At 47.8% G+C, this 72,089-nt stretch overlaps 1 long non-coding RNA gene across 1 annotated transcript; it reads right to left on the reverse strand.

The window, feature by feature from the left end:
- Positions 1-6,195: 6,195 nt before the first annotated feature.
- On the reverse strand, positions 6,196-8,565 carry LOC135376634 (uncharacterized). Its single transcript, XR_010417776.1, has 3 exons — positions 7,977-8,565; positions 6,868-7,137; positions 6,196-6,481 (listed from the first exon to the last, which is right to left on the reverse strand). It is a non-coding gene; the product is annotated as an uncharacterized LOC135376634 (long non-coding RNA).
- Between the last annotated feature and the right edge of the window lie 63,524 nt (positions 8,566-72,089).

Below are 72,089 nucleotides of genomic sequence, written 5' to 3' on the forward strand. Positions count from 1 at the left end.
TATTGTACTTAAGGACTTTATGGGCATGGGCCAGGGCAAGCGCAATGCCTGTCCCGACCACCTGGATGTCCAACACTTGGACCTCTTCACCTTTTGCGATCACTAAGTCGGGCTTTAAGATCCCCTCAGGAACTTCAAGTCGAGGTTCTTTCTTGACCTCCCATCCCTTCTCCTGCAGGCGTCGCGCCACATAGTCAGCGATGTTGTTGTGAAGTTTGCATCAGGAACCATGTGTTCGATGGCACAGCTGCAGTATGTGGGCCAGGGTTTCGTTGCTATCACACCCTGCCCGACATCGACGCTCGTCTTCGCGTCCTCTACGCGACCTGGTAAGACAGGGTATGGCGTTGATTCGAACCTTTACCGCGTCCACGAACTGGTGGCCCTGCATAACGTGTGTACCCTCCAGGAGCCACTCATGTGCCGAAGGAACGAGGGCAGCTTCCTCTAAAGGACGTCCATCGTTAGTGCGGTAGAGTTGACTGGCTTCCGGGAGTCCGTCGCTTCCTTAGTGCGGAGGGGTCTTGTTCCATCCAGGGAGCAGGCAGCAGCGCGGTTCAAAGTGTCCTGGAACAGCGGTGTTTTCGTGGCCTCTTTAAGCACCGGATGAGTGGAGGACTCCATCCTCCGAAGCCGCTTAAGCTGGAGAGCCGGGATAGACGCCCGTAATGAGGGGACACCCAGGCCACCTCGTTTCACCGAAGTATGAAAGTACGCTATCGGAACATCATGTGGCAAGTGTAGCCACTTTCTCACCGCCGCTCTAGTTAGACCATCAATCGTTTTTAAGGTGTTCACGTTCCATCTTCCAAGAACAAGGCGATGATATAATCTTGGAGTACATAGTAGTGGAGGGCTACAAGCCTTTGTTGGGGCTTCAAGGGGGCGGAAGACACCCGCTCAAGCCACTGCTTGATATCGTCGGTTGTTGGTTTCGCTCTCCTACTGGGCTTGAAGGTGATGCCCAAATATTTCCACAAGTATTGCGGTCCTGCTGTTGGCAACTCGGCATCGTTTACCACGAACTTCAGGTTTTCTTCAACTCGTACTTGCTTTTGGCGGCCGGAAGCCACCAGAGAGACCGTTACCGATTTCCGGACATTAATCTCCAGGCCTCCCACCCGTAAGAATTGAGTGATGGAGTCCAGGCGTTCTTGGAGACCCGCTGGTGAGGACGCCATGAGGACAACGTCGTCTGCAAACGCCATGACGTCTAAGTTGACATCACCAATTGGAAAGCCAATACGGGGATTCACTTGTCGCAGATATTCGTTCAACATTAGATTAAAGAGAACGGGGGACAAAGGGTCCCCCTGCCTCACACCCGTTGTAGGATGCACGAGCATCGCCGACCCTTGCAGTGTCAGGAGAGTGGGTACATCCTTGTACAGGTCGTGCAGGTATTGCACGAACTCGTCGGCCAGGCCTGCAATTCGAAGACCCTCGGATGATAGCTTCGTGGGACACTTTGTCGAATGCTTTGGAGAGATCGATAGTAGCCAGATATAGTGAATTACATTTTCTTCTGGCCTCGGCCAATGCTGTACTTAGAAGAAGAATGTTTTCTCCACATTCATCAACGGCACAAAGACCCTCTGTCGGTAGTTGAATTCGGCAAATGCCAATAGGCGTTGAGCTAGAATCCGGTGAAATAATCTGAGGATTACTGAAGTAACGGTTATAGGTCGAAAATCTGTGGGATCCGTAGCATCTGTCTTATTCGGTACAAAAACCGTGCGGGCGTTACGAAGAGTTGTTGGTACTTGCCGAGTTAACATTAAAAGGTTCATCAGTACTCAGAGGATAACGATGGGCACTTTTCGTAAATTTCTGGAGGTAAAGTTATCCGGACCAGCAGCAGATCTGAGAGATGGCAGGGAGTTCTTTATGTCCTGACTGGTTATGACGTAAAAAGGATTGGTACGGTGAGTGGTTGGATTCTCGACCTCTTCTATGGGTGGTGGCGGCTGAGTAGTCATGAGTTCACTCCAGGTCCTCAGGAAGCCCGCCACATCCTGGACTGCAGGCGAACCGTAACCATCCAGGATGCGACGGACACAGTCACTTTGGCGATGCTTGAAGAGGAATTGCGTTTGGGAATATCTAATCTTCCTTTTCCGCTTGCTCAGTGCTCTTGAGGATTGTGCGCCACGAGTATGAGGATCATGTCCTCTGCTGGCGACAGGGTCTTCCACGACGAACACATCGCGAATATAACTGTTAAGTGCAGAGGCGATTTCGGCACCCTCCACGGCCTGTCTACCAATATCGAAAGCAGATTATTCTTACTTCCGCCTATCACTTGACTTTGAATGGATTGTATTTCAAACACATGGTGGGTATTATACTTAGTCGTCCTTTGTGGCATTTAGCTAGTCCTGTAGGCGCGGGGACTCACTCCGCGGCATAGTGGGTTTAACCGCCACGAAGCTTCTGCCCCCGGCCATGATTCGTACACTTGATGGTGGGGGAGTACTCAACCCTGACTAGCCGGGACACCCCACAGGAGATAAACTCCAGGAGGGCCCCAGCACCCCGGTCATGGGCCGGCCACAGCCAGTAGGTCTGCAAGGGCTGTCCTACACCTCATCTCCAGTGGGTAATGCCAGAGGGGGCCTCTCAAACAAAAAAGCAGATTATTCTTACTTCCGCCTATCACTCCGTCTTTGAATGGATTGTATTTTGAACACGTGGTGGGTATTATACTTGGTCGTCCATGGTCCGTGGCAATTAGATAAGAACTCTTTATTGGCAAAACACACAATAAATATTTCCCTTTGGCAAAAGGTTAACTATTCCGGAACGTTGCCCACATGTGGCATTTAAAAGTATTCACTGAGCCCATGCACACCCAAAAGCATAACGAGCCTAGGACTTACCTAGAAAATCCCCAATCACTAAGTCGATCATATGACTTCCTGCACAGGATGCCTCGTTCTGTGAAAGTGTTGGGGATACACAATACCTGAGTTACACAAAACTTAGCACAAATGGTGTCAACAAGGGTCGGGAAGAGGTATTTGGCCCCTTTTTGACGCGAAAATTCGCCCAGAGTTTTATACTCTCCGCGTACCTGAACATCAAAAAGGGTGACCGTATTACCCTCGGATACCAGAAGGTCTGGTTTAAAAACTTCGTCGCCCACCCAGATCGCTGGTTCCCGGAGGACAACCTTTCCATGAGACTCCAAATGCCGCTGGACTTTATGGACAACCCGGTCATGCCTCTTGACTCTCATGCCGTGGGTCCTAGCGCATCCTTGTATCACATGGGCGTTGGTCTCGCTGAGGTTGCAACCAGCTCGGCACCTGGTCCCCCTGGTCCGACCTCGAGCACATCTCTGCAAATTTGGAAGTGAATCAATACGATGTTTGATCGTATCGACATATTCTGCTGAGTGAAGGAAGCGAGGTGGAGATCTTATCCAAGAAGGGGGGCGGGGAATTACTGGCCTTCTTCAACCCTTTCCCATCTGTCGTACTGTACAGGTGGTCTCTCCAGTAGTTCTGTTGGTCGGATTTGGTTTGAAGAATGGTCCCGCGTAGCAGAAACCCATGAAGTTTGTCCACTTCGTCCCGGTAGTACTGCGATGCACAAAACTCTCGTAAGACCGGGTCCGATTCCTCCGTGCAGCGTAGCAGCCTGGCCAGCCTAATTCGAGGTATGGCTAAAGAAAAGCAAGGAATGCCTAGCCGACCGCCTTTGAGAGAAGCGTACAGGAAGGCCGAAGGTACGTCATGGGGGAGATGAAGAATCTTCTTTACGTGAGCACGTACCAGTCTATCAGTTTTCTGGAGTTCATTAATATGAATGTCTGCGACTGGTTATTCATAAACGTAACGAGGGAGAACGTAGAATAAAAGCAACACTAACCGCTGATGGGGTTTTAACGGTGATTTTTCCAGTTGCTGGATTGCATCCTGAACCTTTTTGAAATCCGCTTCCATGTTCCCTGCGGTTCATATTCTAACGCCGAGATATTTCAGATTGTCACCTGGCTTCATAGCAGGAAGGGTCTCATTGCCGACTAGGATGACTTCAGAAGAGATATTCACTCGCTTCTGACGCCCCGAAGAGACCAGAATCAGGCTGCGGCCTTTGGTCGGGTTAATTTGAAGGCCTCGTGAATCCGCAAAGGTCGTAAACAAGTACAGTAAGGTCTGCAGGCCCGTCTTCGTCTCAGCCAGAAAAACAATGTCATCTGCGATGGCGATACCAGGCAGCTTGAACTCTCCAATGGTCGCACCTATATCTGGGGGAATAGATGACAGAAAATCATCCAACATCCAACACGACGTTAAAGAGTAGTGGGGACAAGGGGTCTCCCTGACGCATTCCCCTCTGTGGCCTCACTGCTCTTTGAGACTGGTTGAAGTGGAGGGCGGTCGAGCTATTGGCATAGAACCATTCTAAATAGGAGGTTACCAGAGGATCAGTTGCTCTTGTCCTTAAGCCAAAGAAAATCGCAGCAGGTGCGACACTGTCGAAAGCTCGACGTAGATCAACAGTAGCGGCAGCCAATCCCTTGCATACATGGATAGCGTTCTTGATTGCCCAACGCAGGGTAGCCACGTTTTGGAACGTCCCGTCAGTAGGCTGGAATGCTCTCTGCAGATGATTGAGAGAAATAAGTGAACGTAACTTGCGATCAATTACTTTATGAAAAGTTCTAGTTATCAATGGCGAGACCGTAATTGGTCTAAAGTCTCCTGGAGCTGTACTGCTATCCACTTTCGGTATAAATATCATCCTCGCAGCGGTTAGAGACGTAGGGAGTCTTCCCACTAGGATAAATATATTGAAAAGGGTTGCCATTATGTAGGCTGGGATTTTCTTCAGGTCTTCTTCCGTCAGCCCATCGGGTCCTGGAGAGGTCTTGCCCTTGGGCATCGCTGAGCGGACGTTATCAGGTGTCACCGGAGTGATGTGTGTTGTTGGGAGACCTCTAGCCGCTACTTCCCCCAGGACTGCCTCTGATTCGAAGGACATTACCTCCGCCCAAAAGGAGAGGATCTCATCGGGATTAGCCGATGAATTTTTCTCCCCCACCACGATCTGTTGAGCGAGCCTTTTCTCGTCCCTGTCGAAAACTCTCTGATACAGGGCGTAACGCTGACGTCTTGCTTTTCGACCCCGGGTCCTGGAATTCCTCTTCTGGGGGCGCTGTCTTTGTCTTCGGGCAGGCGCCTTCGGTAGACCCTCCACGAAGCGGTCCAAGTCTGCAAAACTGAGGTGTCCTCCTAAGGCCTGTCGCACCAAAGGACACAGCGATCTATGTAGAGGGTCCACGGGCTCACGGTCAAGAAAGGTCTCGAGCTCCTGTATGATGGCTCCTTCACAACTAGCTGGTGGTCGTCCACTTGATCCTCCCGGAAGGGGACTTAAATTGCTAGAGCCCTGAGGCTGCTGGTCACTATGGCTATTGGGCTCCTCTATCTCTTAAATAAGGTTCTTGTAATCCTCTGACCGGCGTTTTCCCTTTATATGGTCAACTGACCATTGCGGAAATTCAGAATAAAGAGCCTGGCTTATAAAACGAACTCATCTTCTGAGGTGAAGATCAACCTCCCTACGTGCCAGAAGCCGAACTTCCTCATTAGTACAAAATACGTTCTTTCTGGCGGTTTGAACTCGTTCATTAGCTAGTTCGGGTGCGCATTTACGTAAATGTTGGGTTAGACCCCTTTTATTATAAAAAGAGCCACAATTCGGACATTGTTCCATTCCGAAAGGGTTCGTTAACTGACGAAGGAATATCAATATTGGTTAACACGTACTTCCGGAAAACCTATAATACCAAGGGGCCTAACCATTTTGGGAATTAATCCTGACAGCGGACCAAGTCCAAGCACCTCAAAAAAAAAAAAAAAAACACACATAAACACAGCAATAAGCCATGAACATTGGGAAAAAGGGGTCACAAGACCAAAGCAGAGAGCAGTCTGGTGGGACAATATACCAATAATTAAAGAAAGGTTGCCATACCAACCTGCACAGTAGCAAGAAGTTAGCTTGGTGTGGTGGTTTCCCACCAGACTGCTGCAGAACCAGGGAACTCCCTCTTGAAATAGCACTGGAGAGCCTTGTGATTGGTGTATAGCGTTTTGAAGATGCAAATGGGAGGACAGTGGCGCCACCACCTCTACCCAGGCCAAGGCGCCATCTGATGAGGAAACGGTGCGACAGCTGGTAATTAAGGGCGGTTGGGGCGCTTTCAAAGGAGGCTTAGGACCGTAGTCAAGATCGTAGCCAAGACAAGCGATTGGTTGTTTAATAGAGGCCACCCCGTGCCACGTATTAGAGGGACCTCGTAAAGTTCTAACAGAAAAAAACGATGACTTCCTCCTGGCAGCCTCCCGACCACTCCTCTTTGTATGCCCGCCCGCAGCGTACACGCCGGCGCCAACAGGAACTCTTCTCCATGGTTGTCCAGGAATCCTCAGGCAGCTTCCCTCTCCGCGTCTTCTCAGCAGGTGAACTTCTGTAATGTGCACAGTAGCAAGAAGTTAGCTTCATGTCGCGGTTTCCCACCAGACTCAAATTTCCCACCAGACTCAAAGAAAGCAGATTATTCTTACTTCCGCCTGGTCACTCGACTTTGAATGCATTGTATTTCGAACACGTGGTGGGTATTATACTTGGTCGTCCTTTGTGGCATTTAGCTACCGAAAGCAGATTATTCTTACTTCCGCCTATCACTCGTCTTTGAATGGATTGTATTTCGAACACGTGGTTGGTATTATACTTGGTCGTCCTTTGCGGCATTTAGCTAGAGAACTGTTTTATTGCACCGCGAAGGGCACGGTGTCACCAACTAAGGAGCGTTAATCGCCCAAAACTCTTAACACAAAAAGCCCCCTCCCCCACCTGGACGTCGAGGATGACAGACTGCTCTCCCCTGTTGGCCACGATGTCAGGTTTCCGGTTGCCCTCCGCTGTCCTGATGACGGGTTCCCTGACGGCATCCCAGCCACACTGGCGCAAACGGCTGCAGACATAGCTCATGATGTTGTCGTGCCTATTCACCCGCAGGCCGTGGGTGCGGTGACACCGTTGCAGAACGTGCGCCAGTGATTCCAGGGCTGGAGACCGTGAGCCAGGGAGGAGACAGCCGGCTCTACAGTTGCGTTCCAGGTGCTGACCACAGTAGTAAAAGAATAATACGACTTAGCGAGCAACATGACACCTTCCTCCTCTCTCACCCCCCCTGTTACCCCCAATTTTGCAATTTGCACCCCCACCCAATTTTTTTAAAATTTTTTTCGATTTTTCATTTAAAATCGCTCATACACGCATAAGAATGCGATAATAGAGCGTAGAATATAATTTTCAATTAATAAATTCAATTACCATTCATTCCAACGAGAGAGAGAGAGGAGGAAAATATCAAATTATCGTTAAGTCGTGTTATTCTATAATGAGACACACGAAAAGAAGCGCACATACGCACAAATGCACTTTCTAAACTCATTTAATAATTCAAGTCATTACTATACACATTCAATTCATTAATGTGCCAGTCCAGGTTCGGTAACAGCATCAGCCCATGGGCGCCGCCATTTGCAAAGCGTCACACCAGGCAGGTCGGAGAGCATCACGTCAGGTGGCAGCACCGCTGTCATCATGGGGACTTCCGTGGAATGCAGAAAGAAACAAAACAAAAAAAGTGCTAACGAGGGGAAAACACGCGCGAAAACAGGCACACACACACAAAATTTTCACCATCGCGAATATGTGCGGGCATGCACCGACGAGAATAGCAACAAGGGTCATTGACAAAATGGCGTACAAGGGAATTGCGAACATGTTTGGGCATGCACGGACAAGAATAACAACAACAACAAGGGGAAGACTTCCTATTAATCGCAACAAGGTAAATCGCCAAACATACACTACTCCAGTACACGCTGTCAAGTAATCGCAGTTAGGGGGTAGGTAAACGCGACAACAGAAGAAGTATTGAAACGACAACTCACCGGCACCGAAGTATTTCCACACACATCACTCAGTCAAAAACAGTCGCTCGTCACGAAATCCGTGGCGAGGAGAGCACCAACAGCATGACCGCCACTCAGAGATCCACCCGAAGCAATGAAGCGTCCGTTGATTTCTCCGCCAGGGCATCAGGAGCACTGCACTGTCATTGGTCGTGACATCATCCGTTCCAAAGGTCGTCCAGAGAGGAGAGCTTCGCAAATCCCCCTCTGTTATTCATTAAATATAGTAACCAATTATGACGTCAATGTTTATGGAAATCTTGCATTAAAGCGAAATCCAGACGGGTGCGCACCTACACCACAACCGTTGCCCTAGCTTCCCCTGCGAGAATGAAGCACTGGTCTACCAGACACCGCGCTGTTTGACGTCATCATTTCCTCCCATTGTCTGAGGCTGCTCCTGTGAGCACCCAACCACCGCCCAAACGGTCAACGTTTCAAAGTTCGCTCTTGCTATCAGGAGTGAAGAATGCGCGCCAGACAAGAGTGCTTCATGCTCCCTGGTATTAATTGAATTTACATCGCCATATAATTTTCTTTACTGCGCTATTACTGATTTTTCATTCTTACATTAAAGATTACAAAAACTACTACTACTACAAAAAAATGATCTTGCTCCTGTTATTGAAGGTCATATGAAATTACTCTAATTTTTAACAGTCATAAATTATATTCACTCATTAAAGGAAACACCATCCATGCGCAAAGGCTGAGAAAAAAAAAACTGAGCCTTGCAATTAAGCGCTATTTCCTCGAAGACTTACTAAATGACTAAATAAACATATCAAAAAGCGCTTTTTCTACTTTCAATCATTGTGAACCATATCAAAATTTTTTGTACAACAATTCAAGAAACTAATCATCGCTCTCTTCATGGACGCTGTTGCTTCTGTCTAAAATAACTGCCCCTATTGAAGATGAGAAAATAATAAGCGAGCCTGGACCACTCAAAGTGATCAGTAGGCTTACTCAATGCGCGAAAATAATATTTTCTTTCTGATTTTGCTCTTTAAAAGTAGCGCACTATCCACAAAGCGCGATCTCAGTTGTCTCGCGACGTAAACCCCCAATTATTATTATTATTATTATTAACCATAAAGCGCGCCAAGTTTTCCTCAACCCCCATTTCTGCTTGCTGCATGATGTGTCATGCAGTGACGCAGGGCAAGAATGAATAAATTTAGCATATGAAACGCATTTTCACCATTCCGTTTTGCAGCTTGCTTCCATGAGCAGACACACAACCCTCCCTTTTTTGTTCACGTTCTCTATGAAATTTAATTATTATTACTTGAAATGGAACAAACTGCAGCAGATTCGTCTCACAGAGACGGAAATTTGCATTGAACGCTCAGATACCCGATTTTCTGCGCTACGACTGCAAAATTAAGCACCATCATCAACACATAAGTCATAATACTTGTCATGCCTTATCGAGCAATGTGCATACCGACAGGCATGACAAAACACAGAACACACACACACACTCCCGTTTCTACTGTCCGAAAATTATGGAACCGCGTAATTGTACGCACCCTGAATTTAACAGGAAATCTAAACTTGAACAGAGCTAAAAGCCCGACAAAAGCTAACACTGACAAACAACAACTGAAAAACAACAATTAACAAACACACCCATTCGTTTCTGCAGTCTGAATTCGCGCTAAATGCGTGAGCGATTCCAAGAGCAAGCACACCGTTTGAAGAAAGCCTAACAAATGTAGCTCAACACAGCCCTCGCCACAATAGCCGGGTGGGAGGCGGCACGATTCACAAAAAACGACTTCTCTTGCTGATTTTGCTTTTAAAACACGGTTAACTAGCAATTAAGCGCTCCAAGTTTTTCTTACTTCTCATTCCTTCCTGCGTCTTCCGCGTCCTGTCATGCAATGAAGCATGGCAAGAATTAGTAACTTTAGCATATGAAAGTCATTTTCACCATTCCATTTCGAAATTTGCTTCCATGAGCAGGCACACAGCCGCCCGTTTTTTGTTCACATTGGCTATGAAAATCCAATAATCATACTTACTTCCAACAAATTGCAGTGAAATCCAGATTCGATTCACGGAGACGATAATTTCTACCCTCTGCGTTAAGCGCCCAGATACCCGTATTGATGCTGGAATTGTAATAGCTATGACTGCAAAACTTAAGCACCTTCATCAACATAACAGTTATAATGCGTGTCATGCTTTATCGAGCAAAGGGCATACACAAGAATCGTGAAGCATGACGAGATACACGCTGACAAACAACAACTAACAGACACACACACACATTTCTCCTCTCAGAAAATTATTAAGCAGCATAATACGACATACTCTGAATTTTACCGATAAAACTAAGTTTGAACACAGCTACAAGCACCCGACCAACGCGCAATCTATCAACCTACAACAATAACTGACGGTTAACTAGCAAACACACCATTTAATTCTACGCTAAAGGCATGAGCGATTCGATAAGAACAAAGCACACCGCTTTATGAAAGCCTAACAGCTATGTGGTTTTAATACGGCCCTCGCTGCGATAACAGCGTGCAAGGCTCATAAAATCGGTGCGAATCCTTGTAAATTAGCGTGCCCAAAACAAGCACTTTACCTTGCCCGCAAGTCATTCCACAAAGAACTCTATTAAAAAACGCGCGCGATAAACCTCATTTTTTAAACTAATATTTCGCGCAATCGTACATAACTTCTTCACTCGACCGACAGGAATAGGCATACACAAAGAACTTACTTGCCAAGTGGGGTACCCGCATAAAATACGCCCGCACACAACAACAACAATAAATGATGACGATTAGATGGAGTGTGGTGGGGTGCTGCGGTGGGGTGAGGCACGCACACAGACACACATACAGACTCACAATTTTCATTACACACAACGAGCGTCGCGAGTCTTCACAGTCACAGAAATCCATATTATTTCTCTAAGTCAATAATTATTCGTCGCAAAACACTGCCCATATATACTATGTATGCAGCCATGAAACAATAGAGCTTCGGTTCGGATGTAATAGGATTCACCGTCTGCCGACCGACGCGTACGAGAGAGAGAGAAAAAAAGAAAGAAAAACACGAGTGAAAGCAGGCCAGGAATGCGCGTTGGCTATGGCTATGCGTACAGAAATAAAAGAAAGAAACGGTGCCATCATGCTCATATGCAGCATCTCTAATACATCTCCCTATTATTATTACTATATTCAACAACATCAACACCATAATACAGATGGGCTACACGAAATTCTGATTCTTTCCTTTTACTTGTATTCGCTTCCACTAAAATAATTTGAAGGAATAATATACAGTGGAACAGGAAAATGAGAACAGAATTTCAGCATACGCTACACGCTGGTTCACCTAACAAGCTCGAAACCTTTCTGAATATATCCTGCAGGTACTGGAATAAAGATTTATCGCAAAGATAATCATCTGCTGCACGTCGTATTTTTTAAAATAAGAAATGGTAAAAACACTCGCTCTCAGCGTGTTAAACGCTATATGTAGCAAATAATAACAACAATATCAGAGCATTTTTGTTCTTTATTTCGTTATTTCCAAGAGCTCATTACTTTGTGCGAGCCATAGAAAAATTAAAAATTTCTGCTTTGCTGCCGTTAAAGTACCACGAAAGCGCACTCGAATAGCAAAGTGCATATTGTCAAGCATAACAAATGCACACGCTAACGACAACAATAACTACTAACAAACACAACCCTTCATTTCTACTGTCTGAATTCGCGGTAGGAGCGTATAAGTGCTTTCACAAAAACAAGCACAGCGCTTGAAGAAAGTCTATAACAAATGTAGCTCAACGCAGCCCTTCCCACAATCACCGTGTTGAAGGCTGTCTTTTCTTTCTGATTTTGCTTTAAAAACGTAGCTTAAACAGTTTCTCGCGCATAACATTTCTGCTTGCTACGTGACGCGTCCTATCATGTAATAAAGCAGGGAAAGAATTACTAAATTTAGCACACAAAAAAATGTTTTGCGATACCGATTCGCAATTCGCTTTCATGAGCAGGCACATCCCTTCCCTTGTTTGTTCACAACTTCACAGCGCGCATGAAATTTAAACACGATTTCTTAAAATGCAACAAATTACTGCAGAATCGTCTCACGGGGGCTGGAATTTCTACCATCTGCGTTAAGCGCTCAGATACCCGCATTTTTGCACAAATAGCAAGATAGCTATGTCTGCAAAAAGTAAGCACCTTCAACAAGTTCATCATTCCTGTCATGCCTTATCGAGCAATGTGCATACCGACAGGCATGACAAAACACAGAACAAACACACCCATTTCTGCTGACAGAACTGAGCTGTACAATGAGGCACGGAGCAACCCGGGCAAAACAAGGGCTCACACATTCAGTGAGCAGTGACTACTCCTTGATCAGCATAATACTACCACATACTGTGAATTTTACCCCGAAAACTCAGCTTGAACACAGCTACGGGCATGGCAAATGCACGTGCTAAACAAAAAACTGACAAACACACGCTTGCACTGATACTGTCTGAACTCGCGTCAAGTGAGTGCCAGCATAAGAACAAGCACTCCGGTTCTTGCTGTTGTTGTTGCTCTTAACTAACAAATGTAGCTTGATGCAGCCCTCGCTGTGATGACCGCGTGGAAGGCTCATCAAATCGATTCGAATCCTGGTAAAATAGCGCGTCCACAACAAGCACTTCACCTTGTTTGCAGGGCACCCTGTACCCATCTCTTTTCAGAAAACGCGATAAACTTTATTTTTAATCAATATTTCGCGCTACAGTACTTTTCTTTCACACGAAAAGGCGTACACAATGCGGAGATTACTTACTTACTTTTCAAGTGACTTCCTAGCTTCACAAATACACACGTCCACACATATTTTTCATACACACAACGAGCGTCGCCTATTCAAACTCCCAAAAGTGTCTTCCCAGCCACATTATTCCTCAGGTCAATAATTATCCAACGACAAAATACGCAACACACATATGCGCCAGTGGTACAAAGGACAGCGCGTCTTCGCACCGGATGTAATAGGAACTTCCACGCAGACGACACCAGCTAAAAACAAATAAAGCAGCTCAGAAATGAACATTGCCATTGCGTACAGAAAGACATCGAGCTCCATGCAGTAATAAAAAAAGACGAATAACACAGAATTGGAATTCGTTGCCTCTTGCTTTATTCACTTACACCAAAATATTTTGAAACAATACTACAGAAGTGAGTCAAGCAGTTGAGCAAAGAATACATCTGGATTCGCTATACACACAGCACCTCTAAGCCATTTTTAAACCAAACGAGAATGCATGTATTCATTAGTATGCTATAATAATCGTAACAAAAAAGAAAAAAAAAGAAAGGAATGCATGTTCGCTATACATCCATGAGAAAACGGTGCCGAGCTTTTGCGCAGCAGTTATGATACAGAAGGGTTATGTTTGCTTTTATTTCGTTGCACCCATATATTTTGCAAGAATACTATAGAGTGGAACGGGTAAATGCGATCATCATTCGCTACACACTGTAGCTGTCGTCATTTTTAAACCAAACCAGTTGACATGTGTTCATCAGCATACGACCTTTCACTAGATAGATAAGTTGCTAATGACACTCACAAAATTGTCATTCCAACATCATTGACTGCAAGCTTCAGTGCCCAACAGAGCAATGCGCGCCCATCAGCATGCCTTGGACTCACTTCGCACACATACGATACCTTTCTTAATATATCCTACTGCCACCGGAATCAAATGTTTATATGTTTATCGCAAGGATAATCATCTGCCTCGTGTCGTATTTTTTTATTTTTTAAGAGACGCCAAAAGAGCCTCACTCTCGTCGTGTTAAACAGTACGTAGGGACTGATACAATAGAGGGCAGGGTAATTTTATTTATTTATTTTATTTTGTCTTTAGAGTTTATTACTTTGTACGAGTCATCTAAATTTAACATGTCTGCTTTGCCGCTGTTAAAGTGATGAAACAGTGCGCTCGCACGGGGAATCGGTAACGGACCGCGCGCGCGATTGCGTCAGCGTGTTCAAACCGCGAGAACGGGCCCGCATGCGGCTCGCGTGGGGACGCGGTTCAGGCGCGCTGTTTCATCACTTTAACAGCGGCAAAGCAGACATGTTAAATTTAGATGACTCGTACAAAGTAATAAACTCTAAAGACAAAATAAAATAAATAAATAAAAATTACCCTGCCCTCTATTGTATCAGTCCCTACGTACTGTTTAACACGACGAGAGTGAGGCTCTTTTGGCGTCTTTTAAAAATAAAAAATACGACACGAGGCAGATGATTATCCTTGCGATAAACATATAAACATTTGATTCCGGTGGCAGTAGGATATATTAAGAAAGGTATCGTATGTGTGCGAAGTGAGTCCAAGGCATGCTGATGGGCGCGCATTGCTCTGTTGGGCGCTGAAGCTTGCAGTCAATGATGTTGGAATGACAATTTTGTGAGTGTCATTAGCAACTTATCTATCTAGTGAAAGGTCGTATGCTGATGAACACATGTCAACTGGTTTGGTTTAAAAATGACGACAGCTACAGTGTGTAGCGAATGATGATCGCATTTACCCGTTCCACTCTATAGTATTCTTGCAAAATATATGGGTGCAACGAAATAAAAGCAAACATAACCCTTCTGTATCATAACTGCTGCGCAAAAGCTCGGCACCGTTTTCTCATGGATGTATAGCGAACATGCATTCCTTTCTTTTTTTTTCTTTTTTGTTACGATTATTATAGCATACTAATGAATACATGCATTCTCGTTTGGTTTAAAAATGGATTAGAGGTGCTGTGTGTATAGCGAATCCAGATGTATTCTTTGCTCAATTGCTTGACTCACTTCTGTAGCATTGTTTCAAAATATTTTGGTGTAAGTGAATAAAGCAAGAGGCAACGAATTCCAATTCTGTGTTATTCGTCTTTTTTTATTACTGCATGGAGCTCGATGTCTTTCTGTACGCAATGGCAATGTTCATTTCTGAGCTGCTTTATTTGTTTTTAGCTGGTGTCGTCTGCGTGGAAGTTCCTATTACATCCGGTGCGAAGACGCGCTGTCCTTTGTACCACCTGCGCATATGTGTGTTGCGTATTTTGTCGTTGGATAATTATTGACCTGAGGAATAATGTGGCTGGGAAGACACTTTTGGGAGTTTGAATAGGCGACGCTCGTTGTGTGTATGAAAAATATGTGTGGACGTGTGTATTTGTGAAGCTAGGAAGTCACTTGAAAAGTAAGTAAGTAATCTCCGCATTGTGTACGCCTTTTCGTGTGAAAGAAAAGTACTGTAGCGCGAAATATTGATTAAAAATAAAGTTTATCGCGTTTTCTGAAAAGAGATGGGTACAGGGTGCCCTGCAAACAAGGTGAAGTGCTTGTTGTGGACGCGCTATTTTACCAGGATTCGAATCGATTTGATGAGCCTTCCACGCGGTCATCACAGCGAGGGCTGCATCAAGCTACATTTGTTAGTTAAGAGCAACAACAACAGCAAGAACCGGAGTGCTTGTTCTTATGCTGGCACTCACTTGACGCGAGTTCAGACAGTATCAGTGCAAGCGTGTGTTTGTCAGTTTTTTGTTTAGCACGTGCATTTGCCATGCCCGTAGCTGTGTTCAAGCTGAGTTTTCGGGGTAAAATTCACAGTATGTGGTAGTATTATGCTGATCAAGGAGTAGTCACTGCTCACTGAATGTGTGAGCCCTTGTTTTGCCCGGGTTGCTCCGTGCCTCATTGTACAGCTCAGTTCTGTCAGCAGAAATGGGTGTGTTTGTTCTGTGTTTTGTCATGCCTGTCGGTATGCACATTGCTCGATAAGGCATGACAGGAATGATGAACTTGTTGAAGGTGCTTACTTTTTGCAGACATAGCTATCTTGCTATTTGTGCAAAAATGCGGGTATCTGAGCGCTTAACGCAGATGGTAGAAATTCCAGCCCCCGTGAGACGATTCTGCAGTAATTTGTTGCATTTTAAGAAATCGTGTTTAAATTTCATGCGCGCTGTGAAGTTGTGAACAAACAAGGGAAGGGATGTGCCTGCTCATGAAAGCGAATTGCGAATCGGTATCGCAAAACATTTTTTTGTGTGCTAAATTTAGTAATTCTTTCCCTGCTTTATTACATGATAGGACGCGTCACGTAGCAAGCAGAAATGTTATGCGCGAGAAACTGTTTAAGCTACGTTTTTAAAGCAAAATCAGAAAGAAAAGACAGCCTTCAACACGGTGATTGTGGGAAGGGCTGCGTTGAGCTACATTTGTTATAGACTTTCTTCAAGCGCTGTGCTTGTTTTTGTGAAAGCACTTATACGCTCCTACCGCGAATTCAGACAGTAGAAATGAAGGGTTGTGTTTGTTAGTAGTTATTGTTGTCGTTAGCGTGTGCATTTGTTATGCTTGACAATATGCACTTTGCTATTCGAGTGCGCTTTCGTGGTACTTTAACGGCAGCAAAGCAGAAATTTTTAATTTTTCTATGGCTCGCACAAAGTAATGAGCTCTTGGAAATAACGAAATAAAGAACAAAAATGCTCTGATATTGTTGTTATTATTTGCTACATATAGCGTTTAACACGCTGAGAGCGAGTGTTTTTACCATTTCTTATTTTAAAAAATACGACGTGCAGCAGATGATTATCTTTGCGATAAATCTTTATTCCAGTACCTGCAGGATATATTCAGAAAGGTTTCGAGCTTGTTAGGTGAACCAGCGTGTAGCGTATGCTGAAATTCTGTTCTCATTTTCCTGTTCCACTGTATATTATTCCTTCAAATTATTTTAGTGGAAGCGAATACAAGTAAAAGGAAAGAATCAGAATTTCGTGTAGCCCATCTGTATTATGGTGTTGATGTTGTTGAATATAGTAATAATAATAGGGAGATGTATTAGAGATGCTGCATATGAGCATGATGGCACCGTTTCTTTCTTTTATTTCTGTACGCATAGCCATAGCCAACGCGCATTCCTGGCCTGCTTTCACTCGTGTTTTTCTTTCTTTTTTTCTCTCTCTCTCGTACGCGTCGGTCGGCAGACGGTGAATCCTATTACATCCGAACCGAAGCTCTATTGTTTCATGGCTGCATACATAGTATATATGGGCAGTGTTTTGCGACGAATAATTATTGACTTAGAGAAATAATATGGATTTCTGTGACTGTGAAGACTCGCGACGCTCGTTGTGTGTAATGAAAATTGTGAGTCTGTATGTGTGTCTGTGTGCGTGCCTCACCCCACCGCAGCACCCCACCACACTCCATCTAATCGTCATCATTTATTGTTGTTGTTGTGTGCGGGCGTATTTTATGCGGGTACCCCACTTGGCAAGTAAGTTCTTTGTGTATGCCTATTCCTGTCGGTCGAGTGAAGAAGTTATGTACGATTGCGCGAAATATTAGTTTAAAAAATGAGGTTTATCGCGCGCGTTTTTTAATAGAGTTCTTTGTGGAATGACTTGCGGGCAAGGTAAAGTGCTTGTTTTGGGCACGCTAATTTACAAGGATTCGCACCGATTTTATGAGCCTTGCACGCTGTTATCGCAGCGAGGGCCGTATTAAAACCACATAGCTGTTAGGCTTTCATAAAGCGGTGTGCTTTGTTCTTATCGAATCGCTCATGCCTTTAGCGTAGAATTAAATGGTGTGTTTGCTAGTTAACCGTCAGTTATTGTTGTAGGTTGATAGATTGCGCGTTGGTCGGGTGCTTGTAGCTGTGTTCAAACTTAGTTTTATCGGTAAAATTCAGAGTATGTCGTATTATGCTGCTTAATAATTTTCTGAGAGGAGAAATGTGTGTGTGTGTCTGTTAGTTGTTGTTTGTCAGCGTGTATCTCGTCATGCTTCACGATTCTTGTGTATGCCCTTTGCTCGATAAAGCATGACACGCATTATAACTGTTATGTTGATGAAGGTGCTTAAGTTTTGCAGTCATAGCTATTACAATTCCAGCATCAATACGGGTATCTGGGCGCTTAACGCAGAGGGTAGAAATTATCGTCTCCGTGAATCGAATCTGGATTTCACTGCAATTTGTTGGAAGTAAGTATGATTATTGGATTTTCATAGCCAATGTGAACAAAAAACGGGCGGCTGTGTGCCTGCTCATGGAAGCAAATTTCGAAATGGAATGGTGAAAATGACTTTCATATGCTAAAGTTACTAATTCTTGCCATGCTTCATTGCATGACAGGACGCGGAAGACGCAGGAAGGAATGAGAAGTAAGAAAAACTTGGAGCGCTTAATTGCTAGTTAACCGTGTTTTAAAAGCAAAATCAGCAAGAGAAGTCGTTTTTTGTGAATCGTGCCGCCTCCCACCCGGCTATTGTGGCGAGGGCTGTGTTGAGCTACATTTGTTAGGCTTTCTTCAAACGGTGTGCTTGCTCTTGGAATCGCTCACGCATTTAGCGCGAATTCAGACTGCAGAAACGAATGGGTGTGTTTGTTAATTGTTGTTTTTCAGTTGTTGTTTGTCAGTGTTAGCTTTTGTCGGGCTTTTAGCTCTGTTCAAGTTTAGATTTCCTGTTAAATTCAGGGTGCGTACAATTACGCGGTTCCATAATTTTCGGACAGTAGAAACGGGAGTGTGTGTGTGTGTTCTGTGTTTTGTCATGCCTGTCGGTATGCACATTGCTCGATAAGGCATGACAAGTATTATGACTTATGTGTTGATGATGGTGCTTAATTTTGCAGTCGTAGCGCAGAAAATCGGGTATCTGAGCGTTCAATGCAAATTTCCGTCTCTGTGAGACGAATCTGCTGCAGTTTGTTCCATTTCAAGTAATAATAATTAAATTTCATAGAGAACGTGAACAAAAAAGGGAGGGTTGTGTGTCTGCTCATGGAAGCAAGCTGCAAAACGGAATGGTGAAAATGCGTTTCATATGCTAAATTTATTCATTCTTGCCCTGCGTCACTGCATGACACATCATGTAGCAAGCAGAAATGGGGGTTGAGGAAAACTTGGCGCGCTTTATGGTTAATAATAATAATAATAATAATTGGGGGTTTACGTCGCGAGACAACTGAGATCGCGCTTTGTGGATAGTGCGCTACTTTTAAAGAGCAAAATCAGAAAGAAAATATTATTTTCGCGCATTGAGTAAGCCTACTGATCACTTTGAGTGGTCCAGGCTCGCTTATTATTTTCTCATCTTCAATAGGGGCAGTTATTTTAGACAGAAGCAACAGCGTCCATGAAGAGAGCGATGATTAGTTTCTTGAATTGTTGTACAAAAAATTTTGATATGGTTCACAATGATTGAAAGTAGAAAAAGCGCTTTTTGATATGTTTATTTAGTCATTTAGTAAGTCTTCGAGGAAATAGCGCTTAATTGCAAGGCTCAGTTTTTTTTTTCTCAGCCTTTGCGCATGGATGGTGTTTCCTTTAATGAGTGAATATAATTTATGACTGTTAAAAATTAGAGTAATTTCATATGACCTTCAATAACAGGAGCAAGATCATTTTTTTGTAGTAGTAGTAGTTTTTGTAATCTTTAATGTAAGAATGAAAAATCAGTAATAGCGCAGTAAAGAAAATTATATGGCGATGTAAATTCAATTAATACCAGGGAGCATGAAGCACTCTTGTCTGGCGCGCATTCTTCACTCCTGATAGCAAGAGCGAACTTTGAAACGTTGACCGTTTGGGCGGTGGTTGGGTGCTCACAGGAGCAGCCTCAGACAATGGGAGGAAATGATGACGTCAAACAGCGCGGTGTCTGGTAGACCAGTGCTTCATTCTCGCAGGGGAAGCTAGGGCAACGGTTGTGGTGTAGGTGCGCACCCGTCTGGATTTCGCTTTAATGCAAGATTTCCATAAACATTGACGTCATAATTGGTTACTATATTTAATGAATAACAGAGGGGGATTTGCGAAGCTCTCCTCTCTGGACGACCTTTGGAACGGATGATGTCACGACCAATGACAGTGCAGTGCTCCTGATGCCCTGGCGGAGAAATCAACGGACGCTTCATTGCTTCGGGTGGATCTCTGAGTGGCGGTCATGCTGTTGGTGCTCTCCTCGCCACGGATTTCGTGACGAGCGACTGTTTTTGACTGAGTGATGTGTGTGGAAATACTTCGGTGCCGGTGAGTTGTCGTTTCAATACTTCTTCTGTTGTCGCGTTTACCTACCCCCTAACTGCGATTACTTGACAGCGTGTACTGGAGTAGTGTATGTTTGGCGATTTACCTTGTTGCGATTAATAGGAAGTCTTCCCCTTGTTGTTGTTGTTATTCTTGTCCGTGCATGCCCAAACATGTTCGCAATTCCCTTGTACGCCATTTTGTCAATGACCCTTGTTGCTATTCTCGTCGGTGCATGCCCGCACATATTCGCGATGGTGAAAATTTTGTGTGTGTGTGCCTGTTTTCGCGCGTGTTTTCCCCTCGTTAGCACTTTTTTTGTTTTGTTTCTTTCTGCATTCCACGGAAGTCCCCATGATGACAGCGGTGCTGCCACCTGACGTGATGCTCTCCGACCTGCCTGGTATGACGCTTTGCAAATGGCGGCGCCCATGGGCTGATGCTGTTACCGAACCTGGACTGGCACATTAATGAATTGAATGTGTATAGTAATGACTTGAATTATTAAATGAGTTTAGAAAGTGCATTTGTGCGTATGTGCGCTTCTTTTCGTGTGTCTCATTATAGAATAACACGACTTAACGATAATTTGATATTTTCCTCCTCTCTCTCTCTCGTTGGAATGAATGGTAATTGAATTTATTAATTGAAAATTATATTCTACGCTCTATTATCGCATTCTTATGCGTGTATGAGCGATTTTAAATGAAAAATCGAAAAAAATTTTAAAAAAATTGGGTGGGGGTGCAAATTGCAAAATTGGGGGTAACAGGGGGGGTGAGAGAGGAGGAAGGTGTCATGTTGCTCGCTAAGTCGTATTATTCTTTTACTACTGACCACTCGAACATCGTGACCGGGTGGGCAGAGCGTTGATCCTTATCCGAATGGCGTCAACATAGGCGGATCCCCTCATGAGACGGGAGCCGTCGTCCACCCAGGAGTGAGTAGCTGGTACCCTAGAGGCCTCCCTAAGGGCATCACCATCGCATGAACCATAGAGGGCATCAGCCCAAAAGTGTCTGGAGTCCGCCGCCGTACTGTAGGGTCCTCCCTTGGTGGACCAGCACTCGCTGAACACTACGCCTCTCCTCCTCCTGGGAGGGCGTGCGGGACATCTCGTTGAAGGCCAGGACCTCTGAAGATCGCATCCTATCCAGGCGCAAGAATTTGATCAGGGGGACTGCGTGCTCCAGCGAAGGGATGCCCAAGCCGCCGTCTCTGGTCGCCGCATAAAAGAATCCGAGTGGGACGTCATGCGGAAGGGGGAGCCAGGCCCTGACAGCCGCCCGGACGCGGGAGTCCCGGCCACGTAGGAGACCCCGGGATAACCTTCCAAAGGTGAGCGGGCGGTGAAGCCGGAGCAGAAGACGCCTTTTAAGGATGAATACCCTCTGCTGCGGCTTAAGTGGTGCTTTTGGGAGCCGGCAAAGCATGTCGGCTAATCCGCAGTCCGAGGGTGCCTCCACTCCACCCGTACTGAAGTCGATTCCCAGGTATCGCCATGTCCCATGCCAGTCCATGGAAGGGGTGACCTGCCCGCCCAGATGGAACGACGTTGGCATGGCCCGAATTTTCTTTTGCCGGCCTGAAGGAATGAGGGACAGGGTCCGGCACTTGCCAATTCCAAACACCAGGCCTCCGGGCTCGAAGTAGTGAAGAGCCTGATCTAGCAGGATTTGAAGACCTTGAGCCGTCGAAGCCACCGGGACGAGGTCGTCCGCGAACGCCAGGGCATTCACTCTCGCATCGCCGATCTGGAATCCGATGGCCTCTGGCAGATTCGACAGCAACCCGTCCACCACTAGGTTGAAGAGATACGAAGACAGGGGGTCCCCTTGGCGGACTCCCCAGGACGGGACAGGCAAAGAACGCTCGTGGACAGCTGGGACCACAAAAGCAGCGGCTGAGGGGCCGCACACATTAACATTTTTCTGATTTGACGTGCCAACTGTAAGACGGGCGCTGGGGTTGGCATTCCACAGCACCCCTGGGTAGGCCAGAGCTCCGTCAGTTCCCTCCGGCAGCAGGGCACCGAAGGGGGAACGGGTAGCTACACGAGAAGGTGGAGTTGACCATTTCCGGGCGAGAGACTATGTATTGTGCATCGCATCGGCTTGCAGCAAGGAGGATCATACGACTGCCACCGTCAACACGAGCCGGCAGCGCCCTATTAACTGGGTGACAGATCGCCGCAACACGATCCCCCTAAGGCCGACAGGCCCACCTCGAGCGCGTTCCTTATTCCTCCACACGAGCCTCCAAGTCGCTGGGCGAAGTCGCTGGACAGGGCGAAGCCACTGCTTCGAGACAGAGGTCATCACCTCCCCCTGTCAGGCCTCCATGTTGCTGGATTACAGGGGGTGCCACTCGCCCCCAACCTATGGTGTGAGGTTATTTCTTTTTTTTTTCAATAATTCCCTCTTACCCAGGAAGAGGTACCTGTCCCCGAAACCCTAAATCCGCGCACCTTACACATCGACAACCCTCTTCAGCCATTGCTATACAACGGACGTCATGTGGCCGAAGAGACGGTATGCCCTAACGCTCCCCTGAAGAGCCATAATGGTAATTAAAACAATGTCATTTTTGGACAATCCCATATCCAATAGCCGCTGTGCACTCTCAGTAGCCCAGATGCCTTTGTAGGACAGGGTGACGCTGCCGAACGTAATTTCGTCCGTGGCTCCTGAGTCGTGAATCTGACTTCGGATCTCTTCGCGGTAATACTTTAATACTTTATGACCGTGGGCAAGGCTGAAGTCAATGCCCGAACCCACGATTGGGGTGTCCAGTACGTTGACGCTGTTTCCACGTCGAGCCACTATGTCGGGTTTGAGAAATCCCTCGGGGACCTGATACTTGGGTTCAACAGGAAGGTTCCATCCTATCTCTTTCAAGCGTCTTGTTGTATACTCGACGATGTTGTTGTGGCGCCTGCACCTGACCCTGTGGGTACGGTGACATTGTTGTAAGATGTGAGCAAGCATTTCATGGCTGGTGCAGCCGGCTCTGCACTGGCGCTCACCATCCCGACCTCTTCGCGATCTTGTGAGGCAGCGCAATGCATTAATACGCAGTTTGATGATATCGACGAACTGGTGACCCTGAAGAAGTTTCGTGCCTTCTTGCACCCATCTGTGAGAATAGGGCACGCGAATGGCTTCATGTAGAGGGCGCCCATCGTTTGTGGCATGAAGATGCCTCGCCTAGTGTTTGTCCACCGCTTCCTTCGTACGCAGTGGTCTGGTTCCTTCCAGGGAGCAGGAGGATGCCTTCGTTATTATGTCCCTGGCGAAGACGATCTTCATCGCTTCCGCGACCACAGGATTGTCGGAAAGCTCCATTTTCTTGAATCGATGAAGCTGAATTGCAGGGACTGATGTACGCAGAGTGGGAATGCCCTATCTGCCTCTCTTCGCCGAAGTATGATAATAGGCGCACGGAATATCGTGCGGCAGATGAAGCCACCCTCTTGCAGCGCTTCTCGTTTGGTTGTCGAGCTTCCTCACCAGAGTAATGTTCCAGCGCCCCAAAATCAGTCGGTGGTATAGTCTAGGATTAATGTGATAGCGCAAAGCTACCATCTTCTGTTGGGGTTTCAGTGGTGCAGCTGAAATTCTTTTGATCCATCCTGTAAGGTCCTCGGTTGCAGGTTTTGCTCGACCGAGCGTACTGAACGAAATACCCAAATACTTCCAAATGTGGCTCGTGCCACCAGTAGGTAAAGGATTTCCATCCAATAGAAAGATACATTCCTCGTTAACCTGCAGTCTTTTCTGCCTTCCGGACGCCACCAGGGAAATAGTAACGGACTTTCCCAGATTTATGGAGAGGCCTCGAAGATGAAGAAATCTTGAAAGTTCTGAGAGCCGGTCCTGCAGGCCACCGGGAGTTGACGCGACCATCACAACATCATCAGCGAAGGCCATTACATCCAAATGGCATCACTGAGTGGGAACACAATGTTAGGGTCAACTTGTTTGAGAAATCCATCTAGCATTAAGTTGAAGAGGACAGAGGAGAGAAGATCCCCCTGTCTTACTCCGGTGGTAGGATATACGACTTTTTGCCTACCTTGGAAAGTCAGTAAGGTGGGAACATCAGTATAAAGGTCACTGAGATAGTTGGTGAATTCTTCATCCAGACCGGCCGTCCTGGCGCCATGAATGATTGCATTAGTTGGCACCTTATCAAATGCTTAGGAAATGTCGACTGTTGCCAGATAGAGAGACTTGCATCTTCGTTTGGCCTCCGCAAGGGCCGTGCTTAACAGCAGGACATTTTCACCGCAGCCGTTAACGAGGCAAAAACGCTCGCTGACGATAATTGAAGTCGGCGAAGGAAATAATTCTTTTGGCCAATATCCGGTGGAATAACCTTAGCAATGCTGAGGTCACAGTGATTGGTCTATAATCGCTTGCATTTATTGCGTCGGGCTTCTTCCGGATGAAAATGGTCCGAGCGTTTCGCAGGGTAGCAGGCACCCGCTTCAGGATGAGTAGGAGGTTTAAAAGGACACGTCGAACAGTAGAGGGCACTTTCCGAAGGTTCCTTGAGGAGAAATTGTCAGGTCCTGCCGAAGAGTAGATCGGAGGCAGGCAGTTCTTAATGTCTTGTGCCGTAATAATATACATGGGATTTACATTGGACTGCGTCCTCTGTGGTGTTTGGTTGGATCCCAGGGCTCCAGAAGTAGTACCTGAAGTCATCACCTTCTCTCAGGTGTCGAGGAAGTCCGCCGCATCAAGGACTGCAGGCGAACCATAACCATCCAAGATGCGGCGGACAAAGTCGCTCTGGCGTGATTTAAACAGGACCTGGGTTTGTGCGTAGAGGGCCCTTTTCTTCTTTCTGTTACTGAGAGGTCGGCCCGTTTGGGCTCGATTCGAGCTTGGGTTCCGCAGGGGGCGGTCGTGAGAAGGAGACGGCTTATCCTTGACGAAGACATCACGTAGATAAGCATTTAGGGCTTCAGCGATGTCGGCACCCTGCAGCGCCTGTCTGGCGATGACGAACAACCGAGAGGCTTGGATGGCCTCAGGGGGAGCTTTTTTTAACCAGGTTCTGCAGCTCTCTCATAATTGCAACGTGCCTGGAGGAAGGGCGCTGGGTGCGGTCCTGTGTAGGGGGTTCTCGGAGAGAAGAACTGGCACCCATGTCCGGCGTTGACTCAATCGGAGGGTCGCTGTTCGCGGCTGCACTTGGCGGCTGATCGTTGCCTCGGGCTCCACGCCAGATTTCGTCGACAAGTTCCCTATACACGCGATCTTTTCTATGAGATTTTACCGCCCAGGAAAAAGTTTCTGCAGTTCTATGTTGATGAACCTGGGGGGGGGGGGGGGTGATCACTGTCGGCTAAAACGACTTCGGCTTAAGCCAAACGGTACGCCTCCTCGGCGCTCCATCTTGGTCTCGTTCTCTCTGTGCAGGCTCCCATGTTATGTTCGGTCGGATGGGTCAACCTTCTATGTTGGCCCAACCCATTGTTGGTACGAAAGGCTCGACCACATATATCACAAGGCCAAGGTAGCATCTCAGCATCAGGTGTGTCAACATTAGAAGGATTTGTCATTGTTGTGGAATCCTGGTTAATAAGTTTTCAGGATCATTTGTCCTCAGCTGAGGAGGGTCATGTTTCTTCAAAGCCATGTGGATTCTCAGTCCTTTCTTTGTCGAAAATCTCTTCCCACATGAACAGGGGAAGACAAGGGGCAAGTGGTTCTTTTCGGCGAGCTGTGACTGTGGTCCAGGACGCGTGGTTTCACTAGGAGCGCCAGCCACTCGGCTGGGGCTTCCTCTTCTTTGCATTTCAGTGCTTGTGCCTAGTGACTATTAACTCCGCAGAGGTTGATAGCCTCTGCGGAGCTGGGGTGGGTCAGAGCTCCGTTAGTTCCCTGCCCCGCCGGAGCGGTACCAGGGGTAACAGGTAGCACCACGAGAAGGTGGAGGCTATGTATTGCGCATCATCGCGGCTTGCAGCGAGGAGGATCGTATAGCTCCGAGCCAGGTAATACGCGCCACCAGCACACAAAGAGCTGGGTTACAGACTGCCGCTGCGCAGTCCTGCTAATAGAGACGGGCACTCTCGGCCCTCTCCTTTTCCCCTCAAAACCAGTTTCCCAGTCGCTGGATAACAGGCCAAGAAGCCACGACTTCCCAACTCTGGGGAAGAGGTCGTTACCTCCATGTTGCTGGATTACAGGGGAACGCCACTAAGCCCCCGGTCTGTGGTCAGAGGTTACGGAAAGAGAGTCATAGTTACTCCCGCCGTTTACCAAAAAGCAGATTATTCTTACTTTCGCCTATCACTCGTCTTTGAATGGATTGTATTTCCCACACATGGTGGGTATTATGCTTGGTCGTCCTTTGTGGCATGTAGCTATTAACTTTTTATTGGCCACAAGGCAAATAAAGCATTTGCTTTATGAGAAAAGCTTAAACAAGAGCATGTCGGGTTGACCCGCGAAACATATAAAAACAGTGGACTGAGCCCAGACCCACAAGACGAGAGAGAAGAGCCAGGGCCCTCGTCGTCCGCCCAAGTTCCCGGAGGAAGGAAATCGCCATTCCTTCCAGGATCCCGCGCTCGGTAAACGCGACGGGCATATGGGAAATGTCCACCGCGTCGGAGATATCCATGATTTTGTCTTGCAATCCTGGTATGGCGTATTTCGGGACTTTTTCCTGGGCGAACGCTGAGAGGGACCTGAACTCTCCTCTCACCTGGTCGTTCATTACAAAGGCTGTTGCGTTCCTACAAAAAACAAGACCAGGAATAAATACACTGTCCCCCACTTGAATACGTGGTTCCTTAAACGCTGGGAAGTGTTCTCTAAAGTGCTCTTAATGCTACGAACTACACGATCGTGACGCTTAATGCGGGCAGCATGAGTTCTAGGGCACGACTGCAGAATGTGAGAGTTAGTTTCTGCCATGAGGCAACCCGCAGTACAGCGGGTCTCCTTTCGACGTCCCCTAGCGCAACGAACCCTGGTGGGAAGCGCGTGGATGCGGAGCTTTTTGAGGTCCACATCCTCATTTGCTGACAGAAATCGGGGGGGGGGGGGATGGTAGATCCAGAAGGGAGAAGGAGTTGCCTTGGCCTCCCGTAAGCCCTTCCCATCCGTCGAATTAATCAAGCGGGACCGCCAATACTCATGTTGGGCCGTTTGGTAGTCAGGTCCCACTTGCCCCGCTGAAGCGCGCCTCCTAGTTTGGCGATTTCCCGGGTGTAAACATCTTCCTCCAGCACGGCAGTCAGGACAGGGTCCTCCATCTTCTCCCGGATAGCAGCAAAGCGATCACGCCTGATCCTGAGGATGGAGAGCTGGAAACAGGGGAGACCAAGACCCCCTAGAGCAATCGGAGTATATAAAAAAGCGTTAGGGGTATCATGGGGAAAGTGCAGAAACCTCTTAATGAAGGTGCAGATACTACGTTCGCACCGTTGAAGAAGAGCGCCACGGACCAATCGTAAATAACGTGGTAGTAGTCGTAAATAACCAAGAGGTGGTAAAATAGCATCACCAACTTCTGCTGAGGTTTAGAGGGCATCTCACCAGATGACCCAATTGGGTTTCAACATTCGTCACTTGGGGAATCACCTTGTCGAACGGGTCGACACAGACCCCCAGGTACTTCATAGAGTATTCTACAGAAAGGATGATCCTGACCGACGAGGTACTGGTGGGGAGTGACTTTCACCAGCTTCTGCCTCCCTGACGGCTGAAGGGTGAGGGTAAATGATTTAGAAGCGTTAATTTCTAGTCCCCTGGCCCCGGTGAACAGAGTAAATTGGTCTAATAGATCCTGTAGTCCTCCCGGGGACTCCGCTCCCAGCACGACGTCGTCTGCAAAGGCTAAGGCAGAGATACGCTGACCACCCACCTCGCAACCAATTCGTTCGGGTAACTCCGCTATGAATGCATCCAGTACCAAATTAAATAATAGCGGGGAGAGGGGATCTCTTTGACGGACGCCCCGGCGAGGTTTGACTGTTCTTCTACAGGAACCCGACTCGAGAATAAGCGAACCTTGGTTGTAGTAGTTAGCAATATATTTCATGAAAACGAGATCCGTGCCGACCTGCTCTAGGGTCTCAAGGATAACCGAGTAAGGGATATTGTCGAAGGCTCGTTTTAAATCGATAGCCCCCAGAGCCAGTCATTTACATCTTCGTCTTGCCGATCTAATGAGATGGCGCGAAAGGAACAAATTTTCGAAGGTTTCGTCTGTGGCCCGAAAGGCCCGTTGGCAAATGTGGAGACTAAGAGAGGAACGTAATTTAGCGTCAAGGATTTTGTGGAAGGTCCTCACAACCATGGACGCTACCGTGATTGAGCGAAAATCGTTAGGGGTTGAGCTAACAGCCTTTTTTGGTAAGAATACCGTCCGCTCCATTGTTAAGCTGGGGGGTAGCCTCCGCAACCACAAGAAAAAGTTAAAGAGTGCCGCAAGGACGTCAGCCCGCAACTTACGCAAGTCCGGGGCGGATAATCCATCTATACCTGGGGAAGATGCCTGTCCTCTCAGGGCCATCACTACTTCCTCCGATGTAACTGGATACAAAGAAAAAGACTGAGTAACATTCTGGTGGCGTTCCGAAAATAGGGCTACCTCACGTTGCTCACCAAAGATCCCTGCCCAGAAATCGACAATATCTGAGGGGGTTCCCCGGTTTTCCTTCTCCCCTTCAAAGTTCCCTAGTGGAAGCCACATCACATTGTGAATTACATGCGCAAGAGCTTCTGACGCGATACAGCCTGCTCCGCAACGAGTGGCCTTGACACGGCCCCTCGCACACCGTACCTTGGTTGGTAGGGCATTTATACGTAATTTAATGAGGTCGATGTACTCATTAGAAGGGAGGAAGCGAGGAGGGTTGAACATCCAGAAGGAAGAAGGATTCCCCTCGATCTCCACTAAGCCCTTGCCGTCCGTGGTATTTACAAACTTCCAACTCCAGTACTGGCGCTTGCTTGTTTTGCTCGTAAGTTCCTAGCTCCCCTACTGCAATAGGTTACCAAGGCGGGTGACCTGTTTCGTGTAAGTAGCAGAGCTAACTACAGCGGAGAGAGCGGTATCGTACGTCTTAGTCTGAAACGCTATAAGGCGTGACATTCTGATAGGGGGAATAGAAAGTTCAAAGCACGGTATCCCCCCCCCCCCCCCCGAAGAAGTGGGGGCGTACAAAAAGGAATTGGGGACACCGTCTGGAAAATGGAGAAAATGTCTCACAAATGACCGGATGATGCGATCGCTGCGTTGGAGCAAGATGACACTCGGCTCTGCGACCTTCCAACCAAAGCTGTCAATCGAGACCCCGAGATAATCCAGCGGATCATTCACCGTAAGGGCAGTTAGAGTGTCAGCCCCGACCATATAGGTGTTATCAGTTCCCCTTCAAAGATTTTAGAAGCAAGCTTTCGCTTCTTTTTCTTCTTCTTCTTTGATATTCTGCATAGCGTCTCCTCCGAGCAACGCGATTAGAGACGGAGGGGGGAGGTACGCCAGCCGGGGGACGCTGACGGTGTCGTGCCTGAGGGACTCCCAGGTCCTGGACCCATCTGTCTAAGTCAGCCATGCTGACATCGCCCTGAAGGGGCCGGGATATTGCCACGAATCATCATAGCGAAACTTCCAGGGCAGGCACGAAACGGTACATCTCATCCCGAAGAAGAAGCAAGAAGCTTCCAGGCACATCGCCTGCTCTCTGGCAAACGCACGTGCTGTTTCTAGACTTTTCGGCGCGACGCTTAAATGCTTGTGCGCTCCAAGCTGGAGCATTCATTCTTTGGACTCAGTTGTGTTCAGAGAGCTATCCCTCTTGTGTTTTGCTACCAAGTAGTCTAATAAACCGTTCGCTGTTTATTCGACGACTCGCCGACCCATTTCGCTTCGTGACATTTGTGGTGGAGGTGCGGGGCATAGCTTGTCCAACGGCCTGGAAGACCAACTGCTACAAAGCAGAAGACAGCTTGGTGTGTCTGCAGAATTCGGTCCATTAGAACCCCCTAAACGCAAGAAGAAGATGACTGCGGAGGCCAGTACCCAAGTGGCGCAACCTGTTGCCACGCCCATAGCCCCTGCACGGTCGCCGAAGACATTCAGCGGGGAGTATTACGACGACGTGGATGATTGGGTCGACCACTATGAGCGGATCGCCAAGTTCAACAACTGGAGTGACGACCAGAAGCTCGTCAACGTCTATTTCTCCCTGGAAGGCACCGCGAAGACATGGTTCGACAACCGGGAGACTTTGCTCACGTCCTGGGACGTCTTCAAAAGCAAACTCCGCGAGGCGTTCGCTTTTCAACAACGAGCTGAACGCGCTCAACATCTGCTCCAGAGACGGATCCAGCTGCCAAACGAAAGCGTTACAGGCTTCGTCGAAGATGTGTTGCGGCTCTTTCGGTGAGCTCACCCCAAAGCATCCGAGGAGAAGAAGGTTCAGCAACTCATGAGGGGCGTAAAAGAAGAAATTTTTCCCGCCTTGTCCCGGGATCCACCTGCCACGACCGACGCTTTTCTGGACGAAGCCGTCCGCATTGAGAGGACCCTGCTCTCTCGCGCTACCGTCAACGAACGACACCAGGGCTACGAGGCTTTCTCCACGACGGCTGGCCTCGACGTCGGATCGCTCAGACAGCTGATTCGAGAGGTGGTACGCGAAGAAGTACGAGCTCTCCTCTGTCCTAAGAAGGCTCAAGACCCTTTGTCTTCGATCGGTGCGATCATCAAGGACGAGGTTCAGCAGGCAATCCAGACATCGTCAACCGCCAACCCCGACGCCGAAGTACCGAGACCAACCTACGCCTCCGCTGTGAGACAGGTGCCACCTACTTGTCCGTCGTAGTACGGAAACCGTTGGACGCCTCCTCGGCCTGTCCAACCTACTCCGAGCGTCCCGCCACACTCTCAGCCATTTCGCAAAACGGACGTTTGGCGGACTCCCGACATCAGACCGCTCTGCTACCACTGCGGAGAGGCCAACCACGTCTATCGCCGATGTCCCTACCGACGACTTGGCCTTCCCAGTTTTTCACCCGACGCCCCCCGCCCTCAGCGCGGTAGTCGCCCCGCCGCAATTGAAGACTATCTACGGCAGCAGAATGCTTCTGCTGGCTCGCGACGCAACGTGTCCCCGAGCGTCCCCCACCACAGCAGGTCGCCAGGAAGAGCACGTTCACCGTCACCGGCAAGACGACCTGTGTGGCGCAGCCCTAACCGGGAAAACTGAAGACTGCAGCGCCGGGAGGTGAAGCTGCGGACCGACGACAAGTTACAATTCCTCCAACTCGACGAACAGCAACGCAGCACCAACACGACGCTCGAAAAATTACCAATAACCTGAAAATACTCATCGACGGCCATGAGATTATTGCGTTAATCGATACCGGAGCCAACGACTCTGTCATAAGTGGTAGGTTGGCTAAGAAGCTTCGCAAGGTGCAAACGAAGTGGGATGAGCCTAACATCGGCACAGCTGGTGGACACGTCGTAACACCGACTGGCCGATGCACGGCAGTCATACAAGTGCGTGACATCCAGTATGTCGTCAGCTTTGCCGTCTTGCCGAACTGCCCATGGGATGTAATACTCGGAATGGACTTTCTAGTCGAAAACGAAGAAATCATCGACTTCACAAATTGAGTTATCTCTTTTAAAACGCCGGAAACAGCAGAAGACAAGTGGTGGGCACGAATAACCCCGGAGAAACGCGCAAACACGGACGTAACCGCCGTGACGACTCAGCACGTCAACCTGCCTTTCTTGTCGTCAGTCCTTGTGACCGCTACGTGCAAGAGAGCACCGACTGGCTGTTTGTTGGCTGAAGGCAACACGCAACTTCTCCTCGAACGAGGAATTGGGATAGCAAGAGGAATTGTGCCCGTAAGAAACGGAATATTCGAACTCCTGATCACAAATTTTCGCCCGGAGCCACAACACCTGGCGAACGGCACGAAGATAGCCGTCATCGTAGACCAATACTCCACCACGGATGTTTGCCTGATGGACACTGCTCGCATCGCGGTCACCACGGAGCACGAGGCCGAACATTTCGACGTAAACCCTCAACTCAATACAACTCAAAAGCAAACCCTTCTCCAGATGCTCAACGATTTCAGTGACTGCTTCGCTGCATCGTCGAAAGTAAGACAAACGCCCATTGCGAAGCACCGCATCATCGTCGACGAAAAGGCCCGTCCAATTCACAGCATGCCGTACCGGGTCTCCTGCAAAGAGCGAGAGACGATCCGAACGCAAGTAGAAGAGATGTTAAGAGATGACATTATCCAGTCGTCGACCAGTCCGTGGGCATCGCCGGTGGTACTAGTGAAGAAGGACGGAACACTCAGGTTCTGCGTCGACTACCGGAAACTCAATGAGATAACGAAGAAGGACGTCTACCCGTTACCGCGCATCGACGACACGCTCGATAGCCTTCAAAACGCAAAATTTTTCTCTTCCATGGACCTCAAGACGGGGTACTGGCAAATTCAAGTCCACGAACGGGACCGTGAGAAGACTGCCTTCGTCACTCCGGATGGACTTTACGATTTCAAGGTTATGCCTCTCGGCCTTTGCACAGCACCAGCGACGTTCCAGCGTGTTATGGATACAGTTCTCGCCGGGTTGAAGTGGCAAACCTGCCTGGTGTACCTCGACGATGTTGTCGTCTTCGCAAGAACATTCGAAGAACATGTTGAACGGCTAAAGCAAGTCCTCGAGGCTATCAGAAGTGCAGGGCTGACGTTGAAGCCTCAGAAGTGTCGATTCGGCTACGAGGAACTCAGATTTCTCGGCCATCTCGTGAGCAGCGACGGCGTACGCCCCGACCCCAAGAAGACGGCGGCCATCGCAAATTACCGTGTTCCTTCTAACGTGAAAGACGTTCGAAGCTTTCTTGGCCTTTGCGCCTACTACCGACGGATCATTCCGAACTTTTCAAGAATTGCGTCACCCTGAATGCCCTCACGAAGGACGGATCCACGTTTATGTGGAATGAAGCCCAGCAACAGGCGTTTGATGAATTGAATACGCGTCTACAGACCGCACCCGTGCTTGCCCACTTCGATCCAAACGCCGAAACAGAAATACACACCGACGCAAGCAACGATGGCATAGGAGCCGTGCTCGTTCAACTTCACGACGACGTCGAACGTGTCATCGCTTACGCAAGCAGAACGCTACCCAAGGCAGAGAAGAACTATTCGACGACCGAAAAAGAGTGCCTTGCACTCATATGGGCCATCACAAAGTTGCGTCCCTACCTGTACGGACGGCCGTTCAAGGTAGTAACAGACCACCATTCTCTGTGCTGGCTGGCTGGTTTAAGGGACCCCTCAGGACGCCTAGCGAGATGGAGCCTCCGATTACAGGAGTATGACGTAACCGTCACTTACAAGTCAGGAAGAAAACACAACGACGCCGACTGCCTGTCCCGAGCACCACTCCAGCGACAGGACAACAGCCTCGAGGACGACGACGCCTTCCTCGGTCGAATGAGCGCGACTACCATGTCTACCAAGCAGTATAACGACCCCGAATTGAAGACACTCGTCGACTATCTGCAGGGCCGCGCCGACAATGTTCCTCCCATCTTCAGAAGATCACTCCCAAGTTTTTCCCTACGTAATGGTGTTCTCTACAAAGAAAACCACGCACCACAAGGCGCTACATGGCTTCTCGTTGTGCCTGGGGACATGCGCACCGAGATTCTTGAATCCTGCCACGACGAACCGTCATCAGGTCATTTGGGATACAGCCGGACACTGGCCCGTATAAGGGAAAAGTACTACTGGCCAAAACTGGCCAATACCGTACACCACTACGTAAGGACGTGCCGGGAATGCCAACGACGAAAAACGCCGCCGGTGCGGCCTTCTGGGTACCTTCAGCCAATCGCACCGCCGTCGGCGCCGTTCGAGCAGATTGGGATGGATCTACTCGGGCCCTTCCCACGCTCGTCTTCCGGAAATCGTTGGATAATCGTGGCCACCGACTACCTGACACGCTATGCTGAGACTAAGGCACTTTCTTTCGCAAATTCTTCATCGAGAACATCGTACTACTGCACGGAGCTCCGACCGCCTTAATCACCGATAGGGGAACGGCATTTACAAGCAGGCTAACACAAGAAATCCTTCGACTCAGCCACACCGCTCACCGGAGGACAACGACGCACCATCCGCAGACGGACGGGCTCACCGAACGCCTAAACAAAACCCTTGCCGACATGATTTCGATGTACGTCGACGTCGAGCACAAGACATGGGGCGAAGTACTGCCTTACGTCACGTTCGCCTATAACACGGCTGTCCAGGAAACAACGGGATTCACACCGTTCCGCCTTGCACACGGCCATGACGCATCGACTATGCTAGACGCGATGCTGCCCCACGAACCCAGTGATGTGGAAAACGACGCTCTGGACTTCACACAGCGAGTAGAAGAAGCCCGCCAGCTGGCCAGACTACGGATTGATCAACAACAACGCGTCGATGAAAGAAGATACAATTTGCGCCGACGAGACGTACGCTTCAGTCCAGGCGACTTGGTATGGGTTTGGACGCCGATTCGACGACGAGGCCTGAGCGAGAAGCTACTGAAGCGGTACTTCGGTCCCTACAAAGTACTCCGACGCATTGGAGACCTGGATTACGAAGTGGTACCTGAGGGCAGCGTTCCCTCTCGACGACCCCCGAGGACTGAAATAGTTCACGTCGTTCGACTCAAGCCGTACTACAGCAGGTAGCGCTGAAGACTGACTGGAAGGAAAATAGAAGAAAAAAAGGAGGAGAAGAAACGGCATCGAGACGATGCCCCGTCTACGGAGGGGGCAATGCCACGAATCATCATCGCGAAACTTCCAGGGCAGGCACGAAACGGTACATCTCATCCCGAAGAAGAAGCAAGAAGCTTCCAGGCACATCGCCTGCTCTCTGGCAAACGCACGTGCTGTTTCTAGACTTTTCGGCGCGACGCTTAAATGCTTGTGCGCTCCAAGCTGGAGCATTCATTCTTTGGACTCAGTTGTGTTTATTTATTTATTTATTTATTGCAAAATACCCTGCAGCGCCGGGGGGAATTAGAGCAGGGGAATGGGACATACATCACGAAAAAAAAAAAGGAATACAGAAATCGTGGACAGAATGAAGAAAACACACTAATCCCGCATGGATCTCAATTTAGATAAAAAGACAGAGCCGTTTTGGGCAGACACAACTTCACGCGGCAGTAAATTCCATAGTGGGATTGTCTCACAGAAGAAGGACTGTTTAAAGACAGATGTGTCAAACCGGTACGGCTCTATCTTTTTGGAGTGATCAACCCTCGATGACATGAAAACAGGTGAACGGAGAAACATAATTGCATTGAGGCCAGTGTCACCACTGTGAATGTCAAACATTAATTTAAGCCGGCAGTGCTTCCTACGCAGCTCTAATGACTCCCAGCCTAATGCTTTAACCAACTCAGGGGAACGAGTCTCCATGGAATAGTTGCCCGTAACAAATCTAGCGGCTACATTCTGTACACACTCAATTCTTTTACGCAGATACTCTTGGTGCGGGTCCCACACAGCAGAAGCATATTCTAAAATAGGAAGAACGTATGCTTTATAAACTGTTTCCCTTACTGTCGGTGGAGTATTTTAAAGTTGCGCCGGACAATATACAACGTACGGCTGGCCTTGGAAACAACTTTGTTAACCTGTCGCTCCCAGTGCAAATTTGACTGAAACGTAACACCCAGATACTTGTACTCACTGGTTGCAGAAATGGGGGTAGATCCTATAAGGTAAGTATGTGAAATTGAGCGATGGCGGCGGTTAAAGTGCATTACATTACATTTTGATGCATTCAGTGCCATCTCCCACCTATCACACCACTTGCAAACGCGGTCAAGGTCACTTTGAAGGATTCTTCTGTCGTTCCCGTCCCTAATTTTGCGATATACGATGCAATCGTCTGCAAACAACCGAATATTGGATTCAATGTTACTCGTTATGTCATTAATGTATATTAAAAATAGTAAAGGGCCTAACACTGACCCTTGTGGTACCCCTGACGTAACACGAGACCAACGAGAAGAAGTACTATTAACAACAACGCGCTGCATCCTGTTAGTGATGTAATTTCTTAACCACCTGAGCACCAATTGGTCCAGACCTAACATTTCTAATTTATGGTACAACAGGGTATGGGGCACGGTGTCGAAGGCTTTACGGAAGTCCAAGAACACACAGTCTGTTTGAAAGCCCTCGTCCCACGCGTGGGTGACGTCATGATGAAAACAAACCAATTGGGTAACACATGAGCACCCCGGTCGAAAGCCATGTTGAGCTGGTGACAAAAAATTGTTGGCACTTAAGTGTTTAGCAATATTTGAATATATAATATGCTCAAGAACCTTTGATGCGATACACAAGAGTGACACTGGCCTATAATTTTCGACAAGGCGCTTATCTCCTGCTTTAAACACGGGCACAACATTAGCATACTTCCACTCATCAGGGAGCAAAGATGTTGATAAAGATAAGTCGCTATCACTCTTGTGTTTTGCTACCAAGTAGTCTAATAAACCGTTCGCTGTTTATTCGACGACTCGCCGACCCATTTCGCTTCGTGACAATATGACCCTCTGTAGTTCCCTAGTGGAAGCCACATCGTAGTCGGAGTACAAAATTCCCTAAGGGATTGTTCAAGCAACTCTAGGGTACCCAGGGGAGAGACTTGCGTCGAAGGAGGGGGGGGTGCATATTCTACCGCCCCTACTATTTCTGCCAGCTGTTGTGCTAAGCTACCAGTTTCCACGTCAGCGAGGATTTCACGGTAGGCGGTCGTTTTTCTCTTATATTTTATCTGTTCCGCCGTAACACCCGGAAAACAACTGGCCAGCGCGACGTTAATATGCATAGGGGGATCAGATTTAATAAGTTCATGCTCTTTACTGGCTAATAGAACTAACTCTTCCTGGAGCATATATGGTTATGACAGCGCAGGTCCACCCGCGCACTAGCGAGGTCTGGGGCGCACTTCTTTAAGTGCAGAGTAAGCCCCATTTTTTTGTACACGGTGCCACATCGTGGGCGACCCTCCATGACCACGGGACCTGTCACCTGACAGGCTAAGGAATTACAAGGTTACAAAACATGCCCGTGGGAAAGAAATAATTAAAAAGGACCTAAGCTCAAAGCAGACAAGTGCGAACAGAGCACAAAGGCCAAGCTAATACAATAATAACCACGAATTACGGGAAAAGAAGGGGGAAGGTGACCGGAAATGCCACAAAAAAACCCACACTACAACGACAATGGATACACAATCTCAATAAACACTATATAGAGGCAGCCCGGTGGGATAGCACTAGAAGAGACAACAAGGTCCTCACCCACCTGTACAAATGCAAGAGCACAATTAGTCCCTCGTGGGGGAGAAATCCCACCAGACTGCGAATTTCTTCTGATGCAGCTAGCTTTTAAGGGGGACTGGGGACGCTCTCATTGGCTCCTAGATCTGAAGATATGCTGAGTGCCTGCTTAGGGCGCCTCCTGGTGACGACTATGATGATTGGACAGGAGAAGGTGGCGTATGCAAATGGTGGACCAAGGGGAACGCCTCCGAAGCACTATGGCGCCGCACCGTGGTAACTGGCTAAATTAAGGGCGGCTGACAGAATAACCTGTGCCAGACACACAACTAACGCTGTTCGCGACTCAGGCACAGCATCCACATGACGCAGGGACATCGTATAACCGAAAAAAAAAGGACCGGTTGAGTCTGCTGCTGTATTAGGCTGCACTCCACTGGACAATCCTGCACTCAACAGTGACCCGCCCGCAGCTTCCACGATGAATACGGTTCCAGGCCCCAGGACGGTCGAGAGCCACCTCCAGGTAATCCGAGACGAAGAAGTCCAAGCATCGACAGCCGTACCACACCACCTGTACAAATGCAAGAGCACAATTAGTCCCTCGTGGGGGGGGGGGGGACTAAGGTGGCAAACACAAGCATGGAGAGGCTCACCATCCAGGGTAAAGGGAACCGGACGGACCACCGTTTTCTTGTCATGGCCGGAGGCCAAGATAGATAGGGACCGGCACTTGCTGACGTTGAACCGAAGTCCCCTCGGCGACAGGTAAGCAACAGCTTGATGCAGAAGGTCCTGGAGGCCGGTCTCAGAAGATGCAAAGAAGATGAGGTCGTCCGCGAAAGCCATAGAATTGATGGTAGCATGTCTCCAATGAAGGCCGGCAGAGTGCGCAGGAGGCCGTTTATCACAAAGTTGAAGAGCGCAGGGCTCAACGGGTCCCCCTGCCGGATCCCACAGGTCGGGGCAACGGTGCGCCTGAATGGTCCCGCTGAGATGGTAGTGGCCGACGACCTGTACACTCGCTCCAGGTCACCCAGCAGGAGACCGGAAAGGCCAGAACGCCTAGCCGCCGACAGGACCACCCCAAAAGCTACCGAATCAAAGGCGTTTTTAAGATCCATGTCGCCATGTACAGTGAGCGGCAACGGCGGCGGGTCTCCTTTATAACAGTGTCGAGGAGAAAGACATTTTCTGCGCAGCCGTCGACCGCCGAGAAGGCTCTCTGCTGCTCGTCACGAAGGCGGTCGGCCAGGACTCGATGGTAGAGACGTAGGAGCACTGACGCCACCGTTATAGGGCGGTAGTCCCCATGACCAGACGGCTGAGGAACCTTTGCGATAAACACCGTCCTAGCCTCATTGAGGTAGCCAGGGACATCACCCGCCAGCAGGAAGAGGTTGGGGACAACAGTCAGGATACCAAATTAAGCAGATTATTCTTACTTCCGCCTACCACCACTCGTCTTTGAATGAATTGTATTTCAAACACATGGTGGGTATTATAGTTCGTCGTCCTTTGTGGCATTTAGCTATTTTTTTAAACAATTCTCTCTTATCCGGAAGAGATACCCTAACGACGCAACGCGTCAAAGTCCGCGTACTCTCGAGGCAGTCTCCCTTCTTCACCGGTGGGAGGCCACCGTCGTCATCTGTCCAAAGATCCTGTAACCACGGACGCTGCCTTGTAGAGCAATAATTGAGATTGTCCCAATATCCCTTCTGCTTAATCCCATGTCCAATAGAAGTTCGGCACTGGCTTTAGCCCATACTCCACGAAATGATAGTGTGACACTCCCGACGGTAGGGTCATCCTTCACCGCCTATCTCTCGCCTTTGAATGGATTGTATTTCAAACACATGGTGGGTATTATACTTGGTCGTTCTGTGTGGAATTTAGCTATTTTTTAATGCTCTTTCTTAATACAGGAAGAGATACCTCACTACTAATACATTGATACACTACTTAATACAATGCTAGCTACAATATTCCCGCTAAGGGGGTCTCAGCCCCTCCATCACCCGTGGTGTTGCCACAGCCGTCATCCGACCGAACACTTTGTAGATGTGAGCGCTGCCCTGTAGTCTGATGATTGCCAGTAAAACAATATCCTTTTTGGAGAGACCCATGAGCATTAGCTGGTCAGCGCTTTCCTTTGCCCATATTCCTTTGAAAGACATTGTAACACTCGATACAGTTGTAGAAGTTGCTGTCAGATTGTTCCTTTCCGCGATTTGCGGAGTAATGTGTTCTCGGTTATATTTAAGCACTTTATGTTGATGTGCTAAGGCTGTTGGGATGCCCGTGCCCACTATTTGGGCATCTAACAAAACCGCTTCCTCTCCCTTCACAGCGACAATGTCCGGTTTAAGGACGCCTTCTGAAACGCAAAATCTTGGTTCTTGGGTGACACTCCATCCGCACTCTGTTAGTCTTTTCGCCACATGGCGACATACGTTATCGTGTCTCTTCACTCTTGCTGAGTGAGTTCTATGACACACCTGTTGGATGTGTGCCAAAGTTTCTTCCGATGAGCATCCCGCGCGGCAGGTCTTCTCTCCTTGATATCCTCTACCGGACCTAGTTCGACAGGGAAGAGCATTGATGCGGATTTTATCCGCGTCAATGAATTGGTGTCCAGGCATAACTCTTGTACCCTCCGATACCCATCTATGGGCGCTCGGAACTAACGATGAATCCTTCTACGCTCTCCCGTCACTACTAGCGTGAAGGAGAGAGGCCCAGTACTTATTCGCCGCGCGAGTTGCCATTAGAAATTTTCCGTTGATGGTCGAGGTAGCGGTTGCCTTAGATAAAATGTCTTCAACGTAAACTGTCTGGACAGCCTCCCTAACCACAGGGTTAGAGGACTCCGCAAGCCGTTGAATTCTTGACCGTTGAAGAATAGGGATTGTAGTAGTGAAAGCCGGAACTCCTAGGCCCCCATCGGACACTGGGGCGTGGAAACATCCCAGCGGCGTATCATAGGGTAATCTCAGCCAAGCACGAATGGCACTACGCACATCGGTGTCCAGACGGCGAAGGGTCTTCACTGCGAACCTTCCCAGCACCAGCTTATGGTACACTCGCGGTATTAAATAATACCGCAGCAGGACTAGGCGCTGTTGTGGGTTTAATGGTGCTGCCTTGATTTTAAGAAGCCCTTCTGTGATCTCCCGTAGGGGTGGCATTCTTCTAAGCTCAGGGTCCATGGGCACCCCCAGACACCTGAATACAAATGTTGGACCTCCCGCCGGCAATATTTCACCGTCTACCTTGAACGTCCTTTGTCGTGTCCACTATAATCTTCTTCTCCTTTCCCGAAGGCACGAAGGATATCGTGAACGATTTCTGTGCGTTGTTGGATAGTCCGCATTTTGCCAGGTAGTGATAAACTTCGTCTAATCGATGTTGCAGACCAGCCGGTGTGGAGGCAGCCATGACGAGGTCATCGGCAAAGGCCATGGCATCGAGGCTACGTGCCCCGATGCGAAAGCCAATGCCGGGGTCTATCCTCTTGAGCAGGCCATTAATAACTAAATTAAATAGATTGGGGGAGAGCGGGTCTCCCTGCCGTACTCCAGTGATGGGCCTGCCCAGCCTCTCCGCACCGCCATCAGTCAGGAGCGTTGGGGCATCCCCTTAGAGGTCCTCCAGGTACTCCAGGAAGATGTCAGATAATCCTTCAGCCTTAGCTGAAGACAGGATGGCCTCTCTCGAAACCCTGTCGAAAGCTTTGGCAAGATCTAAGATGGCCACATAGAGTGGTTTCCTTGATCTTCTCGCCCCGGCTAGTGCAGTTGACAAAAGTATCACGTTCTCTGCACATCCACCAATAGGAAGAAACGCCCGCTGGCGGTAGTCGAGGTCGAGGAAGGAAGTCAGCCTGCGTGCGATGATACGATGGAATAATCGCAGTATGACAGAGGCCACCGTTATCGGTCTGAAGTCACCTGGGGAACTTGCGTTGGGTTTCTTGGGGATAAAGATGGTCCTGGCGTTGCGCAATGATGTCGGCACTCTACCTTGCATAACAATCAGATTAAGGATGATACGAAGAATAACCATGGGCACTGCGCGCAGACTGCGCGATGTAAAACCATCAGGTCCTGGAGCTGAAGACAAGGGAGAGTAATTGTTCTTGATCTTGATGTCCTGTTGAAAGCAGATTATTCTTACTTGCGCCTATCACTCGTCTTTGAATGGATTGTATTTCGAACACATGGTGGGTATTATACTTGGTCGTCCTTTGTGGCATTTAGCTACCGAAAGCAGATTATTCGTACTGCCGGGTATCACTCGTCTTTGAATGGATTGTATTTCACACACATGGTGGGTATTATACTTGGTTGTCCTTTGTGGCATTTAGCGATGTCTGTCGGGCACGGAGTGCCCCTACGCGCGCTACAGGTCCACCGAGGGACACCCCCGCCTTCTTTCGCACACTTGATGTTCTCGGCAGTGCTCGCCTGACATAGCCGGGACCCCTCACAGGAGACAACTCCAAGAGAGGACCCAGCTCTTCCGAGAGACGTCCTGAGTCCTGGCCTGAGTACGTACCAGCCCCGTACACCACTCCACTCGATGGGTCACACCGAGAGGTCGCCACACCTCCCAGTACCCCTCTGCCTCCAAAAGCTGGATTACAGGAGGACGCTACGCCTCCCAGCCTCCCTGAGGGCCCATCGCTCGAGACATAGTAGGCTAATCTGTGTCTCTCCCCTGCGAGATCCTGATGAACTGCGACCTAGCACCCGAGACCGGGACAGGGTTTTACACCCAAAGCTGCTGGCACAGGAGGCCGCCACACCTCGCGGTCACCGTGTCTTGCAGAGTAGCCCCCGACTCCCAAGAAGCTGGGTTAGACGCACCCGCCACGGAACTTAGCCAATGGGGGGTTCGGATGAACACCGGTACCACCGGGAACCCCACCGATAGAGACGTGCAGGAAGTCGAACAACAGACCCACGAACCATTGACGTTTCCTTACTGTCCATCGAAAGCAAATTATTCTTACTTCCGCCTATGACTCGTCTTTGAATGGATTGTATCTCGAACACGTGGTGGGTATTATACTTGGTCGTCCTTTGTGGCATTCAGCTTGTTTTTTCTCAATTATGTCTTTAATACGGGAAGACGTACCCCAAAACTCCTGCCCCTAAAAATAACTAACACAAGGGGCAAAGACACCGCGTGCCTCGGGGGCCCGTACCTTCATCGCCGGTGGAGGGCCACCGTGGTCATACGCCTAAACACTCTATAACCACGCACACTTCCTTGAAATGACAAAATAGTTAACATAGAAATGTCTTTCCTATTCAATCCCATGTCCAGTAGGGTGTCAACACTGGCGCGGGCCCAGACCCACGAAAGGACAGGGTTGGGGCCCGCTACTCGCACGTGGTCCAGGATCTCCGGTCTATAATATTTTAGGACCTTGTGCCCATGGGCAAGCTCGAGGGCAATACCTGTACCAACAACTTGGGCGTCTAACACAAAGGTTCGAGCTTCCTTCTTGGCAACTAGGTCCGGTTTCAGGTTCCCCTCAATACACCTAATAACAGGTTCCACTGTGGTTTGCCAAACCAATTCCTGAAGTCTCTTGTCCACATACTTGACGAGGGTGTCGTGTCGGCGTGACCGCGCACTATGTGTCCGATGACACGTTTGAAGAATATGGGCCAACGTCTCGTGGGATTGGCACCCTGCGCGGCACTGTTTGTCCGCCTCCACGCATCGCCCGGATCTCGTCCTACAAGGGAGGTCATTCACTCTTATTTTTACTGCGTCTATGAATTGCCGACCCTGTAGGACCCGGGTGCCCTCCGCTATCCATGCGTGAGCGAAAGGAACAAGTGCGGCATCAGCGAGGGCCTTGCCGTCGTTGGTCTGGTACAGACGCCTACAGCAGTACTTCTTGACCGCCACCGCTCATCGGAGTAGGCGCCCATCGAAGGTGGAGGCTTCTTCAGCTTTCCTCAATGCCCTCGTCATGGTGGTCGTGGACATCGCTTCCTTAACCACTGGGTGGGAGGACTCTCGGAGATTCTTCAGTCTAGCTCGCTGGAGCGTGATATAGTGGTACGAAGGGAGGGTATGCCGAGACCGCCGCCCGCCACTGGCGCGTGTACAAAAGCCACGGGAGTATCGTGTGGTAACTTAATCCAGCGGCCAACGGCGGCTCGGATGTCGACGTCAAGTCTCTCCAAGAGATCCCTCGACCAATAGCCCAACACGAGGCGATGGTAAAGTCTTGGTAACAGGTAGTATCTTAGGACTATCAAACGTTGCTGGGGCTTCAGGGGCGCCTTGTGTACTCGTTGTAGTAGAGTAGACACTTCATTTGTCGGAGGCGTTGGTCTGCCTGTCAGCGTAACAGATACCCCAAGGTACCTCCAGACGAAGTCCGGGCCGCGTATTTCCAAACCCGCTCCTGTACAACAGATCGCCGCCGCCGCCTCCAGTTAGCGCGCCGGCGGCGGTGTACTGCGTATTGCGGCGGCGACAGAAAACCCTGAAGTGTCATGGCGGCCGCTATATTTGTGTTCGGAGGTTCGGAGTGTGTTACTGGACGGCTAATGGGTGAAAAGTAAATGATAGATGTGTTTAGGTGTCTTTGGATGACGATAAGGAATGTACAAGTTCTTCGAACATTTATGTGCCTTGCTTTTGAGAACGTGAGACGACGGATTGTCAACGTTTTCAGTGACGTTGTGCTGCTGCTTCGTGTCTCCGGTTTGCGATGGCATGAATGCCCATTGTCGTTCAAAGTATTTTGAGAAACAAAGCGCGAACAGTGAAAGACCGAATTTAGGCAAAAGCTTTGTTGTGTTTAAGCACCTTCGCTGGAGTGTGTAGCAGTAGAGAAATAGCGCTTGTCATTCGCGTCGTAGCGTTCTTTACTGCAATTATTCATAGTGACCAGTCTCTGTGGAGTTGTTGATGAGGAACGTTGGGATTCAGTTATTAAAGAAATAAACCGTCGTCGAATTATGACGTGGTCATGGCGTACCTGGAAAAACAGCAAGACGTAGTGCATGTACTGAAGTCTGTACGTATAATGATGTAAACACAACACCTAATCCGTGTGTACGGATACGTTTCGAACAGCCTTCGGGTTTCATTTAGTGCCCTGATATACACTAAACACATTAATTTGGTTACATGACAGTGGCTGACATTAGAAAACTCACTTGTTCAGAGGTTCCAAGAAGCGGGGCAAACGGTCGCAATCGTTGACGTTCATTAGATAAATCAGATGCAAATATTAAACAAAAAAATGAGCGTGTGCACCTCACTTTTGTAATGCAGCGTGCAACTTTTTCGTTTGCACATTGACATTGCACATCGGCAGCACAATATGTAAAATACCCAGTTACACTGAAGTGAAGTATGTACTAGACAAGTTAGAAGTTAGTGTTGGTAATCTGAGACGTGTACTTCTATTTGATTATCTCAACTTGGTAAATGCCTAACATTAGCATCGGACACTGGAAAACCTTTTATATTCACGCTTGCTCGTGCAAAAATGGCCTACTCTCATTAGATGTCCTGAAGCTCCCTGGCAGGAGAATTTGCTGAAAGCCATAATGCTGCACAAATTCATCACGGTCCCTTTGTGGCCTTTTACAACAAGCCAATACATGACTTTGTGCTATTCAAAGTGTTCTGGCAGTTCGAGTTTGGCGTCGTGGATCAGAATAGTCTCAATATTTTGTACAAACTTTCATATTAAAAATTACTGGTGGGTGTTTTCAGAGCTTATCGGATAAAGCCAAAGCCGTATCACTAGTCATGCGATACTACCATCATTAATGTGCCGTATTGTGCCCATCAGACTGTAGTGGCAAAATAGGGTGAAGGCTGTTCAAGCGTCGGAGGGTGTGTGCAATAAATGAAAAGGTTTCAGTACCAAAACAAATGTGCAGGCACTGTGATATGCATGTAGACCAAGCAAGTAATTCACTCTGCAACATATAGTGATTTCATGGAAAGGACACAGCTGTGCAACATTATCAACAATATCAGTCTGTCAGCACATTGTGGAAGCTGGGATACGTTAGGAATCATGGTGAAGTGACGAAGACAGGGAACATATGAAATGAACAAAGATGACACATCACTCATCTGACATGAATAACTTGTGCCTTTTTTCATAGCATGGTAGTGCATGCTATTTTTTACAGGGCCGCAGTGCTCTTCAAATTGCAAACACAGCATCCTGTGGCACTTAAACCTCAATTTACATGTATGCATGTATGTGATGTAAGGAAGTAGTGACATGATGGTTTGAGTTTGATCAAGATGAGGTCAAGTGAGTGTGTGAGCACCGGTATTGGATATTTTTTTAGTTAACCCCTATGTCGTCTACATATTCGCCGTCGGTGCGCCATATGTGCTTGGCAGTTCCGGGCCGAAGCTACGACTTACACATTGGCTACGACTACATTGTCAGCAGCACTTTCACCATCAGAACACCCTTCGTTGCCGTCTTCTCCAGATTGGCTGTAACGACTTTTCGTTGGCCGCTCTCCTTGGCCCCGTCTTGCACCCCAACCAGTGGGCTGTCACTGCCTCGGTTTTCTCAGAGTCTGAGGACTCGTGAACTGCATGTGACCGTCGTTCTAGTGTCTCTTTTATTCTTTCTTGCCTTCTTTTTCTTTCCGTTTCTTTTTTCTTTTTCTTTGTTGGAATAGCAAGCCGGCTCTTTGCCTGGCTAACTTTTCCTATCTATTTTCTTAATAAACATATACCCCCCTACGCCTTGACCAGTAAACGTGTGGACCTAGAGGTCTGTTTGCCCACTGTATCACTTCTTTCCTGGATAATAATAACCTGAACACGGATTTACACGAACGTACACATGTGTTTGTGTTGCTCATGCTCAAGCTTGTTTCGTCATGGGTTTCGTCTACCACCTAGACTGCGTTTACGCTAGTTTGTCAATCACAAACGCCTTAGCTCCATGATTTATATCTGTGGCGCAAGTACCCTTTGCTGTGTTCTGCAGAACGAATGCGGCTTTATTTTACCGTATTATCCTTAACAAAATACTCACTTTAAAAAAAAAAAGGATTTTGGTGCATTACTTTTGTACCACAAACAATGCAAAACAGCGCACATATTAAGCATTTTTACTGCATATTTCAAAGATTTTCAGTGCATAGTTGCATGCATATTTTGGCACTGTTTAGTGCACATTGATTCATGCTCTAATAATAACAACAGGGGTCAGTATTGGGGATAACTCATTACTGTAAAGCTACCTTTCTTTATTCAGACAGCTGACGAGAAGTTGACTACATTGGGGGTCCCCCTGTATACTTTTAAACTTAACTTGTCGCTTTTGAGCTCCGGTAACTTCTTGAGAACTTGTTCTTTTTTAAAGTTACTTTTTCAAAGTATCTTGGGGTAAGTTCCAAGTTCCTTTTGAGCCTTAACATTACCGCAGGAAGAAAATCCCAGCAAATCCCTGTCTTGTATTGTATTTCCTACATGATTCATAACTGACAGCAGAAGGGATGCTGATAATTTGACAAAAACAACCAGCGAGACAAGGTACAACATGACATAATGCACTAAACGCAGGCACTCCTCATTGTTTGATGAATTCCTTGCTATTGAGAGTGGGATATCAGAAGGAAAATCAAGAGGGAAGCTCAGCAGAATTAATTTACGTGAAATGCATGCAAAGGGGTATGCAGGTTCACATGGAGTGGTGACAAAGGGCTGACTGTGTAGTGTGCAGTGGAAATCACGCTGCGAAGATATACAGGAAGACCCCCGAAATTAAAGACACATGAGATACAGAACGAAAATCTAATTGGCAGACTGTAGTTAACATCACAAATGGCCATTAAATTTAGCTTTGAATATTCCTTGTGGAATGTGCAGTGGGGACATGTGCTCAGGCAGAAAATCAAGTAATGTCTTATCTAATTACACAATAATGAATTGATAAAAAAAAAAAAACAATGAACATCTCTCTCCAAACAACACAAAGTGTGAATGGCATTCCTCATTGTGAGGTGAGTAATGCAGCATGCTTCATAATGTCATCATGATATGTACCTATAGTCTTGTGTTGTCCTCTTTGTATTGTGTGTTCCTCAAACTCAAGGGAATGTTACCTCTTTCTATGGTTTTTGTCTTTGCTGGTAACCTTTCATTCTGTTTTATTTTGTTGCTATTTGGTACACTTGCTGTATTTGAACATGCCCATGTTTGTGCATATTATGCATGCTATTTCTCCTGTTCGTTGACACAGTTACCTGCGTGGATTCAGAAATACTGAATAAAAAAACATCAGGAGAAAAGCTCAGTAGATTCTTTGTTGTAGTACACCGTACAGTTGTTCAAAGCTATTAGTTACATGAAGATAGGCCAACAAGTATCAGCAAAAAGTAAGCTGAAAGAAAAGAACATCATTTCTGAATGTATTAGCAGGACTCCATTTCACAGCTGTTTATAAGGTGGAAAATACAACCCGAATCACACATCCCCCCGAAACCGAAAAGGTAGGACGCACAGGTGTCCTTACACACAGGAGCGTTATCTTTTGTGCATGCACTATGTACGGACCTAAGTACATGCAGTTACTTCTTGCTGTTTTTGCAGATGCGCCATGACCATGTCATAATTTCCAAGATTAAATTTTTTTCCAAGATGGCGGCGCCTGGTGCGGACGGTTTTTGTGGCTCCTGCTCCGCGCGGTTCTACCCTCGGCAGCAATACCTTGAATGTGCTGGGCAATGCGGTCGGCGATTTCACCTAAAATGCGTCAATGTTGGACCTACGGAATACGAGTTCTACATGTCAGAAGGTAATTGCTCGTACAAATGTGCGAAGTGCCTCAAACAGCGTTCGACTTCTCTAATACATAAGCCTGACGCCAACATGGATGCAAACAAAGACCCAGCTCATGACGACAGTGTATCTGCAGCAAGTGTCCTTGACTCTGTGGAATGCCTTCCATCATCTGCAGTGCATATTTTCCGTCTGCTCCTCGAAAAGATAGAAGTCTTATCGACAGAAGTTTCTAGTCTAAAAGACGAGATAAAATGCTTGCGCCAAACAGCTGGTAACTCGACTGCAAGTATTGTGCCTCCTGCGCCTCCTTCCTGGCCGACACAGCTGCTGCGATTGTAAAGACCCCTTCTATTCCATGTGTTTATTCTGGCCGTGAAACTGCGGTGCCGCCAAAACAATACAGTAGGAACGACACCAGTGGAGGCCGTACCGTTGCTGAACAGTCGGATATGGAGAAAGACGGTTTTACTATGGTTCCTGGAAGGAAGCGCAGGAAAGCGACACTAGGTACTGCGAAAAGTTCTACTGTCTCTGTCGTCCCTCGTCATATCAAGCCAAAGGCCCTGTTCGTCTCACGGCTTCACCCGGGCACTACAACGGAGGACATCTGTAAAATGCTTGAGCCAGTCCTGAATGGTAAACAAGTATCATGTAAGAAATTGAAAACTAAGTTCGACTCGTATTCGTCGTTTTATGTTACGTGCGATGTGGGGATTTTTGACACTGTGAATTGCCCTGATAATTGGCCGGAAGGATGCCTCATGCACGAATTTTTTGGCACATTAGATGCGACACGTATTCTGGACAGTAGTGCATAGCTACAAATATATATATATATATATATATATATATATATATATATATATATGTCTGTAACTCAAACATCGCCATGCCAGTACTGGACAGCTGTTTCGGCCTCCTTGGGCTTCATCAGCAGTACGCAGGCAGGCAACGTTTGAGTGGATGGCGTCAGAAGGTCACGTAACACGTGATTCCTCCCGTCAGGGTGAGATAACTCACTCACTGAAAGCCCAGTGCAAAGCCAGTGAAGTATAATAGGAAAAAATAGCCGGAGTTCTTTGGCTGCACGTATAGCATATGACTGTAACTCAAACATCGCCATGCCAGTACTGGACAGCTGTTTCGGCCTCCTTGGGCTTCATCAGCAGTACGCAGGCAGGCAACGTTTGAGTGGATGGCGTCAGAAGGTCACGTAACACGTGATTCCTCCCGTCAGTGTGAGATAACTCACTCACTGAAAGCCCAGTGCAAAGCCAGTGAAGTATAATAGGAAAAGATAGCCGGAGCTCTTTGGCTGCACGTATAGCATATGTCTGTAACTCAAACATCGCCATGCCAGTACTGGACAGCTGTTTCGGCCTCCTTGGGCTTCATCAGCAGTACGCAGGCAGGCAACGTTTGAGTGGATGGCGTCAGAAGGTCACGTAACACGTGATTCCTCCCGTCAGGGTGAGATAACTCACTCACTGAAAGCCCAGTGCAAAGCCAGTGAAGTATAATAGGAAAAAATAGCCGGAGCTCTTTGGCTGCACGTATAGCATATGTCTGTAACTCAAACATCGCCATGCCAGTACTGGACAGCTGTTTCGGCCTCCTTGGGCTTCATCAGCAGTACGCAGGCAGGCAACGTTTGAGTGGATGGCGTCAGAAGGTCACGTAACACGTGATTCCTCCCGTCAGGGTGAGATAACTCACTCACTGAAAGCCCAGTGCAAAGCCAGTGAAGTATAATAGGAAAAAATAGCCGGAGCTCTTTGGCTGCACGTATAGCATATGTCTGTAACTCAAACATCGCCATGCCAGTACTGGACAGCTGTTTCGGCCTCCTTGGGCTTCATCAGCAGTACGCAGGCAGGCAACGTTTGAGTGGATGGCGTCAGAAGGTCACGTAACACGTGATTCCTCCCGTCAGGGTGAGATAACTCACTCACTGAAAGCCCAGTGCAAAGCCAGTGAAGTATAATAGGAAAAAATAGCCGGAGCTCTTTGGCTGCACGTATAGCATATGTCTGTAACTCAAACATCATACAGTTACAGACATATGCTATACGTGCAGCCAAAGAGCTCCGGCTATTTTTTCCTATTATACTTCACTGGCTTTGCACTGGGCTTTCAGTGAGTGAGTTATCTCACCCTGACGGGAGGAATCACGTGTTACGTGACCTTCTGACGCCATCCACTCAAACGTTGCCTGCCTGCGTACTGCTGATGAAGCCCAAGGAGGCCGAAACAGCTGTCCAGTACTGGCATGGCGATGTTTGAGTTACAGACATATGCTATACGTGCAGCCAAAGAGCTCCGGCTCTTTATATATATATATATATATATATATATATATATATCTTTATATATATATATATATATATATCATGAATTGCTGTCTTTATTACCAGAATGTTCGTGGGATGCGTACAAAAAGTGATGAAATTCTGTGTGAAATTTCCTCAAGTTGTTACAATGTCATCTGCTTCACGGAGACATGGCTCAGAAGCGATATCCCGAGTACGCTGTACTTTCCTTCCCGTTATGTAGTCCACAGAAAAGATAGAGATTACGCTAGCACAGGCCAAATCTTCGGAGGCGGTGTCTTAATTGCCACGGACAGTAGCCTGCGACCTGCAAGAAGATTCGACCTTGAGAGTGATATTGAATGTGTTTGGATCGAAATATCTATTTCTGACGGTTTTAACCTATTACTGGGTAATTATTATTTCCCTCCTGGCTTTTGCAGTGAGCGATTTGTTGCACATCTTGATTCCCTGATGTCTAAAATTGATTTCACGAAATATCGAGTCCAAATGTTTGGTGATTTCAACTTGCCTGGGTTGAACTGGGAATTTGGCACCATAACTAGTTCTGACACAAAAGTCGTACATAAGTCAACATATCTGTTAGATTTTATAAGCATGTGTGGTTTCAGCCAATACAACATGAACTGTAATCGTGCTGGTAATATTCTTGACTAAGCTTTGTCCACATTTTCGGTGGAATCTTTGGAACTGGCGAGTATATCCCTTTCTTGTGTTGATGTATACCATATTCCTTTTTCGGTTAATTTTTCAGTACCTCGCTCTAATAGGGTTCAATATGATTCTACGTGGTATCGTTATAAAAATGGTGATTATCTGGGTTTATACAAGCACCTTAGTGAACTATCATTTGACAGTGTGACACTAGACCTGAATGCCGATTCCGCAGCTGAGAAATTATCAGGCATTGTGTCAAATGCAATTGATATGTTTATTCCAAAAGCGCAGTCAAAACGACGCAGACACCCTGTGTGGTTTTCTGCTGAGCTGAAATGTAGTTTGAAGCGAAAACTCCACTTCCATCGTATGTTCAAGAAAACTTCTTCTGATTACTGGTATCAAAAATTTAGTTGTGAGAGAGCAACTTTGAAGCGTTTGTTCAGGTGTTATAAAGCACGGCACGAGGAGTTTGTGGAACGAAACCTTCTTACCAATCCAAAGGACTTTTGGAAGTACGTTCGTGAACATAAACGAGACAACCATAACCAGGTAATTGCCTTGAGAGAACAATCATCTACAGTTGTAGATCTAGATAGGGTGAGCAACATTTGTGCGGCTCACTTCAGTTCGTGTTTTTCGAATACCGATAAGGGTGAATACGACCTGGATCGTATTAGTGATTGCTTTGCCATCCAGCTTGTTACTGAGGCCGACGTTCTTTTAGCGATAAAGAAATTGAAACCTAAGTCGTCTTGTGGGATAGATAAAATCCCGAACTTCATTGTCAAGGGTTGTTCCGAACTGCTCGTGCAATCACTTGCTCACATCTTCAATATATCCTTATCTTCTGGTGTTTTTCCTGAATGCTGGAAGACAGCTATAATTGTCCCTTTGTACAAGTCAGGTGACCCTTGTTTGGTAAATAACTATAGACCAGTTTCATTGCTGTGTGCCTTTTCAAAAGTTTTTGAGATCATAGTTCACGATAGATTATACACGCATTTTTGTACACGAATCTGTCCTGAGCAGTGTGGCTTCATGAAAAGCAGATCTGTCGAAACTAACTTATGCTCATTCTTGAATAACACATCTCCACTTCTTTGTAATCGATATCAAGTTGACACGGTATATTTTGATTTCACCAAAGCGTTCGATCGAGTTAACCATAAGCTGTTACTTTCAAAGGTTTGTCAGTTTGGATTGTGTAATAGATATTGTCAATGGTTGAAAAAATACTTGTTCGGAAGGAGGAACGTGGTACGAGTTGCCGGAACTTTTTCCGTTCCGTTCGAGTCTGTGTCTGGAGTACCGCAAGGAAGTAACCTAGGTCCTCTCTTATTTTTGGTCTTTGTAAATGATCTTGCCGGTGTCGTGAAACATTGCCAGTTGTTAATGTTTGCTGATGACGTTAAGATTTTTCGTTCCGTATCTTGCTATGGCGATCACCTGTCCATTCAGGAAGACATAAATGCAATCAGCGACTGGAGTTACTTAAACGGCATGTCTCTAAATGTGAAAAAAAAAAACAAAAAAAACAAAGGTTTATCTTATACAAGGAAAAAATCAGCACTACTGTTTGATTATGACATTAAGGGCGTCCAAATAGAGATAGTGGAAACCATTCGTGACCTTGGGGTCATTTTCGATCCGGCACTGAATTTCAACAACCATGTGTCATTCCTGTATTGCTCCGCAATGAGAATGATGGGCTTCATTTCTCGCATATCCAAGAATTTTAGAGACTTCCATACTGTTGTCTGCTTGTTCTATTGTCTAGTACGAAGCAAGCTGGAGTTCGCATCCGTCGTTTGGAACTGTCTCTCTAACACACTCTCAGATCGCATCGAAAATGTGCAAAAGAAGTTTGTGCGAATTATTTACGATAGGTATTCACAAAGAAAATGGTTTTATGAATACAACCACCTCCTTGCGAATCTTAAGATGACATCACTGAAGCAGCGTCGTTATATTCGGGATATGACTTTCTTGTTCAATGTCGTGCATGGTAAAATAGATGCTCCTTTATTGTTAGCCAGTGTCGATTTTCATGCGCCATCTAGACATTGTAGAGTTCATCGTACTTTTTATCCACGTTTTTGTCACCCATCTTCTCCTTTGGCGCGCATGCAGTGTTGCTTTAATGACATTGAAAACACAAGTGTGGACATTTTTGCTGATATTAGATTATTTTTATCCTCTTTGTAACTTTTTATCCTTTTGTAAGTTAATCTTCTTTCCGTGCACCTCTATGTAGGCTCACGCTGTTGGCGGGCACGTGAAACTAATAAATAAATAAATAAATAATTCGACGACAGTTTATTTCTTTAATGACTTCATTCCAATGTTCCTCGTAAACAGCTTCAGAGAGAGTGGTGCTATGAAGAACCGCAGCAAAGAACGTTACGACGGGATTGACAAGCGTTATTTCTCATACTGCTACACTTCAACGACGGTGCACAATACGAAGCCTTAGCTAGCTATATTGGTTTTTCACTCTTCAGGCTTTGTTTCTCAAAATAATTTGAACAACAATGGGCATTCATGCCATCGCAAACCGGAGACACGAAGCAGCAGCACATCATCACTTTCACTGAAAACGTTTACTCTCCGTGGTCTCACGTTCTCAAATGCAAGGCACATAAATGTTCGAAGAACTTGTACATTGCTTATCGTCATCCAACGACACCTAAACATATCTATGGATTACTTTTCGCTCATTAGCCGTCCAGTAACACGCTCCGACCACAAACAGTGAATCATAGCAACACAGCACAGGGACCGCCATGACATTTCAGGGTTTTCTGCCGCCGCCGCCCGCGCTAGAGGCGGCGGCGGCCGATCTGTTGTACAGGAGCGGGTTTGGAAATACGCGTCCGGGCCTGCTGCTGCCTCGTCCTGTACTGCAACTTGGAAGACAGCCGACGAATCTACCTTCATCTTCTTGTCTCTGCCGGAGTATCTCATTGCCATAGTGAAGGTTTTTGTAGGGCGGATATGGGTGTAGGGCTCTAGCCGCTAGGTAGGAGGTGGCTTCACGCAGTCTGTGCTGGAGCCCGACGGGGGAGGACGCGATGAGGATGAGGTCATCTGCGAAAGCCATGGAGTCCAGCGTCGACTGCCCCACTCTGAATCCCGTGCCATCCCCTCCCTTCTTCAGGAAACCGTCCAACACAAGGTTGAACAACGGGGGAGATAGTGGGTCCCCCTGTCGGACTCCCGTAGTCGGTTGCACCAGTCGTGTGGAAGCCCCGACCTTGAGTAACGTAGGGACGTCTCGGTACAAGTCCTTCAAGTATTCCACAAAGTAGGGGGATGACCCAGCCTCCGTTGCAGCTCCGAAGATCGCCTCACGTGTTACGCTATCGAAAGCTTTCGTCAGGTCGGTAACAGCAAGGAAGAGTGACCTCCCTGTGGACTTGTCCTCTGCGATGATGGTTTAGAGAAGCGTCACGTTCTCGGCACAACCGTCTACAGGTATGGACGCACGTTGCATGAAGTCGAGCGTCAGATGAGCGGATAATCTTCTCGCCAGGATACTGTGGTATAACCTCAATATTACCACGGTCCCTCAGTACTCTTTTTCTGGTCTAGAAACTCCGCTCGAATACAATAGAAAAGGTCACTTAGGGACAATTGCTCCCTCATGGGGCGATCGCGTCGTTCGGGAGGAGACACCCTCGTGGAGCAGACGACGTTTCCATAGCGCTGCGTGTTTTTAGGGAAGATTTGATCAGCTACTTTTTAAAGTTCATTTCAGGTTTAGAGTAGAAATAATTCTTGAATAGGTTCATGAGTTCAGCCCGCACATTTTAGTTCAATTAGCGTAAATTTGCAGATTTTCCGCGTAGATTGCAACTTTCGTTGTTGTCTTTTTCTGGCACGAAAAGTATTGATTTTACTCTCACTCATATCTCCCAATGAAGGTTGAGAAACATATTAATTCATTCTGTTACACAATCACACAAACTAGTGATGTGTTATAAAGTAATGCCGCTTTCGGTAGTTATTTCGTGAGGGCGAAAGTTTCCAAACGCGTGGTTTCCTCGTAGCATGCAGTTTGTTGCAATCTGAGCAGAGATAAAATTACGAGGTGATTCTATTTCAGAGAAGACACATAAGACTTCAAAAGAAACCCAAGCACCACAATGTACTGAAAGTCGGGTGCAATAGGGGTGGACGGTATGTGTCTTATCAATTAATGTTCTTTAGTTTCAACAGTCTGTTCATGGTCTTCCACCTACCCGTCCACCCCTATTGCTCTCGACTTTCAGTACATTGTGCTGCTTGGGAATACTTAAGAAGAAATAAACTGATGTTGTTTTTCGATGTGGTTGACAATAACTGATCTATATTACACTATTAACGTATTTAGATATCTTTACACACTTTGGGAAAATGTATCGACTTAAGATAGCAATGGCTCTCATGCGTTCCCTTTAAACATAATGCACATGATCATCCCATGATAATATTTCTGAAGTATTCCTACTATTTTTGCCGCTTTGACTGACTGACCAACCAGTTGTAATAAGGAAATTCCAACATGATTTAAGCGGGGTTACCAAATTAACAGGATAGAATTTCCGCTTACTGAAGTGTGGCCCTAATAGTACTTTTCAGCTATAGAAATTGGCTGACGAGATTCAGGTGTCAAATTCATCGCGTTGGAGATAGCCTCGGCGTATCAGTCAGATCAGTTCCAGGACGTTCCAATGAACAAACTATTTACAATGATAAAATTGTAGCGGCGTGTGCTGCTACAGAATGAAGTTTTATGTGGGAGCGGCCACTGTTCTCATAGCTCGGAAATAAATTTTAGGACTGGCCAAGAACTACATTTACAAGAAAAACGTTGCGGTATCTGGTGACAAATAAATATAATAACCGGAAAGAGATAAGTAAGGAGAAATGCAGAAAATTTAATGAGTCAGTTTTACGCTTGAAAGTAATGATGAAGCCAAAGAAACGATATTTTGTAGCACGATACACGGCCATGAACGAGCTCTAGAGTCTGTAGTGTATAGGCCGCAGAAAAATTTCACGTATTGCAGATCAGAAAGGAAAAAGAAAAATGAAAAGGTAAAAAGGTGAAAACATCATCCCTCCCTCTCCCCGCTTCCGATTCAGTAAAAACGAATATATAAGCTGGTATGTAGACGGGTGCGTAAACGAGTAAACGGGTATTAGCTAACTTCGTTTACTGCTGCATCTTTCCTCGCAAGTTGTACCATAAGAAATGTTATTGTATTGACATCATGTTGAAAGACCTATCATTTGAAAATTTTACGGTTCTTATATTGTTTGATGCTCCACAAATCACGCTCATCGCAGTACATCTCCAATAAGGCTATTAGCGAATGGTTTGTATTTATTCCCGTATACCAAGTCATCGCTGTTTTGTAGAGAAAGAAAAAATACTTTCATTCACTTCTCGTAAAGTTAAGGATCCGAGGAATATAATCATTCCAAAATGCTGCGTGCTCGTATCAGTCTCCTTCATCTGTGTAGATCATTCTTACACACGAACAGAGTGCAAAGATTGCAGTAAATTTCAAGGATATTTAAAATAAATGAACCTCTGTTTACGCACACAAAACGCCAATCACCAAAAAAGAAAAAGTTCTCACTACGAAAAACCCGCAGAAACACATACAATCGATACGCGCAGGCAGCGGCGGACACGAAAGTCTCCTCCCGAGCGACAATGCGCCGCCACGTGTCGTCGGGGCGCCCTAAGCGAACTTTTCGCGGGAGTTTCCTGACCAGAAAGAGTATTGAGGGACCGTGTTGTTACTGATGTGATGCTGATGGGCCTGTAGTTCGTGGGCAGGGATGCGTCGGCCTTCTTAGGGACGAACGTCGTCCGCGCATTTCTGAGACAAATTGGTACCCTGCCCACTACCATCAGGAGTTGTAACAGTACCCTGAGCAGTGACATCGGGACGGCCCGAAGATTTGTCGCCGTGAAATTGCCAGGGCCCGGCGCAGAGTTCATGGACGACATATTGGCTTTAACTTCTTGTGCCGTAATCAGGTAGAAGGGGTAGAAAGTTGGTGCACTCGGTAGGTCGGTGTCTTCCGGGGCATGTTGGGGTGGACTAGTCATCGATTCCTCCCAGACATCCAGGAACGCCCGCTCGTCCTCGACTGCAGCTTTCCCGTAACCATCGAGGATCGAGCGGGCACAATCCGACTGCCGTCGTCGGAAGAGGTGTTGCGTCTGTATGAATTCTATCTTCTTCATCTTCCTGCGACTTAGTTTACGTTGTGGTCGTTGATGACTAGTAGCCGCTGACGCACCAGCGTCCCGGGGTCCACGAACGTCAGGAATGATGAAGACATCGGCTATGTAGTTATTTAGCTCAGCTTGGATCGGATAGATGGATAGCTTTAGATCGGCTTGGCAAGCAAGTTCATAGAGCCGGGCCGCCTGGAACCCCGCAGGTGCCGGTCGGCTCGCCAGCTTTCCTACCTCGGAAAGAACCACCTGGCGCCTGGAACGCTCCGAGACATGTTCTGGCTCCAGGGGAATAGTCTCGACAGCCCCGCTTCCGTCCAAGATTGATGCAGCTGGACCGGGCTCCGGGTCGGTAGCCTCTGTCGTAGCGACCAGATTATTATTACTTCCGCCTATGACTCGACTTTGAATGGACTGTATTTCGAACACATGGTGGGTACTATACTGGGTCGTCCTTTGTGGCATTTAGCTTTTTTTTAAAACAATTCTCTCTTAATGGAAGAGATCCAAAACTAGACCTAACGTAGGTCGTTATCCGCGTCCGCTCCAGGCCGGCTCCCTACTTCACCGGTGGGAGGCCGCCGTCGCCATGCGTCCAAAGACACTATAACTTCTAACGCTGCCTCCGAGAGCTATGATAGATATGGTTCCTATGTCTGTTCTGCTGAGTCCTAGGTCCAGTAACATGTCAGAACTCGCCTTCGCCCATATACCACGGAACGAGAGCGTTATGCTTCCCACGATGGGGTCTTCTTCGGAGTCGCCCTTTACTTCGGTGAGTAGGTCCTGCCTACCGTACTTGAGAACCTTGTGTTGGTGGGCAAGTTCGAGGGCGATGCCCGTTCCCACTACTTGAGCGTCTAATACGATTACCTGCGCACCCCTCCTCACTACGAGGTCCGGGTTCAGAATGCCTTCAGGTACGGCGTATCTGGGCTCGATGGATGCTGTCCATCCACAGTCCTGGAGTCTCTTCGCCACGAAGCGCACTATGTTGTCGTGTAGCGCACACTGTTGAAAGCAGATTACTCTTACTTCCGCCTATCACTTGTCTTTGAATGGATTGTATTTCAAACACATGGTGGGTATTATACTTGGTCGTCCTTTGTGGCATTTAGCTATGTCTGTGTGGCGCGGAGCGCCCCCACTCGCAGTACAGGACCACCGGGGGACACCTCTTGCCATCTTTCGCACACTTGATGACTCGGCAGTGCTCGCCGTACATAGCCGAGACCCCCCGACAGAGATAAACCCTGAGAGAGGCCCCAGCTGGCCGAGATACGTGCCTGGCCTCGGCCCACCACCGGCTAGCGCCCTCGCACCACACCGGATAGCGCCGGGGGTTGCCAAAGCCCCCGCACCACTCTGCCTCCAGGCTGGATTACAGGAGGTCGCCACCCCTCCTAGCCTCCTTGAGGGCCCCTGTGGACCGGGGAAGGGAACGGAAAAACTTTCCCCTCACCACAAAGCGGTCCCGGTGAACTTAAACCCAGCAAAAGGAAACAGGGTTTTACCCCTAACAGCACCGTTACAGGAGGCTGCCATAACATCGGACGAACCGAGACCTCCCAGTACTTGTGTTACGCATGCTAGGTTCCGGCTCCCAAGAAGCTGGGTTACGACCACGCGCCACAGAAGTTAGCCAAAGGGACGTTGCCCGGGCGCCGAGTACCATTGGGGAATAGCCACTCCGGTATAAACTCTACCACGGCCTTCCGTCTTCCTGGAGGTTTCCCCAGGGTGTGGGTCAACCCATAGGGTGCGCAGCATCGTGGGGCAGCTACCTCCCACTTCGAGATTCGCCTTCCAGAGCCTCTTTAGCCGGCCAGGGCGTAATGGCTCTGTGCGTTGCCCGGGTCCTACCACGAGGAGGCGGGGTTGGTTGGCCAGGACAGTCCGTTTCCGAAGCTCACCTAGAGCTCTGCCGTATAACGAGCCCTCGGACTCCTCCGAGGACCCAGGACCCAGGAAAGCAGATTATTCTTACTTCCGCCTATCACTCGTCTTTGAAAGGATTGTATTTCGAACACGTAGTGGGTATTATACTTGGTCGTCCTTTGTGGCATTTAGCTACCGAAAGCAGATTATTCTTACTTCCACCTATCACTCGTCTTTGTATCGATTGTATTTCAAACACATGTTGGGTATTATACTTGGTCGTCCTTTCTGGCATTTAACTACCGAAAGCAGATTATTCTTGCTTCCGTCTATCACTCGTCTTTGAATGGATTGTATTTCAAACACATTGTGGGAATTATACTTGGTCGTCCTTTGTGGCATTTAGCTACCGAAAGCAGTTTATTCTTACTTCCGCCTATCACTCGTCTTTGAAAGGATTGTATTTCGAACACGTGGTGGGTATTATACTTGGTCGTCCTTTGTGGCGTTTAGCTATTTATAATCTTTATTGCACAAACAACAAGATATTCCTCCTTGAGTGGGCAAGGAGTCCCCCAACAAAATACAGGGCCTGTGGGCAAGAAGTAATACAGACTAAGGTGGCAACACGCGCACAACACAACAACAAAGTCAGCATCCCACAAGCCTACACATTACACAGGTGGGCACCCCACGACCGGACTGTGGAACCTTTAAACGTCCTCCACGCACGCACCGTCCCTTGGAGCACTTTCACTGCCACAATCTTGAGCTGAGCCTTCGTTAGTCCAAGTTCAATCAGAGAGGAGGCAGACTCTGATGACCATACGCCCGTGAAGGAGATGGTGGCGGAAGATGATGATGATGATGATGATTAGAGTTTTTATGGCGCAGCGACTACAAAGGTCATAATGCGCCAAACACGGTTATAAACACATATGAATCAAGTTATCAGAACAAGGTGACTGAAATTCAACCTAAAAATATACTGATGTAGTTAAAAGAAGTGTGTGTAAAGTTTTCTTGCGAAAAGTAACTAAAAAGCTATAGGCTCCCAAGCAGGCCTATGTCCATAAAAAAGTTCTGAACATTCTCAAAAGGAATGACAGGCTCATCACCCAACAGCAGTGCTGGGTGAAGAGGTGTACAATGCTTGTAGGATTCAGTGAAGTAGCGCTGCCGATGAGGTTCGTGTTGTGGGCACGTGATAAGAATGTGAAGAATGGAGAGCTGCTCGTTACAATGGGTGCACTGCGGTGGCTCCTCTCCACGAAGTAGGTGGCCGTGCGACAAAAATGTATGCCCAATTCTGAGCCTGTGTCTCAGCACCTCCTGGAGGCGTTGTTGGATTGCATGTACCTTATGCCCTATGTGTGGTTTTGTGAGATGAAGCTTGTTCCGAGTTTGTTCATCCCAGAACTGCTGCCATTTTTCATTAATGGCCTTTTTTAATGCACGTCTGAAGTCATGGAAAGGGATGTCGAATGGGGTAATTTCTGATGAAAGAGCTGTTGCTGCGGCTCGGTCTGCGAGTTCATTTCCTGGGATATCCACGTGACTGGGCACCCAACAAAATGCTAAGTTATAACCTCTGTTTAGTATCCTATTGGCCAAAGAACGTGCTCTATGAACTAGAAGGTTCTTAGTCCGCTGCAGACTACTCATAGCATGCAGAGAGCTAAGAGAGTCTGTGTGAATTACTCCAGATTTAATACCTGTTTGCAATATAAAATTAAGTGCTAAGATCAGTGCGTATACTTCAGCAGTAAAAATGGATGCTGCTGGATTTAAACGGTGCGACCGTGTCACTGCTGCAGATACCATGGCGCAGGAGACGCTGTCAGCAGTCCGTGACCCATCTGTGTATATTTCAGTGTGGTTGCCAAAGGAATGCTTTAATTCGAAGAACTCTTGCTGAATGACTAAGGGCGACGTATCCTTTTTATTGTATTTAGTTAAGGAGTAGTTGAACTGTGGTTGTGATTGCCAAGGAGCATTTTCGTCACCCTGTTCTAGGATCCAGGAATGCTGATACAAAAAGTTATAAAACTCTTGATGCTGCAAGGCTCGCATGCTAAAAGGCCGTACCACTGATGGTCTGTTTACAAATAGTCGCTGAAGCCGTGTGCCTTGGACACAAGGCAGAGCTGGATTCTGACGATGGCTTTTAATTTTAAGACCATAAAGAATAGTGAGGTAAGCCCGTCGCCTGTCCAAAGACCACTCACTGGACTCGACGTACAAACTTTCCACTGGTGAGGTGCGGAAAGCTCCAAGAGCTAACCGCAGGCCCTGGTGATGTACTGGGTCAATTAACTTGAGGACTGACGTACGAGCAGAACTGTAAACAACACAACCATAATCCATCTTGGACCGAATTACTGATGCAGATATTTTGTGGAGGGTTGTTTTATCTGCTCCCCAAGACCTGTGAGCGATAACTTTCATGAGATTTAAAAACTTTATGCATTTCGCTTTTAGTTGTTCGATGTGCGGCAAAAACGTAAGCTTTCTATCAAAAACCATTCCCAGAAATTTGTGTTCTTCTCGGACAGCAATGTCCTTACCATTCATGGAAAGTGTGGGGTTTGGAAGTAGTCCCTTTTTCCTGGTAAACAGAACGCAGATAGTCTTTTCCGAAGAGAACTTTAATCCATTCTGGTCTGTCCATTTAACCAATCTGTTTATTGCTAGTTGTAACTGCCTCTCACAAGTTGCCAAATTTGCAGACGAGTAAGAGATTTGAATGTCATCAACGTACAGCGAATACGATATAGACGGAGGAATTCCAGTGGCTATGGAGTTCATTTTCACAATGAATAATGTCACACTAAGCACGGAGCCCTGAGGAACTCCATTCTCCTGTAGAAATGGTTGTGACAGAGTGCTGCCCAGTTGGACCCTGAAAGTTCTATCTTGGAGAAAGTTAATTACGCAGCGTAAAAGCCGGCCCCGTATCCCTAAAAAGTACAGATCCCGGATGATACCATACCTCCACGCGGTATCATATGCCTTTTCTAAATCGAAGAATACTGAGGCACAATGATTCCGCCTGACAAACGCTTCTCGGATTGTAGTCTCCAAGCGAACAAGGTGGTCTGTCGTTGAACGTGCAGCTCGGAATCCACATTGGTACTTATCCAGACAGTTACTGCATTCAAGATAGTATACTAGTCGGTTGTTGACCATTCTTTCGAATGTTTTGCCCAAACAGCTGGTGAGGGCAATGGGCCTGTAGCTCGTGGGATTTGATGCTTCTTTGCCAGGTTTCAGAAGTGGGATTACAGTTGCTACCTTCCATGCTGTTGGCATCTGCCCGTCATCCCAGACTTTGTTGAAGAAGTTTAGAAGACACCCTTTGGATTCCTCTGATAAGTGGCCGGTCATGGAATAGGTGACCCTATCTGGACCAGGAGCACTGACCTTCACTGAGGACAATGCTCGCTGGAGCTCTACCATTGTGAACGGCTGGTTGTATGTATAATTTTCACCGCCCACAGTTGAAATGACTTGTTTTTCTGCACGGTTTTTTACAGACAAGAACGTTTTGCTGTAATGTGCAGAACTGGAAACATTTTGAAAATGTTCACCTAGGAGGTCCGCCTGTTCGTCTAAACTCTGACATGGAACACCATTGACTTGTAGGAGAGGAATGGAGAAACTCTGGTGGTCTCCTTTAATTTTCCGGAGCCTATCCCATACTTTCTTTGACGGGGTTCCATGTGTTAAAGAGCCAAGAAGACCTTTTTGCTTGCTTTCGCGTCCACCTTGCTTTGGCACGTGCTTTTTTGAAGGCAAGAAGATTCTGTGATGTGGGGTATCTACGAAAGCTACCCCACGCACGATTCTGTTCCTTTCGAGTTTTTGCGCAGTCGTCAGTCCACCAAGGTTTCGGACGCTTGGGGAGCCGACCCAATGTCTGTGGGACCGATTGTTTGGCGGCATCTATGATTGTGCTTGTAACAAAAGTGTTTGCCACTTCGACTGACATGTGTTCAAAAGAAGAGGACTGGAGGTTGGCTTCCCTTTGGAACAAACTCCAGTCAGCCTGTGCTAGTTTCCATCGGGGTGGTCGTGTTGTGAGTGTATTTGTAGCGCCACACAATTTCACGATGACAGGAAAGTGGTCACTCCCTCGAGGATTGTGTTCAACTGCCCAGTCTAAACAGTTAAACAGGGAGGGACTGCACAGCGAGATATCTAAAGAAGAAAAGCTTTGTGTCGCTGCATTGACGTAAGTAGCTTTCCCTGTGTTGAGCAAGCAAATTGACCTTGACATCAAAACCCTTTCCAGCATTTTCCCTCTGACGTCTAACCTTCTGCTGCCCCACAGGGGGCTGTGAGCATTCAGGTCCCCAAGAATAAGGAAAGGTTGAGGCAGCTGGTCGCAAAGATGCTCAAAGTCTCTTTGGTGGATTACTCCTGAAGGGGGCAGGTACAATGAACACACTGTAATGACCCTGTCGAGACATATTTGTACAGCTACAGCCTCAAGGTCTGTAACAACTGGAACGGAATTGGAAGGAATGGACTGCGGAGTGATCAGAGCCACACCTCCAGATGAACGTGAGGTGTCCTACGGTCCTTTCGAAAAACATTATATCTTCGAAATGGGTTAATACTTTGCTTGTTCAAGTATGTCTCTTGCAAACAGAAACAGACAGCTTTATACTTTTCAAGAAGGTCATGTATGTCATCTATGTTGGTGAAGAGGCCTCGACAGTTCCATTGTAGAAGGACCTGTCCCATGAAAATGATTGTGGTTAAGAAAAACAAAGAGACTTTGACCATTATGTGCATTTAAGGAGGCAGCACCCTTGGTGGGGGCTGTTTCTGCTGGTCCGTGGGTCTGTTGCCTCTGCCTCTACCACTCGATCTCTCGCGTTTCTCTTTTGACTGCGAGAAAGTGCCTGGGAGACTCGAAGACGACTTTTGTGAAGCACAGTCTTCGTCGTCGAGCTCCATGTTAATAACAGGTACCTGGGATGGATCTTGGAGCAATCCATCCCAGACGGATGCCGTTCAAGCAACCTCAGCTGAGGCCGCTGCAGGCATAGAGGAAGTAATGAGACCAGAAGGTGAAGGAGACACTTCCGTATCTCCCTCCCTCTGAGGGGGAGTGTGGGGTGGAGGCCCAGCAGTTTGGGTCTCCACAGACCTCCTCTGTGGTGCCACTCCCCTGCGCACCACTTCGGAGAAAGTGCCCTTTTTCCTGAACTCTGCTTGTGCCTTTGCATCTTTGTACGATATATTTTGTTCTGCCTTGATTCTAAGGATTTCTTTTTCATCTTTCCATCGGGGGCATGACCTGGAGTAGACAGGATGGTCACCTTTACAATTTGCACACCGCACTTCATTTCGGCAGGATTCTGCTGTGTGGTCTCTACCAGAGCATTTGGGACATGTTTCCTGTCCACGGCAGACCTGAGACCCGTGTCCGAAGCGTTGACACTTGAAACAACGCCGCGGATTAGGGACATAGGGTCGCACGTGGCAGTTGAGGTAACCAGCCTTGATGGTTGTAGGAAGCTTGTGTAGTTGAAAAGATAGAACAATGTGCTTTGTTGAGATTTCTTTGCCGTCCCGACGCATCACTATTCGCTTTGCTGCCACGACACCCTCTTCCCGCAGGCCTTCCTCAATCTCAGAGTCGGTGCACTCGAGAAGTTCAATTTCCGAGATCACGCCCCTGACAACATTGAGGTTTCTGTGTTTCGCGATAGATACCGGTATGTCCCCAATTTTCCTGACCGCTTGGAGGGCCAAGCTTTGCTCCCTGGTTTGAACCTCGATTTGAAGGTCCCCAGATGACAGCTTTTTTTGCAGTGTAGGTCTTTCCAATTGATTTTTCTATTTCCCTGGCAATGACAAACGGTGATATCTTAGAGAGTGGTTTTGCCTCGTCTTCAGAATGGAGTACCAGGAATTTCGGAAACCATGGTTCTGGAGATAGGTTGAAAGAGTTCACTGGTGCTTCGGTGCAGCGCCGCTTATGGCGCTGATCTTGTTTTTTTGAACGTGAAGAATCCATGCAAAGAAAAAAATGGTTCGGTGCAGCAGGTGTGTCGCCCACCATCGAGCCCAACGAGGGAACGTGTCCCACACGTTAACACTTGCCTCTGCACTATACCCTAGTGCAGCTTCTGGAGAGTGAAAAGACTGCCCAAGGTTGACCCTTGCCGCCAAAGAAGGTGAAGGTAGGAGGATGATAGTGAAGGGGTAGAGAAAGAAAAAGTAATGAAAAGGGAGATGGCGACTAGCTGAATAATCCTGGCCGGGCCTTCCAGGACCACCCGTCTACGAGAAGCAGGGGCCAAAGCGGTGTGTTGCTTTCCCGGAGGGGCCCCGAAGGGTCCTAAACAACCTCCGGGTCCACTCAACCGCCAGGATCCCCCTTTCCCCAGACACGGGAAAGCCACGCACAGCTATACGTGGGGGTCTCCCTCCTGCGGCGACCCAACCGTGAGTGCAGGAGGGGGCTACTGCGGCTGCTGCCGGGCGATGGGGGCGCCAAGTTCCCGACGCCGGGGGTGGCGGAAGAGCAGAGAACGGGCGTACCAGGGGGGGGGGGGGCTGAGGTACTGAGTAGCTGCGTCACCTCCAGCGTGTTGTACACCGCAGACTTCTCTCGGTGGAGGGTATCAGCGCCCAGTCCCCACCACCTGCACGTCGACGACCTGGATCCTATTCTGTTTGTAGAGGACCAAGTCCGGCTTCCGGATCCCAAGGGAGGTCGCCAGGTGTCGCTCCCTCTGCACATGCCACCCACGGCGGCGAAGAGCAGAACCCAGGAAGATTGCGACATCGTCGTGCCTCCGATGTCGTGCCCCATTAGTGGAGGGACAGTGCTGTACGGTGTGAGCCAGTGTCTCTGAGGCCACACACCCGGCTCTGCAGCTGTGATCCTTAGACGGACGGCCCCTCGTCACTCTGGAACGGGTAGGGTTGGCATTGGCCCGTACTTTCACGAAGTCGATGTAGTCACGGCCAGAGACGAGGGAGGAACCGTCTGTGACTCATCCATGAGCCGAGGGCACCGCCGCAGCCTCACACAGACCTCGGCCATCCACCGCAGCATGGAGTCTCCTGGCCCAAAAGACACGAACATGGGCCGCCGTTCGCAGCAGGCTAGCGCACCAAGTAGCGGCCCTGCGTGCCCAGCAAACCTCCGAGCTCAGCGCCGGAAAAGCGAAGGCCTCCCTCGCGGCCTCCCAGAACATGACAGCCGCTCCAATCTAGCAAGTCGCAGTCTCGGGATCTGGGTAACAAGCGCCGGGACACCCAGGCCACCGTCCCTGTGAGAGGCGTGATAAAACGACACCGCCAGGTCCAAGGGCAGGCGTAGCCAACGACGAATCACAGCCCGAACCAGGGTGTCCAATTCATGGAGGAGCCGCAGAGGCGCAGCTCCAAGGACGAGGCGGTGCAGCAGCCTGGGTAGCACAAACCCCAGAAGCAGGAACAGACACTGCTGAGGCTTCAGTGGAGCAAATTCAGTGGAGCAAAATAATATGTAGTGAAAGCAGTTTATTCTTACTTCCGCCTATCACTCGTCTTTGTATGGATTGTATTTCAAACACATGGTGGGTATTATGCTTGGTCGTCCTTTGTGGCATTTAGCTAGGAACCTTTTATTGACATAATATGTACAACAAAATCATTCTCTCTTTACATGGGAGATTGACCATTAGTTGTGGTTACTGGTGCGCTGCATAAACGATGAAAAGCACTTTATTGAACCTAGGGCCACCAACAAGCTCACATGAGTGGCGTTTGGCCAGTCCTATATGTTTCAAAAAACGAACTGCCCCCCCTATCTAAGCAACCGCGTTCGTTAAATGTCACTCGTTCGTGGTTCAACACTTTCACAATCAGTTATCTCACTTATTCTACGGTCAAAGTCTTCCGTTCGGTATTTTCTTCGCTTATCCTCTGCGAAGGAAGCCAATGACCGAAAATCGCCGCGGACCTGGACATCGCAAACCCATGCTGTACCCTGACTGTAGATGACCAGGTCTGGGCGAAAAACGTCATCCCCTATCGAAATCCTCGGTTCGCGCCATAACTGCATACTTAGTCTCCTCGCACTCCCCTGTAGATATTTGACGACAGCGTCATGTCGGGTCACCCGTGCTCCGTGAGTCCGAGGACACGCCTGTATCACGTGGGCAATGGTTTCAGTTGAGAGGCAGCCAGCCGAGCATCTGGTCACCTTACTTCTCCCCCGGGCGCACCGTGCACAAATAGGAAGGGCGCGGATCCTATGCTTGAGTAGGTTGATCCACTCCGCGGAAGATAGAAATCGCGGAGGGCTGTAGATCCAGGATGGTGGGGAAAGCCCGACGCCTCCTTCAACCCCTTCCCATCCGTGGTCCCCGGCGTCGGGAACTTGGCGCCCCCATCGCCCGGCAGCAGCCGCAGTAGCCCCCTCCTGCACTCACGGTTGGGTCGCCGCAGGAGGGAGACCCCCACGTATAGCTGTGCGTGGCTTTCCCGTGTCTGGGGAAAGGGAGATTCTGGCAGTTGAGTGGACCTGGAGGTTGGTTAGGACCCTTCGGGGCCCCTCCGGTAAAGCAACACACTGCTTTGGCCCTTGCTTCCCATAGACGGGTGGTCCTGGAAGGCCCGGCCAGGATTATTCAGCTAGTCGCCATCTCCCACGGTCTTTGCTTTCTTCCTTTGTATCCTTTCTTCTAATGCTTCCCTTTTCACCTTCTTTGGCGGCGAGGGCCAACCTTGTGCAGTCCTTTCACTCTTTTGAAACCTGCACTAGGGTATGGTGCAGAAGTATGTGCTAGCGTGCTGGGCGCGTTTCCTTGGTTGGGCTCGGTGGTGGGCGACACAGTTATTGCGCTGACACACTTACTTCTTTATATGGATAAGGAAAACTCCAAAAACACAGATCGGCGCCTGAAAAGGTGCCGCACCAAAAGGCTTGCGCAGAACGTTATGGATCTTACCCCAGATCCTTGGTTTCCCAAGTTTCTAGATGTTCAATCCATGAAGATGGAAAACCACTGACGAAAATCTCTTCTTTTGCTGTGGCAAAGGAACTGGAAAGTGTCATCGGCAAATCATACAAAGCGAAAAAACTGAGCACTGGGGAGATCCAGGTTTAAGTTCAAAGTCAGCAACAAAGCACTGCTTTGCAAACACTGAGTAACATTCGGGACATACAAGTACATGTTACAACACACCGTACACTGAATATCACGAAGGGCGTTATCTCAGAGGACGAGTTCCTTGAATGCACAGAACCTGATATTGAATAGGGTTTGAGTGCCCAGGGTGTAGTGAGCGCAAAAAGGATCATGATGGGAAGGGACGGCAAGGAAATTGCCACAAAACATTCTGTCCTTCAAACTCCACACGATACCCACTAACATAAAGGCAGGTTACCTGAGTTGTAATGTTAGACCCTACGTGCCCAATCCGAGGCGTTGTTTCAAATGCCAGCGTTTTGGGCACAGCTCAGTTGTATGTCGCGGACATCTGACATGCCCAAAGTGCGCTGGCAAAGACCACACAGGAGAGTCTTGCACCAATGAATACCATTGTACTAACTGTCAAGGTAACCATCCAGTATACTCACGATCATGCAAAGACGAAAAAGAAGTGATCAAAATCGAAACAGAACAAAATATTTCCTACAGAGCTGCTAGGACCCAATACGAATTTCAAAAGAAAGGCAGTTTCTCCGAAGTGGTGCGCAGGGGAGTGGCACCACAGAGGAAATCCGTGGAGACTCAAACCTGCTCGCAGGTTATTGAGCCTCCACCCCACACTCCCCAAGAGGAAGCTTGGGGCACTCACGTGTCTCCTGCTGCAACGGAGGTCAGCCGTCCAACTGGCAAAAAAAAAAAAAAAAAAAAGCAGCCACGGGTTTTTCGAAAGCCGATGGTCTGCAGTCGATTTGGGACGGAGGCGTGACAGGCCCCTCCCAGAAAGGTACTCAAAGCATGGAGGTTGATGATGACGACAGAATGTCCCAAAAGTCATCATCAAGCCTCCCTGAAATGCACCCAAAAGGAAAACGAGAAAAAGGCAGAGGAAGAGGTATAAAGACAGGTGAACCACAGAAGCCACCCCTGCGAAGGATCCAACCCCCTAAATGAAACAAGTGTTACTTAGTCGGCATAACCAAGTGCTGCGCTTCGTTTTCTTTCTTCTTGGAATAAGCGCGACTATGAACCACTTCCTCCAACGGAATTGCCGTGGTTTGTTTTCAAACCTAGATGACGTAAATGATCTTTTCGATACCTATAATGCAGCATGCTTTTGTCTACAGGAAACTTATTTGAATACTACCTCCCCAATTCCTTTACGTAGACACAACATATTCCGAAAGGATCGAAATGACACGAATCGTTCATCTGGAGGTGTGGCGATTGTCACACGAGCGTCTATTCCAGCCAAGGCAGTTAACCTCAACACACAGTTGGAGGCTGTAGCAGTGCAGGTGTGCCTGGATAGAGTAGTCACTGTCTGCTCCGTTTATCTACCGCCAACAGCATCCACCACGCAAAACGACATAGAAGATCTATGCAGCCAACTTCAAAATCCTTTCATTCTTTCAGGCGATTTTAACGCGCACAACCCACGACTGTCGGAGAAAGATGATAGAAAAGGTCTTGCTATCATCTTCCATCTGTCTTTTGAATACAGGGTCACCTACGTACGTACATTCTGCTACACAATCTTTCTCGGCTTTAGATCTGTCTTTATGTAGTCCATCTCTTTTTGGAGTTTCAGAGTGGTCAGTAAAAGAGAATCCATTGGGAAGTGACCATTTTTCAGTGGTATTCAAGTACCCGCCTCAAGTACATATCTTAACAACATGTTCCCCCGGTGGAAACTTGAACAAGCTGACTGGAACACTTTTTCTGAAAAATGCGACCTGTCTTTAATCCCTGTTGATAGGGTGGTAACTGACGAAGCAAACGATGTCATAACTAATGTCATCCTTGACGCAGCAACACAATGTATTCCTGAAACTTCTGGAACAAGGAGTGTGAAGAAAGACGAAAATCTCAAAATCGTGCGTGGGGTAGATTTCGAAGATATCCCACCAGTGAAAACCTTGTTCTCTTTAAAAAGGCGAGAGCCAAAGCAAGGTGGACGCGCAAGCAAGCCAAGCGGTCCTCTTGGCAGAGCTTTGTATCATCCCTGTCTTCCAATTCTCCTTCTAAACTTATTTGGGATCGCCTTCATAAGATCAGAGGTGCACACATGAGCCGCGCTACCCCTCTTTTAGTAGTGAATGGTCAGCCATGTGAAAGCCTACAGGAACAAGCCAACGTTCTCGGCGAGCATTTTGAAAGCGTTTCCTCTTCCTGCAACTACACCAGTGAGTTCCTTAAATTAAAGAGTAGTGCAGAGAAGAGGAAAATTCCAATGCATTCTGGAGACAATCTTATGTATAATCAACCTTTCACGAAAATAGAGCTTCATCGTTCCTTAAAGTGTACAAAAGCAACTTCACCAGACCCAGACAGGGTGATGTATTCTATGTTGAGTCATCTGTCTGAGGCATCCAAAGAGGTTTTACTCAAATTTTTTAACCAAGTTTGGATCCAGTGTGCATTACCCTCAGCCTGGAAAATTTCAACTGTAATTCATCTGTTAAAACCCGCAAAGGAACCTTCAAGCCCGGCCAGTTATCGACCAATCGCTCTCACAAGCTGCATTGGCAGAACGTTTGAGCGTATGGTCAATGCTCGACTCGTCCATTTCCTAGAGGAAAATAAATACATTTCTGAACTACAGTGTGGTTTTCGCGCTGGACGTTCCACAACAGACCACCTCGTTCGAGTGGAAACAATGATTCGTGAAGCGTTCGTCCGAAGACAACACTGCCTGTCACTATTTTTTTATCTTGAAAGGGCATATGACATGGCATTCTATAAGGTCTATACTCTTTCGGAATCAGGGGGCGCCTTCTTAGGTGTATAACAAACTTCCTTCAAAGCAGGACATTCCGAGTATGGCTTGGAATGATACTATCCCGTCCTTTCATCCAAGAAAACGGGGTGCCGCAGGGATCTGTCCTTAGCGTCACTCTGTTTCTAGTGAAAATCAATTCAAACCAATGCAAACCGGTGAATTATAATGCAGGAAAAAAAGCCATTAAAGAAGCAAGTAAATGACACAAGATGGGTTTCAAATGTAAAATTACAGATTAAGATGGCTTCTATGACTGCACGCAGAGAACTGCTTCATGAGAATTGGTGACACACATTTCACATGACCGTCCACATTGAGGTACTCGAGACTCGAGATTTGGAGGACCTTCTGACTGGCTTTCGGACTGAGTCCTTCCTTCCTCTGAAGCTTCAAATGACTGGACTGGTCATCAGCCCCGCGTGGGTGTAGCTAGCATAATCCCACCTTTCATGTCTTATTCATTGTACGTGGACGACATTCAGATTTCCTTCTCTTCCACGAATCTAGCAACATGTGAGCGACAGGTGCAGCTAGCTTTAAATAAACTTACCAAATGGTCTCTCGAGAATGGGTTCAAGTTCTCATACATACATAAACATACATAAACATTTTATTTCCATCAGTAGATGGGAGGAGTCGAGGCTAAAAGCCGAAGGGCTTGAGAAGTGCCTCGACTCCTCTACAGTAGCAGCAACCGTTCACATTTGCATGCAAAAGCCTATGCATCAACTAACACATATACATTACATATTTAAGCGAT

This window comes from Ornithodoros turicata, unplaced genomic scaffold (genome assembly GCF_037126465.1).
Source record: "Ornithodoros turicata isolate Travis unplaced genomic scaffold, ASM3712646v1 ctg00001195.1, whole genome shotgun sequence".
Taxonomy (NCBI): Eukaryota; Metazoa; Arthropoda; class Arachnida; order Ixodida; family Argasidae; genus Ornithodoros; species Ornithodoros turicata.